At 45.9% G+C, this 72089-nt stretch overlaps 1 protein-coding gene, 1 long non-coding RNA gene, 1 other non-coding gene and 1 pseudogene across 4 annotated transcripts; all 4 read left to right on the forward strand.

The window, feature by feature from the left end:
• The first annotated feature begins 2617 nt into the window (after positions 1 to 2617).
• On the forward strand, positions 2618 to 3337 carry LOC115107212 (induced myeloid leukemia cell differentiation protein Mcl-1 homolog; annotated as a pseudogene).
• A 1734-nt stretch (positions 3338 to 5071) lies between these two features.
• Positions 5072 to 7031, forward strand: LOC135563961 (uncharacterized). 2 transcript variants are annotated; one of them, XR_010460710.1, is made up of 7 exons: positions 5072 to 5454; positions 5754 to 5824; positions 5912 to 6088; positions 6179 to 6240; positions 6323 to 6409; positions 6497 to 6780; positions 6860 to 7031. XR_010460710.1 is itself a non-coding variant. In XM_065008070.1 (6 exons), exons 1-6 carry the CDS (start codon positions 5297 to 5299, stop codon positions 6587 to 6589), a joined length of 648 nt encoding a protein of 215 aa, XP_064864142.1. In that variant the 5' UTR covers positions 5072 to 5296; the 3' UTR covers positions 6590 to 7031. The 2 variants fall into 2 exon arrangements, 1 of the variants encoding a protein (XP_064864142.1); XM_065008070.1 differs by having other exon boundaries at positions 6497 to 7031.
• Positions 7032 to 7055: 24 nt separating this feature from the next.
• Positions 7056 to 8800, forward strand: LOC135563962 (uncharacterized). The gene is made up of 3 exons (XR_010460711.1): positions 7056 to 7544; positions 7824 to 7935; positions 8030 to 8800. It is a non-coding gene; the product is annotated as an uncharacterized LOC135563962 (long non-coding RNA).
• A 24971-nt stretch (positions 8801 to 33771) lies between these two features.
• On the forward strand, positions 33772 to 33888 carry LOC115107224 (U5 spliceosomal RNA). The gene has a single exon (XR_003860163.1). It is a non-coding gene; the product is annotated as a U5 spliceosomal RNA (small nuclear RNA).
• The last annotated feature ends 38201 nt before the right edge of the window (positions 33889 to 72089 follow it).

Genomic DNA, 72089 nt, shown 5'->3' on the forward strand with positions numbered 1-72089 from the left:
GTTCACACAGAAGGAGCTGTGTGACCTTAGTGAGATGTTGACTCAGGTCTGTGTGGTATGCAGCAGTTCTTTTGTCAACCCTGATGTGTACAAGGCTCTACGTAAGATATCATCTATTTCTTGCTCCAAGTGTAGGAAGACCGCTCTTGTCAGGGGAAAGGATGATGACTATTGGACTAGGAAAACAAAGGGAAAAGGGGTACCTGCTAATAAAGTGGCACGGTACTCTGTGTAGTGTAATGACACTTGTCATAACAGATCCTTACACAATGTTTCAAATAGAATGTTTTATTATTCCCAAAGTACAATACAGTCACATCACATGTATATAGATAGTATCAACAACTCCAGGGAGGAAAGGTGCACCCTGACTCCCTCAGAGCTGTGTACCATTGTCAACATATACATTGCCTAAGTGTGTTGGAATAAAATAGCTCATTTGGACGCCCACCCTGGGTGTGATATCGGTTAGACGCTCTGTTCCCAGTCCTATGGCTTGCCTTAGGCTGATCCAACCAGAGTCCATACACCCAAATCGTATCCCCTTATACAATCTAGGGACATGGCCCCTTGTGTACTTGTATAAAAGACAGAGATATGTTGCACCTCGCTATCAGTGTACTTTACACAAACCATCAGTACCTTTTATAACACCTTGTGGAGCGTAGTGAACCATGCAGAACCCAAACTACAGCAGTACTACACTGGAGTGTGTCCCAGAAGTGCAGATAATTCAGGGGGTTGCAACGGTCGTGACTGTCTTCGACCATAGACTTGAGGTGGACAGTAACCAGACTATAACCCCTCAATACACCACTCCCGAAAACTGTTTCAAAGGTCGGAGGAATGAATTTGACTTACTCAATGACCCTAATGTTATGATGCGCGTTGATGGAACATATGACACATATAAGTGTGCTGATTGTAACATAGTACTGTCTGGATACAAAAGAGGTGACCCTGGATTAAATGAACACGTGCGACACGGGGAAGGCCAGTGTCGCTATGTGAAGCTCCAGTACAGGGGACGTGAAAAGGAGCTTATCATCCTACAAGGGTGATAGAGCAATTCTAAATTCCTTTATGTTTTAATTGCCAAAACCAATTTCGCACTCGTTTCTAATTCATTAATGAGGTGTAAGTTCATTAATTATGCATGAAGTAGATCGAGACCAGTCTTAAAAGCCAGGTAAGAGCGTTTAATTCCAGAGAGTACTGACCCAAAATACAAAGAACATTACATAAAATGACGTCATCAGTTTCACACCCTCTCCCATCCTCACAAAAGCGTAGTATTCAGTCCTGGAGATAGTTTTACTCCCCTCATAAAACTACATTCCAACCTGTCTAAAAGATATACTTCTCTCCACTAATGGAATCCAACCAAAACATTCTTATCTGTCTGAAAAGCTATCTCAGCTCTCCCTCTTAAACTGCCCAAGAGGCACAGACAGTTAATTCGTTCTGCTTACATTTTCAGTAACAGTTCATACCATAACATAATAGTATTAGAATAAATGGTTCTAATCAATAATGTATACATAATTAATCATTTCAACCATAATTTCCTCTATCAAAGGGAGGCTGAGGTTCCAAAGTGGGATGTTAGCATTCCCTGACTTCATGTTGTACTCGAACGATGGCTACGTTACAATCGCAGGTACAAAACATTGCATCATCTGTACATCGCCACCAGACCAAGATCACTACATGGCATGCCCTGACATTGGTAACCGCTTCAAGGCAACGTTGAAGCATCTAAAGTGGCAGGGTCTATCGACAGCACTCCTGGACATGAGTACAGATGGGGAGACCTCGAATCGGATAGCTCCTTAGCTTACGGCACCAAACACTTTGGTGTACTAGGAGAGTCTGCCAACATGTACCACCTTCCAAATACGGTTGACACACACAAATGTTTCATGTGTAACCTCGAAATCAAGAACTTTGTTGAGAACGACACCCTGCTAGGTGAGCACATATTTCACGTGTACAACACAAGCGGACGCTGTAAGTACCTTACCGATAGGTACACGAATCGAGAAGACGAGATGATGCTCTTACTGGGGAAGGAACGGTACAGGAGGGGAAAGATAGCATCATCACCAACTCGGCTTACTTCAATCAGCAACCTGAACCGCTGCGTTGTCTGCAGCGCCCTCACCATCCAGGGAAGGTACCTACCCTCCCAAGGACATCACCCTCACTGCGATGAAATGACCAAAGAACTTCGGATGAGGCTGAAGACTTTTATACCTTGACATGTTGCCCTTTTTTTGTTGTTGCACATTACCTTCTACTGTAACAAACATTGTATGAGCATACATTCTATAAGCATGGCCGATATCATGTACGGTACTGGGATTGTAGTGTTACTCTATTTAAATAAACGTAACATGAAGTACGCCTTTGATATCCTCTTGTCTCTTTGACCTGGTCGCCTGCACAAGGCCGATGTTACCCCTGGTGTAATAGTTGCATTCTGTCAGTGTTAGAGCTAGCGTGAATAACTCCCCTCATGTATATATACGTGTCAACACGTCTGCAGACTATCATTGCAGTCATAGGTGTACCATAGGCTACCATCGACTCATAAATGCACACAATCATGCACACAATGAAGATATCACATCAGGAAACATACCAGCACCAGACTGGAGCCCTGGACACCGACACCAGGCAACTCATTAAATGTGTCCTAGGACAATGTACGGGACTTCTGAAACCTAGGTGGAACGAAAGCAAAGCTCTGTCAACAATGAGTAGAGTTATCGGGCAATTACTAGAGAAGCACAGATACACATACAACGGTAGGTATTGTGTTACGACACCAACAGCTAACACAAGCCAGTGACAAAGTAATTTAGCATGTTTGCGCTATGGATGTTACAGGTATGATCAACACACTATGTGAATGACAGAGGGGATAATGTGAAGTTCCTCAGTGCAGTAGCCCATAGTATCTTTGAAGACGGGACCGTCAACTGGGGCCGTGTTCCCAGCCTGACATCTTTTGGGGCTGCGGTGTGCCGGTACTTGAGAGGCAAGGGGAGAGACAACTGTGTGGATTTGGTGGGAGAGGAGATATCAGAGTACCTGGTCACTCACCACAAGGACTGGCTAGTCAAACATAACTCCTGGGTACGTTCAGTAATGACTGAGAGATACCAACATTGTCTTGGTCTTCCTGTAATCTAATATTTATTTTGAAATATTACAGAATGGGTTCGTGGAGTTCTTTCCAGTAGCAGAACCTGAGTCCAGATGACGGAACATCATCATGACCATTTTTGGATTGGCTGGTATTGGGGCAACAATGACCTTCTTGGTTATGTGACTCTCAGAAGAGTCCTTTACCTGTTACCACTTCACACTTGATGCTTTTCACCATAGTAGAGATTGAGTATGATGTTAGGAATATGTACCGTAAAGGCTAATAAAGTAGTGAACCGCATGTGTTTTTTGTGTCTATCATGAGCCTGCGTCAGTTGTACAAAATAACATTAATGCAGTGCACAACTACTACACAAGACAAGTACATCAAGGTGTACAATTTATTTGCAATGGTTTACGACAACAGTGGAGTTACATATATGTTTACAAGGGTATAATACAACAGTGGATATATGGATATGTACAATGGTGTAATACAACAGCGTGGATATGTACAATGGTGTAATACAACAGTGTAGTTACAGACATAGTGAAGTCATATGCAGTACATCAGTGATAGACTTGGGTGTAGGACAGGTACAGTCCTGTTCACAATCTTCCTGTTGGAAACCAAAGACTGTTTCAGGGTTGCTGTCAGAGTCCTTATCTAACCATAATAAGGACTCTAGTAGACTGTCTGTGTTGGTCCAATCAACCCTGCCCTCAGGAATGTTCATCAGGATGTCCTGAGTATCAAAGGTGTAAAGTGGCAGGTCCTCGGTGTTCATACACAGCACCTGGCTTTTGTGAGAGTCTCTCAGTATGCCCTTGTACCCATGAAACTCATTGTTGATGTCTATACACTGCACTTCACCATTGGTACAGTCTCTCTGTGTACCGTTCCACTCCACCGGGAGGCACACTGGCTCTAATATGAAATTGGTCTCTAAGATAAAGGACTCGGATATCACGCCATCATTGTCGACATAAAGCAACTGGCATTCAGAGGAGTCAATCTGGATGATCTGGGTGTCAGAACCAATGTCAGTAGCGTCAATACACATACGCGCTGGTAAGTTATAGGACTCGGATATCACGCCATCATTGTCGACATAAAGCAACTGCCATTCAGAGGAGTCAATCTGGATGATCTGGGTGTCAGAACCAATGTCAATAGCGTCAATGCACATAACCTCTGGTAAGTTATTCTCCACGACCTGGACTTCAGAGGAATCACCCCATATCCTTTCCAGAGTCCGTTTCCATTGGGAGTCCGACCGAACCGACTGTGGGGCAGATGTGTAGCATCCTGCCTTCCTTTTTATCACAACACCAATTATGTTCAGCACCCCGAAAATGTCATACATCCTACGTTGTGTAATACGAAATCTCGTAACCAAGTCCTGCAAGGTGAACATCCCTGGGTTATTGCGCACATGCCGGTAAACCCTTCCAATGTTTTTCTTCATACTAGGTCTTCTAAATATCGGCAACTGATATCTTTGTCCTTTGCATGTGTATATCTTCCTATCTTTACTCAGAAGTCCAATACCTTCCAGGGCGCAGAGTACATCATATAGTCTGCGACTGCCATTGGTGTCTAGATTAAATAACGTGACGAGAGAGTTGTAGGTGAAAGTGTTCAAGTTCTCCATTAGGTGTAAGGTCTGTTTTGTAAGTGTGGCCAGATGTGCGTCCTCAGGTACTGGCGACTGAGACATGGTTACTACTACTATGACACAGGGTAACGTAGTACAGTGTCCTTGGGTGGGTGGATGTACCCTATGCTGCCTAGTAGAGAGACTCGGTGTGTGGTGTTACAGTCTGGCCAACAATGCCTTTAAAGGGGTTTTCAGTAGTCCATTCATCCAACACCAACCATGTGTATCAGCCTTGCCTATAGTGACTCGTCAGACCAGGGGCCTGTTGCACAAAAGTAGAATTAAGACATCCGGGATAAATGACTCAGCTGAGCTCAATGAAGCCAAAACATGTGCGTCCAGGCTTAATTGGTTGCACAAAGACCAAGCCAGGATGAGCAGACACGGATTCATTAAGCCAGGTGAAACCAATCCTGGATAGGTGCGCGCTCACGGCTCACTCAAATAGACCCCGCCACAGATCACAGATTAACTGATTTACCATGGCAACTAGAGCCGCGTACTTTTCCCCGTCGGAAGCACAAATCCTCATGGAGGCATACGAGGAGGTAAAAGATATAATTAAGAAGAAAGGCAACACCGCCACAGTGATAAAGCAAAGAGAAAAAGCGTGGCAAAGTATTGCAGACCGCCTGAATGCGTAAGTAGTGCACAATTACACACTCACCGCTCCGCTGAAACATCACAATTACAATTCAAATATTTAATTCACATCTCCAAAAATGCAGTTGTACTGTAATTATGAAACGGTTAAATTTTTAATTGAAATGCACTGCAGATATGAGTGAAATTGTGTAAAGTAACTCCATCACACTGTATAAAGCTATGATAAATTTTTTGATATTTTTACTGAAAACAAGACAAAAATACCAAGTAATTTTTTGCAGTGTGACTCCATTAAATGTGTGTGTGTGTGTGTGTGTGTGTGTGTGTGTGTAGATTAAACATGAACGGGCCAAAACGGACATGGCAGCAGGTCAAAATCAAATACAAGAACATTCTGCAGAATGGTATGGTCCCTGACTAATATTTAACAAAGCACAAGCATATATTGTACCCAGAAGGTGCCTGCTCACACATTGTCTGTACTGTTTTAGCAGTGAAAAAGAATACCCACAGACAAGGCACGGGTGGTGGGTCACCAAAGGCTGACCTTACCCCAGCAGAGGACATGGCCTTGGAGCTAAATAAAGGCAGGCCCGTCTTAGAGGGGATCCCTGGGGGGAAAGAGACGAGCATAGGTTCCTCCCAAGATGCCACCCGCTTCATTCAAGGTATGTCCTTCCATCTCTACATGGGATACAACCACATTCATATTGAATCAATTTGGACTGTCTGACTTTGGTTTACCTATTGCCTTGCAGTGCCTGGCAGCACTGTGTTCCTGTTAGAGCCACCAGCACAAGCACCAGACGATGCTGATCCAGTGAGTACTCCATCAAAGGCATACTGTAGGCCTGGCATGTCTTGTCTACTAGCTTCAATATGAATCCGATTAAATGTGATAGGGTGAAGGCCCCAGTGCAGCAGCAACAGCACATGATGGAGACGATGATGAGGAGGAGACCATCTCTCTGGATTCCAGAAGGCATGAGGTATCATGTTAAGACTGTGAAAGTACTATTTACTCTACAATGGTGAGGAGTCCTCATCAAAATCAAAAAATCGAATTTCTTTTACAGGACCCAGATGCTATACAGTGGGAAAACCAGCCTGGCAACATAGTGCGTATTAATAAAAGGACACCACATCCTGCCAAATTCCAGCTGCGCTAATTGTATTGTGTTCACAGAGCTCACAAGCTATCAGAAAGTTGTATGGCAACCACCTCCGGCGCCAAATAGAACTGGCAGACATAGACATTCAGTACAAGAAGAAAAAGATGGAAAATCTTGCACTGGAGTCCGAAATAAAAAAGAGGACAATTAGGAAACTGGACCTTGAAATAAAAAAACTTGAGAGGGAGGTGAGATATGCCTTCAATGTACACTGTATGCTAACTGTAACACAAATGTATTAATCATTATTTTTCTTTCCTCCCCCAGCTCCAAGAAGATGACACAGCTCAAAATAAAAATTAGGTATATTCTCGTAAAGTCAAGTGAGCCATGACATATGAGCTCTTATTGTGAGCACACAGGACGGTGGCATCTTTCTAAGGTTTTTTTTATTTTCCCAGCAATCAGTACAACCAAGTCATCGTTATAAGGCATCGCCCTCTTTGCCCACCCCCAGCACCAGGTGTGGCCACTAGCCTATATGAAGGCCCAAAATTGTGTGTTCCTTTCTGCTCTGACAATGGCATGCCCATTCGTGCGAGATGTGGTGGATGAAGAAGCACTTGTGCTGAGGAGAGCCTTCAGGCGAGAAAGGGTCTTCAGGGACCGGTTGGACCCACTGGCCTTCCCTGATGACCATCTATATGAAAGATACAGGTTTTCTGCAGATGGCATCAGGTATCTATGCAGACTACTGGGTCCCAGGATTAAGCACCGCACTGCACGGAGCCATGCACTGAGTGTGGAGCAAATGGTTTGTGTGGCCTTGCGCTTTTTGCTAGTGGAGCCTTCCTGTACTCAGTGGGGGATGCAGAACAGCTGAACAAGGCCACAATTTGCCGCACAATAAGGAGTGTGTGTCTGGCTATCAAAGCATTAGCAGATGTCTTCATCTCCTTCCCTGGCCACAGAAGACTCTGTGACATCAAAGAGGAGTTCTATAGGATTGCAGGTAAGAGGATCTACAAATTACAGGACAACTGTTAACACATAGTAGGATACTCATTACTTTGTGTGACAGGTTTCCCCAATGTCATTGGTGCAGTGGACTGCACACACATAAGGATAAAAGCCCCTCAGGTGCCCATGAGGCCGATTTTGTGAAAAGGAAATCCTTTCACAGCATTAATGTTCAGGTGAACATAACTTTTGATATTGTCCATTGACGAACACTCTGCATTGCCAGTGATGTGCATTGATTGGTGTAATATTCCTCATCTTATGATTTCAGATGGTCTGCAATGCTGACTGTGTGATCAGCAATGTTGTGGCAAAATGGCCTGGCTCAGTCCATGACTCCAGAATCTTTCGGGCCTCTGAAATCTATCAGTGCCTATCACAAGGTAAGCCACACAACCCCTATTTATAACCATCATGGCTGTGTCAAGAATATCACTGTGTTTATGAGGTAGTAATGATGAGATTTTGTGTTGACAGGTGAATTCTCTGGTGTGTTGCTGGGAGACAGGGGTATGGCTGCCAGCCTTTTCTCCTGACACCTTTCACAGACCCCCAGGAAGCACAGCAGGCCTACAACCATGCCCATGCCAGGACCAGGGCCAGAGTTGAAATGACCTTTGGCCTCCTGAAGGCACGCTTTCACTGCCTTCACAAATTAAGGGTCAGCCCTGTTAGGGCATGTGATATTACTGTGGCTTGTGCTGTCCTCCACAATGTGGCCTGCCTGAGGAAGGAGAGGGCCCCCAGAGTGCCACCAGCCATGGACTGGGACAATCCGGCAATCTTCCCTGATGACGACAGTGGTCGGCTGCTGAGGGACCAATATGTGTTGAATTATTTTAGTTAGTATGTGTGCTTTCAATTTTGGTTAAATATGTCCTGCGGTGGCAGAGGAATTTGGGTTTTTTTGGGTTCGTTTTTGACGAATTTGGCCTCTTATGATGTTTGTGCGGTATACTGTGTGTAATACAAGGCTGCAGGGAGGCTACTGCATCCATTCATTTGTCTGTTCAGTTGATTTGTATGGATTTGTCCTGCATTTATTTTAGTGTGCAGACATGCAGGGTGTGTTATATACAGACCTTTGAATGTGTATGTATCATTTTGTATAATATGCTTGGATTCTGTGCTTTCCATCTTGTAGAGTCACTGTGACTTCAGTTTCGAAAGGAGCTGATGGTTTACCTGCTTTGTTTTGTCCTTATTCAATAAAGGAACATAATGTTACACATTGTGTTTTTATATTCATATGGAATGTGTATTTGTTTATATGACAGAGTACTAGGGCCACACTGAAGAAAAGGATAAAGTCATAAATTTATGAGGCTGGTTCTTTCTGCAGAAAAGCTACATATTGTTTTTACAGTTTTGATACTTATGACAATGTGATACTTAATATTCTGGCACATCAGCATGTCTTTGTTTATGAAACCATACTGAAGTACAATTTCACGAAATGCCCCACATCTGTCATTTTAACAACTGTCCTCCTTTAAAACAACTGGTTACAATATTATGACTTGTGTTTTTTTCCCCTCTGTGGCCCTAATATTCTATCATTTTATACATAGCCTTATAGTCTATGGGAAACTGTAAATTATCTAATGATAGCAACATCATCTAAAAATCATTTTTTATCCAAAATCATTGAAATTAATGATCACAAACGTTTAAATAATAACAGTGGGTCTAGTTATATGTGATAACAATGTATAGTGAGCAGTGAAATAACTATTGGTTTCCATTTGTGGTGACTGCTGACTGACATTAGGGATGAGATTAAATAGATCCTGGAATTTAGCCTGGTCTGGAGCAGGCTAGCTCCACAGAATAAATCTCCATGGTAATTTATACCATAACATATCCTCCTGCCCCCTATCCATCTTTAGTGCAACCGGATTACGGATCAATTGAGCCAGGATCACCAAGATATCCTGGCTTAATCCCTTATCCTAGTTTTGTGCAACAGGCCCCAGGGCTATAGTATCCAACAACACCCCTTGTCCAAACAAAGCTGATCCCTCCACACATGGCTACATGGCAACTATGACTCCTATCCGCTTCAGACTTGTATATCCAACCCAGACCGACTCCTCTAGCCATGCCTAATTCAGGACTGCTTAATTGTTACACCCTGTCCAACCATGAGTTTCAGACCCTGCCTATAGTGACCCCTCCAACCAAGGCTATGGTATCCAACAACACCCCTCGTCCAAACAAAGCTGATTCCTCCAAACATGGCTACATACACCCTGTCCAACCATGAGTTTCAGACCGTGCCTATAGTGACCCCTCCAACCAAGGCTATGGTATCCAACAACACCCCTCGTCCAAACAAAGCTGATTCCTCCAAACATGGCTACATACACCCTTGTCCAACCAAAGCTGACTCCTCTAACCATGGCTACATGGCAACTACGGCTCGTATCCGCTTAAGACTTGTACATCCAAGCAAGAGTGATCCCTCCAAACAAGGCTGACAACTCGAACCATGGCTAATTCATGCAACCAAGGCTGAATATGTCAACCCTGGGTAGTGTCCAAGGACTGCTTAGTTGTTCAGTAGCATAATCAATGGACCTTGCTCTTGCACTGCTCACAGCATGCCTGGTCTACATAGTCCCTTTGTAATCATTGTGAACCATAAGCAACACTATTGTGTTTTTGGCCGTTGCTAATAGGGTGAGGAAAGGAACCGTGGGGTGTACTACGCTACTTTCTCTTCTGTAGAGGTTGTATCTAATGGTGTACAATAGAACCCATGGACACAGAATAACTCTGGTATCATTGTTTATTTCGATGGCAATTACAACAGATATTGGTCACAATCATTTCACAAGCAAGTCTACCAGAACAAGCACAATCCGGCAATTAACAAGGTGCCTGAGACTTCAAACAACGGTATGTGTCATAAAAATAATCTAACTCTGACTTCGACTGAAGATGTGAATATGAATAAAGATGTCCCCAGTGTTCGGTCTTGACAAATATCCTACGGCCGTCATTCTGCAAGTAGCTGAACACAGTGTATCCTTCTGGGTAAACGTGGACACGTCTCAACCCCTTATACTCGATGAATATGTGGTCGCCCTTGCAGAACAGGAGGCCTTGAGTGGTACATTCGTGCCGCTGTTCTACCTTGTACAAGGTACACGGGATCCCGACCAGCTTCTCGACCTCACGGAGTGTCATAGGCATCATAGTCTCGAAGTAGCCACGGATTGTAGTCTGCTGACAGTGGCACTCAGTTAGGCCCATAACATGACAGTTGCATAGCAGGTCCGGACCTTGGTCTCTGGCAGACGGGTACACCCAGATGTGTATGTAACTGCAGGTCAAGTTATTCAGTCTGGCACCTAGAGCCTCCAAGGCAGACCGGACGTACGGGTCCACGAGAATACGCCACTTGGTGGAGCGTGCCAGCTGGGAAGACCTAGTAACAACACCCTTCGGCTTAGTTTGCCTCAACACGGTTTCTCCTTCCACTGTCAAACTCGATACACCTTGCATCTGCTGTATGGTCACACTCCATTGATCCAGTATACATAGAGCACAATCACCTTGGTATAGAGGTTGAATACAATTGTGAGTACTCAGCCAGAATCAGAGTGCATGTATTTGAGTCTGGTCAACGGACCCCTTGTACAGTGACACTACCTTCTCCATACCCACACTGAAACATCCATCGGTGGATACAACCTCCCCCTACACACAGTGTAGGTTGGATACATGAACCCTAGCTTGACATGTCCTACTGTCATATCTGTGTTTTATTGCTACTCTAGACTCTATAACTGAACCTTGGCCAGGTAATCCAACCTCACATCATAGTTGTGTCTCACATCTTCTAGGCTATCATGTTTCCTATAAAAGCTAGTGGTGTAGATACTCTTTCAACAGTAGCTTCTGAAATGGCATCGAACTCAGGCTTCAATAGCAAACCCACACAGGAGCATTCACTGGTATGCCAAGGTAGCAATCGCTTCCTGATGTTAACTGACAAAAGCAGCCCCTGGCTTCGGGCTGAGACGAGTGATATGACCGATGCAGCTAATGATATGTCCAACCGTATGGTTGAATTTGCTACATCAGGCCATCCTTTCACATTAACTTTCAAAGTGATGTCAAGCTACGACAGAGTCAATACGTCTATCTCTGTGGAGGGCAACAGAAGAATGATGGGCATTTTGCAGGATATACACGAGTGCCCGTATAGGCACAGCATCTATCACACCTATATGTATAGGGCTCACATGGTATGTAAGTCATTTATAAGCGCTGTAGGTGCTGCTGCTAATAACAAAGCTCCAGGAACGTCTTCTTTGGTGTCAAACTGCTCCGGCGACGTCAAACAAACACACAAAGCCGCAGTTGTGGACAGCGTGGTACTTCACAGTGTCCACCTTGCCGCTGCTCATGTCTCTGGTTACCACATCGCTCTCCAGTACGCTGGTGTCTAAACAGGTTCTTGAACGTATTGGGGATCACGTTGGACTCTTTGTCGACTGATTTCAAGTTCTTCTCATGTGATATATGAGCATCGTCTATCATGACTACACACGAGTTCCTCTTCTGCTTGTACTTGAAAGATTGCGGGGTGAAAGATGTCAGAGTCTCTATGCAGCCTTTTACCTTCCTGAACTGGTAGTTTAGCACGTTGTTTGCGTAACTCTTACCTTCACCGGGACCCGTAACGTTTAAGAGCATAATCCGTTCGATGGTGTACCTGGGAGCGGTGTTGGTGACAATGTAATTGAACGTTGTAGACGCCTGAAACAACCTGCCCACTTGAAGGCTGTCACAGAACAAGTAGCGCACCAATGCTTGGTCGTACACTTTCACCGGATTCAGAGGGTCCGAATGCTCCGGATAGTCATCGTCATTGCCAGGCGCCAGGTATAACGACTCGTCTATCACGTCTGTCAAACCTTGGTATAGTGAGTCTTTCTCACTGAACTGCTGCCTGACAAGGATATTGAACACCATATCCACTATGCTCTCGAACTGTCTGCGGCCTCTGTACCTGACTTTCATTTCCTTGCTGAGGCGCTCCAGTTTTCCCAGATGAGGGTACAAGTGTGCAAAGTAGTAGCTGTGGTCGTCTTTACTCACAATGAAGGGGTGATGCTCTGAGGCGTTGTAGAAACAGGAATATGAGGTCTGACACTCTCCGCTACACTCTCCAATGTGTTCCTTGGTGAGCATTGTCTTGCAATAACACTGTCCTTTCTTCAGCAAAGACGCGATAGCTTTAGTTCTGCGTCTACTCTTTACATCACGTAATACCCTGGCAATGCGGCTCTTGGTGACGGGCATGTGCCTGTGGATCAGAGAGTTGAGAAATAGGTCCGGGTTCTCCCTGTCAATGAGTTTCTCCACAGAGTACCTGAATACCAAGAGACCTCTGATGTCAACATCCATGCTTCCCGAGGACCTGTTGAGATCCACCGTGAAACATTTCAGTCTTTCCACAAATCTCATATCCTCGGGAATGGTCGAGTTGTAGCACGTTTCAACAACCTTCTGTTTCAGCCATTGCATGCTCGTCAGTTTAGACATGATTGCTAGGAACAAGTTCTTGGATTCACCTTTGCTTGTACTGTCTGTGATCCTCCCTATGGAGGTCTCCAGAACATTGAGATTTAGGTCCATTATAGACTCTGGTAAGAAAACCACCTGCCTCCCTGACTGACAGGCTGGGGTGTACATGGAACCCTGTAGTTCCTTCACCTTCTTCCTATCCACCTTGGTAGCATTCAGTGTATCACTGCGGATATCCACCCAGTCGAACATGGAGCCTAGCTCTCCCTTGCTGTCTCTCATCACTATCATAGCATTGTTGATGGATGATGCCCTTTTCCTAACCAATTGCAGTCGCATGAAAGCGTTGAACGCCTCCTCAAAGGCTTCTGTCATCTCATTGTCAGTTGCTTGATGTGGGGACGTGTCGTAATTGGTGTCAGACCTGGCGTCATCTCCTCTGAACACATCCATGTTCACACTCATGTTCATGAGACTGAGCAACTGGGTACTGGACACATCCCCATCCGTTTCACCAGAGGCGACCAGTGTGCTTAACTGGGACTGTACACCGAGGCTAGACGATGGCGTATTTGTTTCACATGGCTCCTCCTTACTCATGTCTAGGATAAAACAGAATAGGCGCCCCTGAGCAAAATCCTCTCTGATAGGTGGTGACATACTGCAGAAATCTGTGTTCTCCAGAGTTACTTGGAGAACCTCGCCTTTGCAGCAATATGTCAGGTAAAGGAGAAATTGGAAAGTAGCTCTGTCCTTTGGTGACAACGCTCCGAAAGACAGCTCATCTGATATCCTATCGTGTAGTATGTCAGTGTCAACCGCTAAGAAGAAGGCTCTCCTATTTGAAGGCACCTTCATTGTTTCTAACACAGCTGTATTTGCTTCTCTGTGAGGCAAAACATTACAATAGGTTGACGCCGTTGTATTTTTCTTAGTGGCCATGCTTTCATAGTGTTGTCTTCTCTGGTCTAACACAATTGAGAGCTCTAGAGCCTACTTCCTAACTCCTTGGCATACATATTACACTAAACCTCATGTCCTTGACAGGTTACTTCAGCTCTGAACAGTGAAGTCAGTTTCTCAGAGTTGGATAAGTCAGCCGTGTTTGGATACATGAGCACGTGACTGAACCGGACACTTCAGCTCTGAACAGAGAAGTCAGTGTCTCGTATTTGGATAAGTCAGCCGTGTTTGGATACATGAGCACGTGACTGGAGACAGATAATTCAGCACTGCTCGGATGAGCCAGCCGTGGTCGGGCACCTCAGACTTGGTCACAAATGGATAACTCAGCTCTGCTCGGATGAGCCAGCCGTGGTCGGGTACCTCAGACTTGGTCACAAATGGATAATTCAGCCCTGAACGGATAATTCAGCCCTGGTTGTGTAGGTCTGTACTTGGTTTCGATTAAGATCTTTCATCCTTTGCTCTCCACATGCTCCTTAGGTCAACATTTGATATCTTAGCATCAGTTGGATGCTTGATACCATACAAAGGGTATCAGGTTGTCACTGTACAGTAGTTCTATGAAAAGATGTGAGTACACTCTGTAAAATAAAGTCCCCTAGGTCTCTTGAGTAACAATCATGAACAAAGCAGTGCCTTTCGTGGATTACTTTCCTGACATCTACCCTGAGCGTAGAGTTGTAAACCCTGACCTTGAACCTAATCTGGTAGGGGTGATGATCAAGTCTGTCCTCTTTAACAGACAGGAGGAGGCGCTGTTATGCAGAGGGTTGGTGGTGCAGGCTCGAGATATCAAAATCTACACTACGGTACACTTCAAAGTTACTGGTATAGCTCCTGTTGTGGGTTATGACCTAGACTTGGGTCGCGATCAGGATGGCGAGGAAGAGACCTGGGAGCTGGTTGGTAGAAATTGGTCTAAACACTTTGCTGCTGAGCCAGTGAACGTCCACGTTCTCCATGATGACATTAATCGGAAAGTAAATGCTCTCGTTTTCCCGCTTAAAGGTATGTAGAGCACTCACTTTCGGAGACTTCTGCCCCGACAAGGGCTACTACATTGCTGGAGACGGTAACACGCCTGCCTTGTGCTCCAATGTCATGTTCGGTAGGGTCTATTTCATGTCTGCAAACAAGCTGAACCAGGTGCTCGCGGTGTCCGAACTCATCTATGATCATGACCTGTCTGAGGCTGAGACTAAGCTCTTTGACAGTAAACACGTGGCCTATTCCTACAAGGCAGCGTGTCTGGACATTGAGACCGTGTTTGACAAATCATACCGAGATATGTCCCTAAGATGCGACTCATTCACCTACAGGTTCCCCTACTGCACTGAGCGTACGGTCGAGGGCATGACAGAGTACAGGACTAAGCTGGTTCACATGCTAAACACTGGCAGGTCACAATTGCCAAAACATAGTAAGCACGTCTCTATCCCTACTCTATCGCCTGACATGCCAGGTCAGCAGCACGAGATAACCTGCATCTCTCTCGTGATTTTCAACTCCCACATACCCAAGACTTCACCTGACCACCACAGGAAGAAGCTGATAGTTGTCTATAATAAATGTAAGGTAACAACAATCAACCAGAGGCTGACCACGAACTAGCCAGGGGTGCCGGTATAGACGATGTCACAAGGATTATGTTTTACCCGTGCTCCGGAGAACTCGCAGTCCTGGAGAAGATGATCCAACTGCTGTACAAGTACGGCATAGAACTGCTGTACGTGTTCAACGCCGAATTTGATGTGAGAGTGATCGAGCAGCGCGTGCATTTTTACACTCAATCGAATTACACCAAGTTCCGAGACGCCGTTACCCAGGAACGAGGAGCCTCGCTATTGCGAGCCTGGTACGGCCTCTTTGTCACCAAGGCCCTGGCCCATGACATGGTACCGTTCTTCCAGTTTGAAAACGTACATTACCTTGATATGTACAAGGATATGCTGAAGAGCGTAGGCTCTGTGTTGCTCAACGGAACCTTGACCGAGTACAAGCTCCATCTGATATCTGTGCACATCCAAACGTTCAACAAAGAGAAGGCCAAGCTGGGCCACTTCAAGATGAACAGCTGTGGTATGAACATCATAGATCTGTACAGGATGGCGGGGACCAGAGATATAAAGTTTGCGTGTACCAGCATGAAGTTGAACGACGTGGCACCCTTTGTCATCTCCAAGGTCAGGAAGCTACACAGAAAGGCCCCAAAGGACACCAGAAAGCTTTGCAAGCTAGAGGACGTGGGATACTCTAGCATGGACGAGATGATCAGACTCGGAGGTAGGAGTCTATTTGCCGTGCTCGTCTACAACTTGGTCGACTCACAGCTGTGCGCCAGGCTGGCTAAAGTTCTCAACCCAGTATCAGCTCTGTTTCATTGATGTAGGGCCACTCTCAATATAGACGGTGGTACACGGAAGAGGGGATAACTTTTGCGGCTTTGTGCAGAGCATTCACTCGGGTTCAGATCCCCAGCTCAAGTTTACACTCGATACCCTCAGAGTGAAAGCGGGACCCCTGGGCATGGAATTGAACAGCCGACTGCGATGGGATCCTAATCTCGCCTCAGACAATGGTGACAGTGACATGTGGAAGGGAGGGTCTGTGTGTGACCCACTCACTGGCCTACACTACTCGGGGCCAGGCATGGGTCTGGAGCTGTCCTTTGACTTCTCCAGTATGTACCCCTCGATCATGTGCGCTCTCAACATCTCACCTGAGACCACCATCCCCTGGCCTCCCATTGACTTTCCCCACAATCTATCAGGTTGGGTGTGTTACAACCGAGGGGTTTCAGTACGTATCGCTCATTCTCAAGTACGACCAGACCCAAGGCTGCTTTATCCGTGCCCCGGGCATATTCTCTTCCTCTGTAGAGTACTATCTCAACCAGCACGCTGAGTTCAAGAGGAAACTCAAGAACCCTGACATCAGCGAGGCCGAGCGGGTCTACTACAAGCTACAGGAGGGAGAGTGTAAAGTCCTAGCCAACTCCTTCTACGCAACGGCTCCTCGTCCCTGCGGCCCTCTCATATCTGGCCACGGCAGGCAACAGATTGCCGTTGTAAACAACTGTGTCTACGTTCTACCAGCACAGCTGCCCTGTTGTCTACGGAGACACTGACAGTGTCATGGTCTCAGTTGGATACGGTCCCCGGGACATCCCCGAAAGGGACGTGTCTGATGTAGTCGTGCACAGAACAGATACGCCCCGGTCCGGGGACACTGACATCAAACTCCGCGAGAGCTTTGCCTGTAATGGCCGGAAGGCTGTGGGTGACATGTTTAAGAGGGCTGGCTCCCAGGTGCCTGCCTTTCTGGACTACGTGCACACTGCCTTGTTGAGGACACTCTTGAGAGGATGTACGTGATAGGCAGAGGTAACACACACCGAAATGTAGTCAGAGACCCGAAAGGAACATTCACCAAGGAAGGATATCCCGTCTTTGTGGCAAGAGTTCCTGGGTCCGAAGAAGTTGCGGATGGACTCTGGGTTCTCTGCGGTCTCTACGACACTGGTTCCCGTACAGGGCTACGAGTCTGCGTCGAGCGACACCATCACAGTGAGAACGCTGTACAAGGACTGGAAATACTGCATGAACCACATGTTCTCGCGCAAGGAAGCCATCCTCAGAGACCTGTTAGCGTGCAAAGCATCGCAACTCATCGCGTCCAAGATGGCAGCAGGGTTCTTTCCTTGGAGCAGTCTCGTCAAATCATCAAAGAACAAACACTGGATCGCTTGAAGGTAGCCAACTCCAGTGTTAAAACAACCTACCTAGAAACTGTGAAGACGTGGCTACAGCACATTACAGGACTCTCTGTCAAGCCAGTCGAATGCCCCGAGAATCACAAGTGTAACCCTTGCGAAGCAGCCTTCTACAGATACCCCTTGAACCTCCAGGCTAACACAGGGTGTATCACGGCCATGTTCGGTGGATCGCTCATATGCGAGGCCAAGCGTTCTGACACAAGCGAGGTGTCTGACGGTGATAATGAACACGGGTCATTAACACACTGCATAATAGACTACTGCTTACCCCGCTACATGTACAGTTCTGCTCTTGGCTCTCACAGCCTGGATGATTGCAAAGAGCACTTGCTCACCTCAATCTCCTCAGTCAGACAGAGGTTGAAGAGGGCAACCATGGCTTTCAACACGGTAATGAACAACTGCCCTGAACACATGATACCCGTCTGCGGTAGTAGTGAGTTGGAGCACCTAAGGATGAACAGGGAAACTGTGGCGCGTCTGCCCGGTGAGAAACTCGAGGTCTGCAGCAATGTGATCACCAAGGACATGTCCCTACAGCCACTCGGGAAAAGGCTCACGGAAGCCATATCGGAAGGCATACTGTCCCTTGTCGTCAACGACTCTTGCTCTGACGCCTCCATCTTGCTTTCGTTGCCGATTGTCATGTTGCAAGACGCTGGGATCACTTACTCTACTACTGGTAGGCTTTCCATAGTGAGAAGTGAGCTGTGCGAGAGGACTCTAGTTGACCTGGCAGGTCTTCTGTATCAGACTGTACTCATGTTGCAGATACAGACCCCTGACGCGTTCAGCTCTGGGCCCGTTATGTACCCAGAATCTGTTCTTTGCATCATGCCGTACTGTTGCGCCGACACAAAAGTCACGAGAACCTGGATCGAGACCTTTAAGGAGAAAAAGTGGATCACCCCTGTCCGGGCCACGCTCGGAAAGAGGAGACGTCCTCCCTCTGACTGCAGGGTGGTTACGTATCATTGCACCGGTTGTAAAAACTTCTACAAGGACCTGTTCACCAACAATATCCCCGGTCACAGGCTTATCCAGCGTGTCTACGGTGAAGACAAGAAGAGAAGGATAGGACGGTGTGTCAATGAAAGACGGTGGCTCTCGTGATCCTGACCCGGCCTGGCAACGGTGACACTATTCAACATTTGCCTGAACGTAGATGGAGACGAAAAGCACTGTATACATGCATTGAGTACAGACCGGTGATAGTATACCTTTAGCATCCCAAGCACGGGTAAAGATGTCTTTCAGTCAGAAGGAGTATGTGTTCACCCAAACAATGAACAAGGTCAGTGAAGCACATCAGCCTACCATTTTCAAGATTGACTTGCAAGGGCTCATACCCTTTGGAAACTGCAGCACTCTGTTCATCATTGACAACATGACAGTTACCGCATACAAGCAAGGCACGTTGGACAAAATACCAGTCAAGTTCACTGTCCTCAATGACAACAAGACAAGGATCCTGACTAATGATCCATCTAAACTTTCATCCCAGTGGAACGTTGACATTAACGGTGGCTCCTGTATCAAGATAGCTGGCACTGACACAGTGCCTTTCAATCGAACCCTATCTGTCTATGATGACGACAACAGGCAGGCTCTCATCAATGTCTTAGCCTTCATGATGTCAAACAGTCTCTGGGCCTCGGACAGAGCGAAAGGAGCTTTAGACGTTCTGGTCGCTTCTACCCGAGGGGAGTTTCAATTCATATGCGGCCTGTGTTCGGCGAAAAGCTTCGTCAGCATTACCAGGGGACCCAGTGGAATAGCATCCTTTTCTTTCCCCCAGTGTGCAGACAGCTACGTGTGCATACCTTGCCATCAACTCAGCACTGACAAGGACTATGATGCTCTCAGAAATGTCCTAGCTCTTTGGCGATCTGCCTCCCTTGACGACCTTGGAATTCTCCACAGAGTCACTCAGGAGATGGCAATGGCAACCCCTCGAGCCTTCCAAGACCTTGACTGTACATCTTTCCCTCCTAGACACATGTATGGGGGAGGCATTGTCATCCCATATGCTGTGATGAAATACGTCACCGCACTGTACCAGACCATGAGTGAGTACGCGGACAACATTGCCAACAGGCCTCACATCAAAGTCTTGATCCAGAGTCCCTCTGATAACATAGGTGAAATCACTGGCCATCTCTCAATCACCATACTCTATGGAACAACACTCTGGGACATATACACCAAACTCATCCATGGGCTGAGGCTTGGGGAGGGATGTGAGGAAGAAGACATTGACAGTCTTGCTACTGTCACACAGTTAAGCACCGAGGTGTTGATCAGGAGAACCCAGTTGAAGTTTATGTTGAATAACCATATGTCCTTAAAAGATTGGTATAAGTTTTACTATGGGGTGACATGTATGGACTAACAACACTGGTGTGATATGTGCATGTGCAGGTGCACTATGTTATGCAGTAATGTTTCCTATGAATACAAACCAACACACATCTCTGACTGATCATTGATGAACTCCATGTTCTGTCCAATAAAGGCCAATTGCCAGATGTTTCTTCCCCTCCAAGCCATTTTGAATAGACTTGATACTTCTTCCCCAGTGTTGAGACAGGCCGGATGTTGTAAGAGCCAAAGAACAGACCTTGCTATTTAATAATTTCCCTGTAATATGGTTGGGTACACACCCACTACAGGCTTGGCTGAGTGCCCAGGGCTAAATAAACAACCATAGTTGTAAGACTGGGGGTACGGTTGATAAACCTGACAGGGGTGGAGACAGTGAGCCTGGCTGGATACAGCCATAATCTCTGGGTGGAACATGTGTGGTGGTAATGTGACTTCTCTTTGTAATCTATGTGAATAAAAACGAACAAGGCTCTGAAATGACTGGTGATTCACTTTATTGTTGTCACGTCAAACCAAGGACACATAATGGTATAGTACAATGACACACATATACTGCCTGATATTCATTGAGATGCAGGAGTTCAATGTTCATGTCCTCTATCTCTTTGCCTATGGACCGGACTGCATGAAGTGTTTGAGATGGGATGGAGTTTCCATCTCCCATTGTCTCCTGATCGGTCCTGCTACATTTTTCACCATCCTGCTCCTGCAGAGCTCTTGCAGAGTAGGAGAGGGTCTTGGTACAAAGGTCACCTTTTCAACCTTGCTCATATAGTCCAGCAAACGTGCCATGGTGTCGAAGTGTAATGCTGTGTCAATCACATTGTTAACTACTACATCTTTTACAAGCACAAACCCGTACTTATCAAATGTTTTTTTATTTTATTTATTTTTTTATTTTTTTATTTCACCTTTATTTAACCAGGTAAGCTAGTTGAGAACAAGTTCTCATTTGCAACTGCGACCTGGCCAAGATAAAGCATAGCAGTGTGAACAGACAACACAGAGTTACACATGGAATAAACAATTAACAAGTCAATAACACAGTAGAAAAAAAAATGGGCAGTCTATATACAATGTGTGCAAAAGGCATGAGGAGGTAGGCGAATAATACAATTTTGCAGATTAACACTGGGGTGATAAATGATCAGATGGTCATGTACAGGTAGAGATATTGGTGTGCAAAAGAGCAGAAAAGTAAATAAATAAATAAAAAAAACAGTATAAAAACAGTATGGGAATGAGGTAGGTGAAAATGGGTGGGCTATTTACCAATAGACTATGTACAGCTGCAGCGATCGGTTAGCTGCTCGGATAGCTGATGTTTGAAGTTGGTGAAGGAGATAAATGTCTCCAACTTCAGCGATTTTTGCAGTTCGTTCCAGTCACAGGCAGCAGAGTACTGGAACGAAAGGCGGCCAAATGAGGTGTTGGCTTTAGGGATGATCAGTGAGATGCACCTGCTGGAGCGTGTGCTACGGATGGGTGTTGCCATCGTGACCAGTGAACTGAGATAAGGCGGAGCTTTACCTAGCATGGACTTGTAGATGACCTGGAGCCAGTGGGTCTGGCGACGAATATGTAGCGAGGGCCAGCCGACTAGAGCGTACAAGTCGCAGTGGTGGGTGGTATAAGGTGCTTTAGTGACAAAACGGATGGCACTGTGATAAACTGCATCCAGTTTGCTGAGTAGTGTTGGAAGCAATTTTGTAGATGACATCGCCGAAGTCGAGGATCGGTAGGATAGTCAGTTTTACTAGGGTAAGTTTGGCGGCGTGAGTGAAGGAGGCTTTGTTGCGGAATAGAAAGCCGACTCTTGATTTGATTTTCGATTGGAGATGTTTGATATGAGTCTGGAAGGAGAGTTTACAGTCTAGCCAGACACCTAGGTACTTATAGATGTCCACATATTCAAGGTTGGAACCATCCAGGGTGGTGATGCTGGTCAGGCGTGCGGGTGCAGGCAGCGAACGGTTGAAAAGCATGCATTTGGTTTTACTAGCGTTTAAGAGCAGTTGGAGGCCACGGAAGGAGTGTTGTATGGCATTGAAGCTCGTTTGGAGGTTAGATAGCACAGTGTCCAAGGACGGGCCGGAAGTATATAGAATGGTGTCGTCTGCGTAGAGGTGGAACAGGGAATCGCCCGCAGCAAGAGCAACATCAATGATATATACAGAAAAAAGAGTCGGCCCGAGGATTGAACCCTGTGGCACCCCCATAGAGACTTCCAGAGGACCGGACAGCATGCCCTCCGATTTGACACACTGAACTCTGTCTGCAAAGTAATTGGTGAACCAGGCAAGGCAGTCATCCGAAAAACCGAGGCTGCTGAGTCTGCCGATAAGAATATGGTGATTGACCGAGTCGAAAGCCTTGGCAAGGTCGATGAAGACGGCTGCACAGTACTGTCTTTTATTGATGGCGGTTATGATATCGTTTAGTACCTTGAGCGTGGCTGAGGTGCACCCGTGACCGGCTCGGAAACCAGATTGCACAGCGGAGAAGGTACGGTGGGATTCGAGATGGTCAGTGACCTGTTTGTTGACTTGGCTTTCGAAGACCTTAGATAGGCAGGGCAGGATGGATATAGGTCTGTAACAGTTTGGGTCCAGGGTGTCTCCCCCTTTGAAGAGGGGAATGACTGCGGCAGCTTTCTAGTCCTTGGGGATCTCAGACGATATGAAAGAGAGGTTGAACAGGCTGGTAATAGGGGTTGCGACAATGGCGGCGGATAGTTTCAAAAATAGAGGGTCTAGATTGTCAAGCCCAGCTGATTTGTACGGGTCCAGGTTTTGCAGCTCTTTCAGAACATCTGCTATCTGGATTTGGGTAAAGGAGAACCTGGAGAGGCTTGGGCGAGTAGCTGCGGGGGGGGCGGAGCTGTTGGCCGAGGTTGGAGTAGCCAGGCGGAAGGCATGGCCAGCCATTGAGAAATGCTTGTGTAAGTTTTCGATAATCATGGATTTATCGGTGGTGACCGTGTTACCTAGCCTCAGTGCAGTGGGCAGCTGGGAGGAGGTGCTCTTGTTCTCCATGTTCTTCACAGTGTCCCAGAACCTTTTGGAGTTGGAGCTACAGGATGCAAACTTCTGCCTGAAGAAGCTGGCCTTAGCTTTCCTGACTGACTGCGTGTATTGGTTCCTGACTTCCCTGAACAGTTGCATATCGCGGGGACTGTTCGATGCTATTGCAGTCCGCCACAGGATGTTTTTGTGCTGGTCGAGGGCAGTCAGGTCTGGAGTGAACCAAGGGCTATATCTGTTCTTAGTTCTGCCTTTTTTGAACGGAGCATGCTTATCTAAAATGGTGAGGAAGTTACTTTTAAAGAATGACCAGGCATCCTCAACTGACGGGATGAGGTCAATGTCCTTCCAGGATACCCGGGCCAGGTCGATTAGAAAGGCCTGCTCACAGAAGTGTTTTAGGGGAGCGTTTGACAGTGATGAGGGGGTGGTCATTTGACTGCGGCTCCGTAGCGGATACAGGCAATGAGGCAGTGATCGCTGAGATCCTGGTTGAAGACAGGAGGTGTATTTGGAGGGCCAGTTGGTCAGGATGACGTCTATGAGGGTGCCCTTGTTTACAGATTTAGGGTTGTACCTGGTGGGTTCCTTGATGATTTGTGTGAGATTGAGGGCATCTAGCTTAGATTGTAGGACTGCCGGGGTGTTAAGCATATCCCAGTTTAGGTCACCTAACAGAACAAACTCTGAAGCTAGATGGGGGGCAATCAATTCACAAATGGTTTCCAGGGCACAGCTGGGTGCTGAGGGGGGTCGGTAGCAGGCGGCAACAGTGAGAGACTTATTTCTGGAGAGAGTAATTTTCAAGATTAGTAGTTCGAACTGTTTGGGTATGGACCTGGAAAGTATGACATTACTTTGCAGGCTATCTCTGCAGTAGACTGCAACTCCTCCCCCTTTGGCAGTTCTATCTTGACGGAAGATGTTATAGTTGGGTATGGAAATCTCAGAATTTTTGGTGGCCTTCCTGAGCCAGGATTCAGACACGGCAAGGACATCAGGGTTAGCAGAGTGTGCTAAAGCAGTGAGTAAAACAAACTTAGGGAGAAGGCTTCTGATGTTGACATGCATGAAACCAAGGCTTTTTCGATCACAGAAGTCAACATATGAGGGTGCCTGGGGACATGCAGGGCCTGGGTCTATCTCCACATCACCTGCAGAACAGAGGAGGAGTAGTATGAGGGTGCGGCTAAAGGCTATCAAAACTGGTCGCCTAGAGCGTTGGGGACAGAGAATGAAAGGAGCAGATTTCTGGGCATGGTAGAATATATTCAGGGCATAATGCGCAGACAGGGGTATGATGGGGTGCGGGTACAGCGGAGGTAAGCCCAGGCACTGGGTGATGATGAGAGAGGTTGTATCTCTGGACATGCTGGTTGTAATGGGTGAGGTCACCGCATGTGTGGGAGGTGGGACAAAGGAGGTATCAGGGGTATGAAGAGTGGAACTAGGGGCTCCATTGTAAACTAAAACAATGATAACTAACCTGAACAACAGTATACAAGGCATATTGACATTTGAGAGAGACATACACTAATCACAGGTGTTGAATTGGGAGAGCTAGCTAAAACAGTAGCTAAAACAGTAGGTGAGACAACAGCTAATCAGCTAGCACAACAACAGGTAAAATGGCGTAGGCTAGGCAGGGTGGGTCGGATTAACTACACACAGAGCCTGAGTGCGGCTGGGGCCGACAGATAAAACATAAACAAGCAGAATGGAGTACCGTGATTAATGGATAGTCTAGCATGCATCAGCTATGTAGCCAAGTGATCAGTGTCCAGGGGGGCAGCGGTGGATGGGGCAGGGAAGCTGGACTGGCGAGTGTTATCCAGGTTAAAAAAACAGCAGCGGCTAACGATGACTAAATAGCTTGTAGCTAGTTAGCTGGTTAGCTTCTGGAGGTTCTTGAGTGTGTTCTAAAAATGAAAAATAATGGCGATTCCGTATCACATTGGGTGAGGCAGGTTACCGGAAGGTATAAACAAATTAAAAATTGAAAAGAGAAAGTAAATATGGGTCCAGTGAGTGTTTGGGACGCGGCGATTCAGACGGTTAGCAGGCCTGTGCTAACAAGCTAACAGTTAGTAGGCCAGGGCTAAACGAGGTAGCAGTTAGCGGACCGGGGATAAACAAGCTAGCAGTTAGCAGGCCGGATTAGCGAGCAAGGAGATAGCAAGGGCTAGAAAGTTAGCATTTGGGGGACGTTGCGATGGGGTGAGTCTTTTTATTCCTCTTCATGCGGTGACATCGATAGAACGGTCGTGGGTCCGGATATTGTAGCCCAGGAGTATGCTTCGGTGGTAGCACAGGAGCTCTGGCCGGGCTAGCTTCAAGCTAAGTGGGTGGAAACGCTAGCCAGGAGTAATCATCCGGGGATTGCGGTTAGCTAGATAGCTAGTTGTGAAGAATCTAGCTGAAAATGTTCCGTTTGCGGTGGGAATCCGGGGATAAAAATAATAGGTCCGTTATGCTCTGGTTTATTGTCGCGTTGTTCGAACTGGCGAGAGCTTTCCGAGCTAACGGTTAGCTGATGACCGGATAGCTGAAGACCGCGGATAGCTGAAAACCGAGTTCTGTAAGTACTCGGTTTGATGTCCTTTCACTCACTGTTGTAAAGTATACCATGTACAAGTAATACATTTCCCATGTCTTTTATACACATTCAGGAGAATGATTACATAATATCGTCTGACGATGAGGGACCTAGGAACCTTGTCTTGGAACAAGCTCCTCCACTGTTTCCCCCAGAAGTCATCAACCGGCCTCAACCTCACCTAGCATTACCTCCTCTTCCCCAGTTGAACAATGCAGAAGATGAAATGGTAGATATGGTAGTGTATACTATGATGACACTTTTGCTTGTGTGTATGACTTGTTGGTAATGTGGTCATGTCTCTTTCGCTCAAGTATATGGCCGATGATGAGGATGGAGCTGATGAGGATGGAGATGACTAGGTTGCAATGTGTTGAGACCTAACTACACTGAACCCATTTTATTCATTTTTGAGCTGCCACTATGTCCTACTTTTGGTATGGATGTATGTAAATGTTTTGTACTCTGTAAATAAATGTGACCTGGTATTCATGCCCAGGATAGTATTGTCTTTATTCACAGAAATATATGGACATTGAATAATAGACCACAAGCACTTTGTAATGGCACATTTACCAAGCGATATGACAGTGATTACATGTGCTCTCCACCTATATCTTTCCTACTCTAGACAGTGTGTCTGGTATCTGTGACACATGGGTGACGTTCCAGTCCTTCATCCCCAAAGATGTGGTTCTTTGGTCGGGCTACAAAGGTTGCATCTTCAAGGCAGCAGATGCGGGAAAGAATAGATGTGATATCTGGAAAGCGTGCACCTGTCCCAATCGTAAACCCCAAGTTATCAAACGTCACCTTGAATCTCTTTCCCTTGGCAGTTACAATATCAAACAGGTATCCCAAACTGTCCTCATTCATATAATGGATTGCGGCAGCTGGGTTGGTGTGCATGTTTGTCCTCATTCTTAGAAGCTCTATCACTTTACCATGTGGTGGGGACATTTCCAAACTGAGGAAGGTAGCTCCCCACCATGAGCCTTTTATCAGCTTTACAATAAAACACAGCTCGTCCACTATTTGTGTCATAGCAAAGTATTTGGGGTTATGAGCCATCCACCTGGGTCTACGTAGCAAGTGTCCTTCGCCCAGTTTACGCACCAGAACTTTCATAATGTCAATAGGAGTTGAAAATAGACCTTGTACCATATCAGTACAGATGTACCTGCCTCGACTAATAACAACAGTAAAGGTGAATCCTGTGTCTTCACCATAATCGAACACACTCCTCCTTGCATGCCACCAAAGTGTGCTGCGACGACAATGTCCCCTTTGCGACTGTTAGCTGTATCCATGAATGTGACAATCTGCTCTTCAGAGACTGATCCACACCAGCGCTCCCCCAGCCATTCTAGGAAGGAATGCCATGATGTGTTCAGTATAGACCAACTAAGCATGCTTTCCATCGAATGTTGCTTTCTCAAATCTTCCACAGCTGGAATCGAGTCGTGACCATCTTCACAGCAAACCTGTACCTCGCCACCCTCTTCATTGTAGCCTTCGTTGCTGTCCACCACCTCGTTATCGTAAACCTCTTCATCGTACACGTCGTCACAGTCCACCAACTCGTCATCATCGACTTCTTCACATTCCACGACAGTGCCGGTGTCAACCTCTTCACCATAGACCTCTTCACAGTAGACCACCTCTTCGTCGTCAACCTGTTCACAGTAGAGATGTTCACTGTCGACGTCTTGGATGTGGACCTCGTAGTCTGACTCCTTGGAATCGTAAATGTCATAGTCCACAAGACTATCGGTTGAACGATAAAGGGGACTAGTTTCAGCCTCCTGGTCTCTGGTATCCTCCATGTCAGCACCGGGAGTATCTCGGGTATGGGTATAGTCCTCTTGACAATAGTCCTGATAATCATCACACATCCAATCCTCGTAGTCACCTGACATGGCCGCTCCCGAACTGCTTTCGGAATCAGATGATTTGGAGCCTGAGGACCTAACTGCTTGTGGTATATGGCTGTTCCCAATCTCATAACCCTGGCAGAAACCGTAACAAGAGTGAGTGAGGCCTCTTGACACAAACAACTGTCTCATAATGGTTCTGACTATTCTCCAAATATATGCCCTGCCTAGAGACCCGTAAACCGTTAGATCTGTATTCAATCCAACGGTTGGTATAGTATATATGCTCTGACCCAACATGTCTGCTGCAGCTTGAATCTCCACTTCGGTCGCCCAACTACCTAGACAGTCCATTTTGGATTTCGTAATGTACTCTGACACTGAACGGTAACACACTCTCAGGATGGTCCTATACGTATGTTGTTTGCTCTGAAGCTGCTGCACCACAGCATTTCGAATTGGCTCATGGTACTCCTCTGTACCACATAGTGCTTCACTGACCGCTCTGAAGAAACAATTTCCGTCACCTTTTATTTTCACATTCTTACACGGAGCACCTAACACACCAGACGTAGTATGACTGAGAGACCTCTTCTTGCACTGCACCTTCAGCCTAGTGCACAGCAACTGGGCATCTTCAATTGTAACAGGGTTGAACTGCAGCTCTCTGCATGTGCTGCCACTAACAAAGTCAATGTCTGAGTCGTCGCTACTGTCATTGTCCTTTGCTGTATTACAATATCTGAGTGTATAGCAAGACTCTGATTTCCCATGTGCCATTATACACTCTGTTCTGCTTCCTGAGAGACGTCCGTATAGTCATTAATATATCGCTTTGGCCCCTATTGTCAGAGACCCACAGCTCTGCAGACTGAGTCATGATAGAGCGGGCCTAAGGAAAGCGTCATCAATCACACAGAGCTTGACAGAAGCCACAGGAGACATCTGGAACGTTACTTACCGAGTGACATTGATGAAACCATACCAAGTTTATAAACTTGGCTGCCATGCTTGCTGACTGAGTCATGATAGAGCGGGCCTAAGGAAAGCGTCATCAATCACACAGAGCTTGACAGAAGCCACAGGATCCTATAATGGCTGCCATGCTTGCTCACTGTGAGGGCTTGGGTAGCCATGTTATAGTTTATAATGCTGTTGAATGCAAGTAAAAAATAAAGTATGCTCAGACAAGCAACTGTCAAGTGTAACCACTGTACTTTATTGATAAAAGAGGTCCACATCACCATAGTACCAAATTAATACAATATAACATTTCAACTGATAATTACATCTCCCCCATACTTTCTCGGAGCAGTGTCAGATTCAGTGAGACCGAAGCCGGGTCCATCATCCTCACACCTTCAGTCTTCAGTACACTGAGACCCAGGGAATGTAGTCTGGCACCAGTGTTCACGTTGTATCCGGTACAGTCCACAGGACAGGCTGCGTAGTAAGGCCGATCTACCACGGCTGTTCCGGGCCCATCCATGTCTCTTCCAGATGCACAGTTCAACAAGATCTGTACACCTGCCTTGTATTGTGATCCACTGGGTATTAGAGACTGAATAGACGTTGTCTTCCAGTTAAACACCACAGAGAACACTGAGACGTCAGGCTTTCCTTTTCCGTAGTAGCGCACTAGAGTGATAGGCAGACATTTACCATCAAGTTTATAAACTTGGTATGGTTTCATCAATGTCACTCGGTAAGTAACGTTCCAGATGTCAAATTGCCTACAAATGTTCCTGTAGCAATAACCTCTCTACCCCAATGAGGTCAGGCATAGAGTGGTCATCCGAACCACCTTGGATAGAGCGGGCCACTCTAGATCTCCCTTGTAATCCGGGTCTGTCAAACTCAGGGCCTCCGTTCACAACCCCATTTTCTCCGTCAAACACAGGTCCCCCATCCATACCACGATATTCTCCGTCAAGGTCAAGTCCCCCATCCACACCCAGGTAGTCTTCTTCAAGCACAGGTCCATCACTGATTACACTGTGCTTTTCGTACAGATGCACTCATAGAGACAAGTGGATTGTTGCAACGAAGATGAACAGGTTACCCATAATAGTCCTACTTGTTATTGTTTTCCCAGTGTTGATAAATGTAAACTCTTGTAACAACCCAAACTGACTTATAAGTACTTCCCTGTATTAGTACGTTGGCTAGAACATCAAGTGTTGGATAACTGATACGTGGTTTGCTACACGACTGATAGCTGGATCTATTGTCACAGCCTCCACATTCCACGGACAGGATACAACATCAAGTTTTGGATAACTGAGAGGTTGTGGTTGACACTCACAGATTCAACATTCCGGGCAAGGGCCCTGTGTGCGAAGTGACAGGCTGTCTGCCGTACTGCCCTTGGGCCCCGTGTAAGTTTGGGTATTGATTCTAAAAACACCTCCTCCCTCCTACACTACCTTCCCTTGGTTGTGGATATTGTGGCTTTTGGGTATGGTTGTTGTTACATAACCCTCCCGTTGTCCTCCTATTATGCCTACCACACAGTGTCCCCCCGGGTCACCCTGTCCCGTCTTGGCTAAAGGCCCAGTGGGCACAAGTGTGACAGTATGCGTGTGAACAGCCTTTGCAGATGTATTTTTTACACCTACAGCACGTGGTGTGTGTCTTGGCGTCCTTCTTGGGTGGGGCGGCCGGGGCAGCGGCTGGGCCAGCGGCTTGCTCCCGGGCTGGCGGACGAGCCTCGGCGGTGGCACTCTGTAGGACTTTGACAAGTGCGGACGAGGCTTGGGTGCGGGGGAGACGCTGCCTTCTTTGGATCAAGGGCTTCAGAAGTAGCACGTTCTTATTTCTCTTTGCCAGTTAGGACACTAGAGTGGCGGTGGGCGTGAAGGCGAACCTGGAGGACAGGACCTGTCTGCCCTTTGACTCGAGCAGCGCGGGCGGGAGCTCGGCCTTGTTCTTTCTCACCGTGCCCACCATGGTGAGGTTCCTCTCGAGGAGCCGCTGGCCCAGTTCGTAGGAGGTGAAGAAATTGTCACACGTGACGTTGTGACCGACCGGCAGTCCCTCGGTCAGATCGAGGACGACGCGGGCGCCTGGTTCTTCTCGGGGCCACCGCCGGCCGCCTTGCCGGTGTAGACTTGCATCTTCCAAGCGTAGCTGGACTTGGTGTTGCAGGCCACCCACGACTTGATGCCGTATTTGGCCGGCTTGCTGGGAATGTACTGTCGGAAAGGACAGCGTCCTTTCGGTGGGGAGAAGGGAGGGGAGAGGAGATTAGCAGCGTCATCGTTAAAGTTGGGGCACTGCGTTTATGTTGCACGCAGCCGCCGCCGCTACTGCCGATTGCTACTACTGCCGATTGCTAGTACTGCCCACGCTACTACTGCTACCTCTCTATGCTAAACGTACATACACAGATACATAGACGGTACCTCTGAACGGGACCAGTTGTTCGTCCACCGTCACGTCGGGCCCCGGGTTGTAGTGGGCCGGCAGCCGCTCCTCCCACAGGTTCCATACCTTATGGCCGCCAGTCTGTCGGTGGCGAGTCTCGCGGGTCTCGACTGGCGGTCGTCGAATCGCAGCAGCCTCGAGCACTTGTGAAACACCTTGAGCGGCATGGTGGCGCGGAACACGGTCCTGCCGCTCTCGGCGTCCCACAGGCTGGCCGCGGCCTCGCCTCGGGACCTGTAGATGCCGGCTAGGATCAGCAGCCCTACGTAGGCGCGCAGGTCGGTGGAGTCCATGGGTCGCCAGCCGTCGCCGTATTTTCTCACCCCCTGCAGATTTGTCATGTCCAAATGATCCTTTCTATCGCCGGTGTGACAAACAGCCGGAAGGTGGACTCGATGTCGAGCGCTCGCGATGCGGCGTAGGCCGTGGGGCCCGGCGCCACGACGGGGCCGGGGCGGCGGATGGCGCGGGGCCGGTCCGGGCCGCGATAGGCCACGGAGGACCATTTGATTTTGCCGTTCTTTGACAGCAACGTCTCCCTTTGGGCTCGGGCGGCTGCCGCCGCGTCCTCTCTGTCTCGCTCTGTCTCTCTGGCTCTGTCTCGATCTGGCTCTCTGTCTCGCTTTCGGGCAGCGGCCGTGTCTCCCTCTCGCTCTCCCTCTTCCTCCGAAGAGGAGCACGACCGCGAGGCCGAGTCATCGTCGTAGTCGTCCGCATCACGCTCGGGGTTGTATTCCTCACCGTCTTCATCTTCCGAAACGTCCTCCTCTTCGGATTCGCAGTAGTCTTCTTCGTCTTCTTGGTCGACACTGGAGGATATCTGTTCCAGGACCTGAGCCGCGCTGAAACAAGGACTGCGAGGCGTCGTAGGCGGAGGGCTCACGCTCGGCGGGGTCGTATTCCTCCTCGTCGTCGTCCTCATCATGGTCCTCATCATGGTCCTCATCTTCTTCTCCTTCTCCTTGTTCTTCTTGTTCTTCTTCTACTTCCTGACAATATTAGTAGCCTCTGTACGGCCGGCTTACAGTCGTAGGCGGAGGGCTCACGCTCGGCGGGTCCTATTCCTCCTCGTCGTTGTCCTCGTCTTCTTCTTTCTTCTTCTTCTTCTTCTTCCTGACAATATTAGTAGCCTCTCTACGGCCAGCTTACACTGGCCACGTGAATGGGATGAGGCACGCGAACGGACGATGCGCGTTGTCGGCCCTGTCTGCTCCTTCGGGCCCTTCGGTCCATCCGGTACGCTTGGCTGGCCTCCCCGTGTGATTGCAACGAGGTCTTGCACTGAGTTCTTATGGACAAGTGGTGCCAGGGTCACTCTGACCCGGCCCAGACACAGGGGAACAACTCGTAACACAGGGCCAGGGTCACTCTGACCCAGCCCAGACAGGGGTAGGAGGATTACAACATACACCTTGCTAAGGCTGCCAGGGTCACTCTGACCCACACAGACACGGGGAATCAACTCGTAACGCTGCCCGGGGTCACTATGACCCGACCCAGACAGGGGTGGGAGGGTTACAACATACACCTTGCTAAGGCTGCCAGGGTCACTCTGACCCACACAGACACGGGGAATCAACTCGTAACGCTGCCCGGGGTCACTATGACCCGACCCAGACAGGGGTGGGAGGGTTACAACATACACCTTGCTAAGGCTACCAGGGTCACTCTGACCCACACAGACATGGGGAAATCAACTCGTAATGCTGCCCGTGGTCACACTGACCCACTGAGGCAAGGGGAGGGTATTGTAACAGCAACCATACCCAAAAGGCACAATATCCACAACCAAGGGAAGGCAGTGTAGCAGGGGGGCGTTTTTAGAATCAATACCCAAACTCACACGGGGCCCAAGGGCAGTACCGGGACAGCCTGTCACTTCGCACACAGGGCCCTTGCCCGGAATGTGGTGGGTGTCAATTCTGGGGCAGGACCTTTGACTAGTATCCACCAGGTGGTAGTGTTGGGTCACTATGACCCGGCCCAGACAGGGGTGGGAGGGTTACAACATACACCTTGCTAAGTCAGCCAGGGTCACTCTGACCCACACAGACACGGGGGATCAACTCGTAACGCTGCCCGGGGTCACTCTGACGTCACTATGACCCCGCCCACACAGTGGCGGGAGGGTTACAACATACACCTTGCTGTTTGACTAGTATCCACCAGGTGGTAGTGTGGGTCACTATGACCCGGCCCAGACAGGGGTAGGAGGGTTACAACATACACCTTGATAAGGCTGCCCGGGGTCACTCTGACCCACACAGACAAGGGGGGATCAACTCGTAACCCTGCCCGGGGTCACTCTGACCCGCCGAGACAACGGGAGGGTTATAAAAAAAAAATTGTGTGTGTGTGTGTTTCTCTCTCTCTCTCTCTCTCTCTGTCTCTCTCTCTCTCTGTCTCTGTGTCTGTCTTCTTATCCACAGCCCTCAAACTTGTTAGAGTGGGTGTGTGTGTGTGTGTGGTGTGTGTGTGTTTGTCTCTCTGGCTGTGCCTCTGTGTCTATGTGTCTGTGACCTTCTTCTTATCCACAGCCCTCAAACTTGAAAGAGTGGGTTCCGGGAGCACCCGCGGGAACCCGGCCTAGAGTGCACAGAGTGTGTCTCGGGCCCCGACCTCTGACTTCCATACGACTCTGGTTTCTCTTCATTACGCACAAGCCTTTCGCCTTTTACTAAAGACTTCCGTGGAGAGGAACAGATACGAGTTCAACGTATTTTTGGAGGGGCTTTGCTTCTTGCAGTGCCCGCTATCTTGTTTCAAGAGAAATTGACAGAAGTGGGCCAGGATAGTGACGTAAAGACACATTAGCGACTTTTACCAAAAAACACCTGCCTGTCTGTCTGTCTGTCTGTCGCCCGCCGGCCGGGGAAACGGTGGGTGGTTAGGGAGGAGCCGGCTTTTGCCAACCCGCTGAGGTCTGTCGAGACCCCCGGGGGCCCGGCGGTTGCAGGGTTCCATTTGTGGGTTATCGCTTCTCGGCCTTTTGGCTCAGTACAAGCTTGACACTGAGGTGTCCCAGAGCACGCTGAGCCAGAAGGTCGAACCAGGAGGGCGGTAAAGAAACAAACAGCATTTCAACGGTCTTTTTTTGAAGAGAGCTGGTTATTTTTTTGTTTTTTTGTTTTCTCTGTTCACGCCATTTTTTTCAGGAAGATGGCAAGGAATCCAACCAACAGGACGGTTCCCGGAATTGGGCAAGCGAACTCAATAAGATTTGTTTGGAAGGAGAAGGATTTGGAGCCATTTGGGCGAGAGAGTTTTGGGAGGACTATCTTGATGGGAATCCTGAAGCTTGCCGTGAAGGATATCTATTGTCTTCAAGGGAACCAGACGGAGGGCGCTTTTGATGTGACCCTCTACACGGAGGAAAAGCACGAGGAGGTTATGAAGAGGGTAAAGGACGAGGGAGGTGCAAAGCCAATGGCCTATTATGCAGTCACCAGCCTGGCCAAGAATAATTTCAGGGTGGTGACTGAATATGTACAACCCCCATGTGAGGGATGAAGATTTGAGGGCCTTCCTGGGGAGGTATATGGAAAATATCTCCTCAGCAAGGCTCCTCAGGGACTCTGGGCATATGGAATGGGAAGAGGATTTTCCAAGCGCTCCTCAAAGAAGACCCCAATGGCCTGGGGGGCTACCTCCATCCCCCCGCGATGTTCTCCCTGGGGGCTGACCGGGGGACATTATATTATGCCCGTCAGCCTCCGTTCTGCAGGCGTTGTATGGCCTACGGACATACCATGGCCTCGTGCGAAGAAATCAGAAAGTGCAGGATCTGCGGGTCGAGTGAGCACGAGGCCAGGGGGTGTGGCTTTCTTTTTTGGTGTAGGAGGTAGCGGGGAGACACCAAGCGAGGGATGGGGGAGGGAAAGAAACTTTTTTCTTCTCTTTTTTTCTGCAGCCCCGCAGCAGGTGGTGGAAGGTGAATCCCTGGAGGTTGTCCGGGACGTTTTGACGGGGGGTTCTCAACTCCTCTTTGAGGAGGAGGGGTCCCCTAGTCTCAGCCCGGCAGCTTTCAGGGAGGAAGAAATGGAGAGTGGTGGTGGGGAACCCAGGATGCAGGGAACTCGGCCTAACACCATACCTGCATCCTGGGTTGGAGTAACGGATGAGGACGGGGGGACGTCAGATGAGGGAAAGACGTCCCTGCCGTGTGTGACGGACCAGGGGAGCATCAGGTGAGCCTCCTGTTGTTTATGGTTGTTTTTGGTTTTATTTTGAAAAAGTGGGATTTTTGTTTTGTTTTATAATATAACATTATGTTAATTTTGTTTAGTTTAAATGTAAGGGGTTTAAGAGATTTTGTTAAGAGGAGGGCGGTTTTTAGTTTTTTAGAGGGGTGGGTTTTGATGTTTGTTTTTTGCAGGAGGTTCACCTGAGGGATGGAGGGGATGTCAAGAGGTTTAGGAGAGAGTGGGATAAGGGTTTTTCGTTGTGGGGCATAGGAGGGGTGCACTCAACTGGAGTAGGGATATTGTTTGGGAATAGGGAGTTTATTGTAGAGAGCACTTTTGTAGTAATACAGGGGAGAGTTTTGGGAGTAGATGTCACATATAGGGATGTTAGATATAGGTTATTTGGGGTGTATGGGCCACAGGGGGCGGCAGACAGGAGGGAGATGGTGGACTGTCTGGCGCCCCTGTGTGTCACAAATAGGCACTTAGTGATAGGAGGTGATTTTAATATAGATTTGGGGATAGGGGGAGACAGTAGTGCAGGCGCCATCACCGGGCTAATGGCTTGCCATGGCCTGGTTGATGGTGGCCTGCACACTACTCCGGCAATGGTCGGTCCCACATGGCGCAACTCCAGGGGGGTTGCGCGGAGGCTCGACTATATTTTCGTATCTAGGTCTTTGGGTCGGTTGTCTGGGCGGCTGTTGCCTGTCTTCTTTTCGGACCATGACGGGGTGCTCCTGCAGGTGGGGTCGCCAGTCTGCCTCTTCGGTAGGGGGTACTGGAAACTAGACCGGGATTTACTGGATGAGCAGGTGTTTGTTAATGCTGTCACTGGGGTGTTTCGGAGGCTTGAGGGCCTCCGGCCCATGTGTGAGGGGGTGTTAGAGTGGTGGGATATAGTAAAGGTAAGGATTAGGGCCTTTATTATAGGATATGGTAAGAGGAAGAAAAGGGAGGAAAGGAGGGAGGTGGATCGTATCCAAAGGTTGCTCGAACTTGAGTACGAGGCAGGCAACCTCGGCGGTTCGTTTGACTGGGAGAGATCCACAGCCCTGAAGGCGCAGCTCAGGGAGCTGCAGGAGCTGAAGGCTCGAGCTTTCCTGGAGCGTGCACATAGTGGGTTTTTAGAACATAATGAGACTTGTTCCGCTATGTTCTTTAAGTCGGTTAGGGCAAGGCAGAGTAGGAAGGTAATGCATGGAGTCAGAAAAGAAGATGGTAGTGTAGTAAATAAACCAGAGGAGATGGTCAGGGTGACAACTGATCATTTCCGAGGTTTATTTAAGGAAAGGGAAATAGATGTAGAGCAGGGAAATGTGTTTTTAGAACACTTGTCCCGGCGGCTGCCGGAGGACATTAGAGACGCAATGGAGGCCCAGATCTCTCTAGAAGAGGTTGAGAGCGCTCTTAGGAGGATGGGTAAAGGGAAGGTGCCTGGGATGGATGGGCTGCCGGCTGAGTTTTACCTCAAGTTTTGGGGTATACTTGGACCAGTGGTCCTCGAAGTCTTGAAGGCCATCCTTGAGACGGGGGTCCCAGGGGGATCAATGGCTGTTGGTGTGCTGTCACTTCTGTACAAGAAGGGGGACGCAACAGACCTTGGCAACTGGCGCCATTGACCATGCTGTGTGTAGATTACAAGTTGCTTGCAAAGGTCTTAGCGGACCGGTTGCGCACAGCCCTTCCCTACGTCGTCCACGAGGATCAGATGTGCGGGGTAGAGGGACACTCTATTAGATGGAACCTTCAGTTGATCAGGGACTCCATCGCTTGGGTAGAAGATAGAGGGCTGCCTTTATTGGTAGCAGCGCTAGATCAGGCGAAAGCCTTTGATCGCGTGAATAGATCCTTTCTTTACAGGGTGTTAGGTAGGTTAGGATTTGGGGAGAAGTTTATAGGATGGATCCGTACATTATATGTCGGAGCGGGGTGCCGAGTGACTTAAAGACGCATTAGCGAAAAAAAAACACCTGCCTGTCTGTCGCCGGGGAAACGGTGGGTGGGGAGGGAGGAGCCGGCGTTTGCCAACCCGCTGAGGTCTGTCAAGACCCCCGGGGGCCCGGCGGTTGCAGGGTTCCATTTGTGGGTTATTGCTTCTCGGCCTTTTAGCTAAGTTCAAGTTGGGTACTGAGGTGCCGTAACCCCTTAGCCAAAAAGCTGATAGCCGGAGGGCAGGATCAACAGTCAGCCAGAGGGGCTGGACTGCGCAATACGTGGCAATTCGTTTGGAAGAACAAGGGCCAGCAAATTGGGAACAGAGAATGGTTCATCAGGACGGTGATCATTGAAGGGTTAAGGGTGGACCCAGAGCACGTTTACTGCTTGCAGCGGAACATGGCGGCGGAGGGCTGTGACCTGTCCCTAAACAGTGAGGCCTTGTACAGGAGATGTATGGACACGTGCAAAGAGAAGGCAGCTAGTGAGCCGTTCTCAAACTTCCAGGTTTACCCCTTGTGCCGGTTGGACTGAAAGGTCATCACCGTACACGTTTACAATCCCTATGTGGGGAATGACAGCATCGGGGCGTTCCTAGGCCGGTTTGGAAAAGTGAGTTACCTGCGGGACGGGTATGGCATCTGGTCAGGGAGGAGACAGTTCCGTGTCACACTGAATAGGGATCCGGAAGGAGCTGATAAGTTGGTTCACCCACCAGCCTATTTCTCCATTGGAGCGGACCGGGGGTACCTGTTTTATTCAGGCCAGCCAAGTTTTTGTAGACACTGCCGTAGCTTCGGTCATGTGGCCACGGGGTGCAACCTGCTGAAGTGCAGGAATTGCGTGAAACCAGGTCACGGGGCAGCCAACTGCAGGGAGGCTCGAGTCTGCAATGGCTGTGGGAAGCAGGGCCATTTGTTTAAAGACTGTCCCAATAGACAACGGACCTATGCGGAGGCAGCCGGGGACGGCCCTGAGGAAGGCGCGGCGGGATCTCCCCGCCGTCAAATAGTGGAGGTTCTTGAGGAAATTCGAGCGGCGGCAGCGGAGGTGGCAAAATCCCCGGGAGGAAGTGCAGTAAAGGAGGTCTGTCCGAAGGGGACTGAGGAGGAGATGGAGCTGCTGACGGGAGCCTGGGAGGATAGTCTGATGAGTGAGATGTCAGACGACTCGGCTACCTGAACCATTTCGTGAAAGATGAGGTCGTCTTCGGCTAGCGGGTCGACTGGATAGGTATCTTAGCACAATAGAGAGTCAGGGATGGTGTACAAGGGGAAAAGGAAGAAGAGGAGGGTCACTGGTGGCCATCTCCAACCGGTTTACAGTGCTGAACCCTGATACTGGGGATGAACGATCAGATGTGGGGGCTGAGACCCAGGATCCAGTTGTTTTGAAGGGTCTTGCGCTGGCGGTCTCTGAAGCCTCGATGGGGGGGTCTGGGGATCAGGTCCAGGGGTCCTGTTTGGTTCCTGTGCTTCCTGGGACAGGCACCTCGGAGATGGACACCAATCCTGATGAGGCTTCAATGGACTATGCACAGGTACTGTCCGTGGGAGACCACTCTTCCAGTCCTGTGCAAGCATCCTAGGTCTGTGGACAGGTACCAACCTGTGTGGACTCCTTTTCCAGCCCTGCCGAACAGTTACCTGGAAGGGGTGAATGGCTTTGGGATGGGGGTGGCTCCTGTCTGAGAGAGACTACATTGAGACCCTGGGTGATCTTGTTTAGTTCCTTCCTTTGTATGGCCCTTTTTACAGTAGTAACAGTGAATGTAAGGGGATTAAGGGCTATGGGGAAGAAAGGGGTGTTTCAGTACCTTTCCTGTGTCTCCTTCCATGTTCTCTTTTTACAAGAGGTTTAATTTAACCTCTCTAGGCTATGTTAGCGTCCCGCATAGGCTAACATCCAGTGAAATAGCATATCGCAAAGAAACTAAATGCACAATTTGTAATATTAAACATTCTTGTAAATACATGTATCTAACATCATTTAAAAGCTTAATATCTTCCTCTTAATCCAACCGCAGTGTCAGATTTTAAAAATGCTTTTCGGCGAAAGCAATCCTTACAATAATCTGATGACAGCGCGGCACACACACATATTACTAGCATTTTCCAACCAAGCATTAGCGACACAAAAGTCAGAAATAGCAATAAAATAATCAATTACCTTTGAACATCTTCTTTTGGCAATACAAAAGGTCCAATCTTCACACTAAATGGTTGTTTTGTTCGATTAAACCATTTTTATAGCGTAACACGACACATTTTGTAAACGGCTTGAGTCATGAATTCCGTACCCTTCAACCTTTCAACGAAACATTCGATGCAATTACTCACACTTGGTTTCATTGTAATCCTCTGTTTGTAAGTAACACAACCATACATGATGGTTCTTTTTACGGGGCGTATTGACCGAAAGGAACTGATTTGAACACACCAAACAATGACCTCCTTCGTGCCCATGATATCACCAGTGCTTCTTTGAATGACTGTATTTCTGCCCAATCATCACTGATCGTCTTGAAATCTCGCTTGGTAGATAGCCAATGGGCTGAGGTAAACGTCAATATCTAATGTTTATATCCGGGAAGACCAGCTCTTGAACGAAAGTCGAGCGTAACACAGCCATTCGCCATGGAAATTTCTACCCGAAGGAGACACTTTGTTTGCGCGAAGTAGTATTGAGTCGAGATCATTTTCTGCTATTTTATTGAAAGAATAGCGAGTAAACCTGGAAAATCAAAGGCAAAGTCCAGGTATACAGATCTACATGATATTATTTACGAGATTGATAGAGAAAGTGACACAGAGTTATAAGAAGATGTATCAGATTGTGAGACAAGTTTGGACTCCCAATTTCAGGAGATTTTTTATTTTACCTTTATTTAACTAGGCAATTCAGTTAAGAACAAATTCTTATTTTCAATGACGGCCTAGGAACAGTGGGTTAACTGCCTGTTCAGGGGCAGAACGAGCCTTGTCAGCTCGGGGGTTTGAACTTGCAACCTTCCGGTTACTAGTCCAACGCTCTAACCACAAGGCTACGCTGCCACCCCAGATATTGCTGTATGGAGAAGATGCAATTCTCGATTGGTAAGTAATTCTCATGCCGTTTTTTGAAATTAATAATATCAAATATTATTCATTTGAGTTGTTTGAGATATTTTTATTTTATTTGACATATTTTTATATATTCAGTAATGAAATGTGGCTCTACATTGTGGGTGTGTGTGTCTGTAAATAGATGTATTTTATCTAAACATGGAACGGAACAGAACCTCACCTTAGTGATTTACGTTCCCTACTCTGTATATAATCTGTGTTTGTGTCTTTATTTCACAGTCCCTCTGATTCTGATTGGGAGCCCCCACTGCCAAGGTGCCCATCCCCCACAGTAGCACACCCCTGCTGTGTCCGGCTCCACACCTACGCCCGCCCTGCCAGGTGTGAAGTCTGTGACAAAGAAGCGGAGGTGGGGTAGAGCTAAACCTGCAATCAGAGAGGAGAAGGGTCATTGGCACTCTGTGCTGGAGGAGGATGTGTTGCCTACACCTCCAGTATTCAGACCGAAAAGGCCATCGGGACCTCAGCTGAATATAACCTCCAAGTACAGTCCCATGCAACTTTTTCAGCTGTTTTTCACCTCGGCAGTTGTTGATTCCCTGGTGTCGAACACAAATAAGTGTGGTGCTAAGAAGCAGGCAGGCAGGGATGGAAGCCCATTTCCATGTCAGATGTTTCTTGTTTCATGTCAATGGTCATTTACATGGATCTTGTGAAGCTAAAAACCCTGAAAGACTACTGGAAAACTGCTCCCCTCTATCAACTTCCTTTTCCCTTCACTGTCATATCATGCAAATGGTTTCTGACAATCTCACGGGCGCTTCATATCAGTGACCAAGAAGAAGAGAGGCACAGCAAGGTTTGATAGGCTCTGCAAAATAAAACCTCTCTACCCCTGTTGGGGAATAATCAGAATTAGTTGGTAACATAGGTAAGATGTTTTATATTCATCATATGTTCATAAGTTACTTCCCATCAGAATGTTTATTTTTGTATAATACTGTGGCCGGGTTTGCAGTTATCTGTTAATTGTTACGTGGGCCGGAGAGAGGGGAGAGGTCAAGCATATCTCTTGGCTCCACAATGTCTGTGTGCCAGTCAATATGTCTCTGTGATCTTGTCAAGATAGGGTGGATTTGATATATGCCTGTTGATATGAGGATTTGTTTATGGTTCTGAGTTTGAGAAAATAACATGGTTTAGGAGACAAAGCTTAACGATCAATTATGGCCAATGCTGTCTGGCTATGTGTGTCTTTGCTATAAAGGATCTCAGTTGCAATATGTAAGGGACTCTCAGAGAATTCATTTATAGACACTGAATTGATCTGAGAGTCACAGGGTTGGAATGGAGCTCATATAATTAAAGATGGACTTTGTGATAACTCCAGCATCGTTGAGGCCTGCAAGACCTATTTTCAGCCTGCCCAGTTTCCATCGATGAGAGGATGGTAGCTTCAAAGGCCAGAATTGGCCTAAAACAATACATGCTTAAGGGACATGGGGGATGTTTCTGTTTTTTCAAGGGGGTGGACGAAGGGAGAGTCCAGATGGGGGTTGGGAGGGTGCACTCTTCTGGGGTGGGGATTTTGTTTGGTGGGTTCTTTTTCTGTCATACAGGGGAGTGTTTTAGTGGTTGATGCAGACTGGAGTGGGCACCTGCTGAACCTCGAGGTAGAATATATATTTTTTGTTCCTGCCAGATGTTGGCGTTACTAACCGAACTGTGGTTTTGGGCGGGGATTTCATTGACTCCTTCGAAAGCACTGGAGACTTTAGCCTACCCTATTTGGTTTCTGTGGTTACATTTTTTTCTTTTAGGGACTATTTCAGAGTCAGTGACCCCAATGGGGAGGAGGGTATGACATGGGAAATCTCAAGGGGTTCCCGTAGTCTTATAGATTGGATTATTTTTTTAACTGTATCTGTGCCAGTCTCGCAAGTCACTTTTTCTCCAGCCCAGGTAGTGTTCTCGGTAGAAGTGCCAATTTTTGGCAAAGGTTTTTGGAAATTAAACTCCCACATTTTGGCAGATCTTTCTTTTAGGGAGGCTTTTAAATCCCATTATGAGATATTGGGTGACCTCAAGCCATTTTTTGGTTCCCTAGTTGAATGGTGGGGGTGTGTAAAGCGCAATGTGCGCACCCTGGCCATTTCGCATTGTGTCGCTACGGCCCGTACAGATAGGGAGGTTTTTCAACGGCTTCAGGGGGAGCTGATTGCCTTGGTGTCAGCTGAGAACAAGGGTGAGGGGAGGGATGTGGAGAGGATGGAGGTTTTTGAAAAGTAAGTTGGGGCTGTATTTTCAGGGGAAGGCTAGGGACTTTCTCTTTAGGTGTCAAGGAGACAAGTTCGAGTTTAGGGAGGCTAGCAGCTCATATTTTTTAAAACAGGTTAAAGCTGACCGTGCCAAAGCAGGTATTGCTCAGCTGCAAACAGTAGGGGGGGAATGGTTTCTGACCCCAAGGGCATGGTGGAAGCAGCGTCCTCCTACCAGTAATCTTTTAGGGAGAAGGACATAGATGGTTCAACAGAACATGTCTTCTTAGGGTTTTTGAGGGAAAAGGTTCCCCCAGAGGCAGCCTCTGATCTTGGCCGCCCTTTCGAGTTTGCAGAGGTTGAGGCTGCTTTGTGGGTTTTACCAACCGGCAAGGTTCCAGGTTACGATAGGCATCCTCGGGAGTTTTATGTTACCTTTTGGGAAATTTTGGGCAGAGATTTTCGTTTGGGGAAAAAAAGGAGTGTATGATTCAGGGCTTCTGGGGTCTTGACACTGCTTTTGAAGAAAGGGGAAAGGGATAACCTAGGGAACTACAGGCCCATTACGCTATTGTGCGCAGACTACAAGGTGGCAGCCCATGTCCTAGCGGGCCGCCTAAGGAAGGGACGGTGCTCCCCTGGGTTATAATTTTGGGGTTTCGTTTGTTTTGTGATTTAAATGCCTTGTTTTGAATATTTGTGGTGGTTTGTTTTATTATGGTTGTGGTTTTTTTGCTGAGAGTTTAATAACACCTTTTAATCATCTGATGTCTTTGATTTTAACCATGAAATTAAAGGAAATGGCATTTTTAGCAAAACAAAAAAGTAGGGGGTTATTTTAAGAAGTAAGGAGAGGGAATTAGAAGGGGAGAAGTGTACGAGGCACTTTAAGAAAATAGTTAGAAAGGGTAGGACAATGACAGGATTAAAAACAAAGATGGGTTTTAAAAACAGATAGAGGGAATAAAATAAGTAGTCGAGGATGTTTATGGGGAACTGTTTGGAGTAAAATATTTGTGTGAGGAAACCATGGGGAACATTTTAACATACATTGACAGGACCTTACTCAACACAGACAACCTGACAAAAGACCTGACAATGACAGAAATTGATGAAGGACTGAAACATTTTAAGAGGGGTAAGTCACCAGGGGAGGACAGCCTCCCCTTGGAGTTTTATCTGAACTTTTGGGATGTCTTAGCCGACAAACTTCTGTCGTTACTGACTTTGAACAATTTGACAAACTACCTGACAGTTTTAGAGTAGGGATTGAGACTCTTTTACACAAGACAAACTGGAGACCGATTACCCTTTTTAAATTTTGACTGTAAACTTTTTACTAAGGTTCTAACACTCAGAATGTCTTCTGTTTTAGGGGAGGTGATCCACCCAGACCAAACCTGTGCCGTTCCCAAAAGGAAGATCACGGACAGCCTGGTACTGATCAGAGATGCCATCTGTTATGCGAGAGTCAGCTTGTAGTCCTAAATTTAGATTTTGATCGAGCCTCGCACCAGTATCTCTTCAAGGTACTGCAAAAAATGGGCTTCCCGGACAGGTTCTTAACTTGGGTGGGACTGCTGTATGGGGATATCACCAGCAAAAGCAGTGGGAGTACACTGCGGCGTCTATCAAGGCTGTCCGTTATCTCCTCTTCTGTTTGTGGCCTGCATCGAACCACTGGCACAGGTCTTGAGAAGGGACCGACGGATCAGTGGGGTAGGTATCCCGGGGAGTGGGGAGGATGACCGCCCAGTGCGTTTTTTACATGGACGTCGTCAACCTTTTATCTGTCGACAGGACCCTGGACAGAACAGACTGGTACGGACGAGCCTCTGGGCCGAGACTGTACAGAGACAAAACAGAAGCCCATTTTTTCGAACCATGGGCAGACCCAGACTTAACCAGACTACCACTGACTGTTAAAATGACCTACATAAGGGTACTGGGGGAAAGTTTGTCAGGGAGGGAGGAGGAAGCGGCAAATGGAGTGGGATCATGGGGACAGTAAGACAGAAACTCGATTTTTAATCAGTTCTGTTTTTATCCCCCCACGAAGAACTCTTTTAGCACTGGAACAGATGCAGTTTTACTTCCTGTGGGGAAGCAAGTGGGAGAGGCTGAGAGGGAGGTGGTCAAGAGGCCCAGGTCCAAGGGTGGGGAAAGGCTTGCCTGACCTCTACTTGTTCCTGGGAAGCCGCTACACAGCGTTACAACAAGACCCAGGCCCTCATGCAGTTCTGGCTGGGATCTTACCTTAGAACCCTGAGGCTGATCCCAGTCGACCTGCAAGCCCCAGTCTCTTTCCTACTCCCTGCACACTATACCCAGCTCCAGAAGTTAAGACATTTTGAAATGGAAAAAGAGGCAGTAACCGTTTGAGCTATACATCGTGCTCTTCTTTCTCTTTTGCAGGAGCGGGAACCAGTGTGTCCAGTGCACGGGCTTGCTACAGGCGAGCCCACAGTGGTTTGGCGCAACGTGGCCCATCCGGCTCTTCTGAACCGTCAACGGGACTTGTCCTGGATTGTCATCCACGAGATCCTCCAGGTCAGGGCCGTTATGCAGTCCCGGGGCATGGTGAGGACACCCGACCAGGCTGCGGCCAAGAGGAGTCGGTAAGGCACTTGCTCTGGGAGTGCAGAGCTGCCAGGGGCCTGTAGAAGGAAGCACTGTGGTCCTCCCACAACCTGCAGGTAGCAAAATGAGTTGTGTCCACCCCCCAGGCAGTGGCCATGGTAGACCTGGGGTGGTACAGAAGGGGGCCTCAACCCAAGGCGAAGGGTTTCCCCACAACACCCAAGGTCCCGGCCTGACAGCGCCGCGGCGCCTAGGGCGATGCGCCTAGGGGAGGGATCTCCTCTGGGCCCCGAAGGACAGGACGGTTATTGAATTCGGAATAGCACTTTTTTAAACAAAGTTTGTTTTTAAACATGTTTTACTTTTGTTAAATCATTTGTACACAATTGAAATGGCTTTTACAGATTGGATGTTTTACAAGAAAAAATACATTTATTCATGGTTGTTTCTATTGTTTTTAACATAGACTAACAATTTAAATGTAATATTAAAATGCTGTTTTTATGTGTATAAATGTTGCACAAATATAAATTAGCTGTTTTAAAGGGAAATGTCACGACACTTAAATAATAGTAATATTAATAATCTGTTCTGTGTATTTTCTATGACAGTTGCTGCATTTGATCGGAGAGGCGATCATAGGCCGGAGTTATTTTGTTAAGTGTATTATTGTTGTTCTGTTTCACAATTATTTTATTTTGTCATGGGTAAGGAGGTGGTCTCGGTGGTAGACTACAGGCCCACTGCTCCTTTTCCTTTCTTTCTTTCTTAATTTATATTTAGTTTTTCTTTTTTGCTTGTTCTGTTTTGCATTTCCCCTCTCCTGTATATAATTTTGTCTTCCCTTAGCTCCTCCCAGTGTCTTCAGGTTTGTGTTGTCTGCTAGCTGGGGTGGCCTGCTAGCCTGGTATGTGATCTCATCTGATCTTGGAAGCTAAGCAGAGTCAGTGATTGAAGACGTTTTTGCAGGCAAGTTGGTTTTGTAGGAGAGAGAATTGTTCGCTGCTTTTTGGTATATATATATTTTGGTTGGCAATTTGTTTGAATTTGTTAGAATTGTTTTTTATTACTAGTTGAGTTGATTTTCACCAGCTTATGTTGTTGGAGGAAAGGTCTCTGTATAACCGGATGGATTATCGCGAGGAAACTGAAAGAGTGCAGGACATGAAGTAAATAATCATGGTGCACCGCCGTCGAGGGAGAAATCCTATGATAGGGCTTGTATTGTGGAGGTGGATATCACTGGGAATCGTAAACTAACGATGGAATTGCTGCGAGGGATAGAGAAGGCATGCTGAGCAGTGACAGGGTGCAGATGCAAGGGGGATCAGGAGTACGAGATAACGATGTCGCATGTCCATGGGAAGGAGTAACTGATGAATGGACTGAAAATCAAATCGTGTACGGTAATGGCGAGGGACATTTCATCGGATGAACTGGTGGCGTTCTTCATTAATTTCAGTGTATATTAGCGATGATGCTATTGTTGCCAAATTGGAAGGATGGGGTGTGTCGGCAGTTTCTGATTTAGAATAAATTTTGGCTGGTAACGGAGATAGCGGATGTCACAAGATTCTGCAAGGTCCGGTTCTCAGACGTGATGCACTCACTACCGTATTCTGCAAAGTTCGAGATGTTGAAGGGGGATGAATAATTCCGTGTGATACACGACAGGCAAGAGAGGTTAAAGTGTGCCGAATTTGTATTCAGCCTGGCCACGTAGTCCGGAATTGCCATGATGTTTTTATGACGGCGATGCAGAATACAAGGGCATTATGCAAGAGTGCGTCGCGAAAGTGGTAAGACCTTGCAATGGGTGTGGTGAGAGAGGCATCCACTGCACGTGTACTAGGCCGACAGACGGTGATGACATGAAACAACAGGTGGTGGTAGAAGAGAGTGTGACGGAGGAGAGGACGGGGGGGGGAGAAAAAGGAGGCCAGGATGGTGAAGGAGAAGAGGGTGATGAATCTACTGTGGCAGATGGAATCAGGTCTAGCATGTAAATGAGCCGGAGGGTGGAGGAGGAGTGTCGGCCACGGATCTGTCTGAAGGTGCAGGGGGTGCTGATCATGAATGTTTTATATCTGACGCTAGTCCTAAAACTATGGAGGTGAAGGGTGAATCCTCGAAGAGTAAGGACTCTGTGCCAAAGAGTGAGGAAAGAAGCGAAGGAAAGGAGGCTGGTCAAGATCAAGAAGAAAAAGACTGGGTCTTGATGATGGAAACAAACATCATACTCCTACTCATGGTGAGCGTTATATCTGTCAATATTAATGAGACTACGAGATATGGAAAAGTTAGACCAGACAGTAAGCCTACTTCAGGTTATTTAATGCCTTCAAGAGACACTGGCCTGACAGTATGTTGGATGGAGTAAGAAAGCGATGGATGGATTTGCTTTATTTTAATAATGGTAGGGAGAGGACTTGTGGGATTGCTATTTTAATTACCCTCTTACAGCTCCCCCCTACTTTGTGCAATTTCCGCCTGAAGACATACCCAAATCTAACAGCCTGTAGCTAAGGCACAGAACCAAGGATATGCATATTCTTGGTACCATTTGAAAGAAAACACTGAAGTTTGTGTACATGTGAATTGAATGTAGGAGAATATAACACAATTGATCTGGTTTAGATAAAATAATTTTAAAAAACATATGTTTTTGTTTTTTGTATCATCATCTTTAAAATGAACAAGATAAAACAAACATTCAGATAGGATGATGTGGACAATTTCAGTGAAAAATACAAGAGGGCAACAGTACTTGTGCAAAATTTCAGAATGATACCTTCCAAAAAGAGTGCGCTACATGACATATATTGATATGATTGCCGATTGTATTAAACAGAGAAATGTTGAGTGGTTTTAAATGTGTTAATATTGGATTGTGGTGGCATGGTCTATAAAAGAGAAGATTAGAGGGTTGAGTGTTGACGACGCAAGACGGACGGATTTTCTTTTAAAGAGGGAGCAGATAGCTTTGAATAAATGAATTGACATTGAGCTGGAAAAAGTTGATAGGGTGGAGGGTTATGATGTGGCAGGCTTTATGAAAGCTCAGGCTGCTGTAAATAACATTGAAAAGAGTGCATGTATGGGGGCAATGGGGGGGGGGGGGGAAATCAAGGCTGTAGTGAGGTTTTAGGTTTAATTGATGCTAAATTACCTGATGCTGAACGAAAAATGTATGGCAAAGATATGACGGCTAAGGAAATATTGGAGGACATCTTGGCCAGTAATAGGAAAAAAGTCTGGGATCAGATGGGCTGAAAAGTGAGTTTAATCATCAATTTGTGGATATTTTAGCACCTGTATTGTTGGACGTGTACAATGAACAGGCACAGATAGTTCCAGAATCATTGTCCACAGGATTGTTAAATATTATAAAACCAATGGAGCAGGGAGAAGCTGGAAAATTTGAGGCCTTTAAGGTCACGGAATACTGATAAGATTTTGGCAAGGGTTTTCGCTAACCGTGCTAATAAAATGATGGGGAGTATCGTATCTGAGTCAGATGTACAGTGTTCCTGGGAGGGATATTATGGATATTACTTGTACAATAAGGGATGTTGTTCGACATATGACTGTTGAGGGAGGCATAGTGCTTAGCCTAGATTTGAACAAGAAAACTAACTTGTGAGGGATGTAATGGAGATGCATGGATGAATGTGTGTAAGTGTTAATGGTGCACCTAATCAAAAACAAATCAACCAGATCACAAAACAAAATGGTACTTGTGGAGTGTGTGAGAGAGAGAGAGAGAGAGGCAGGACTGGGCACCAGGACCTTTTATCACCTAGTTGATCCCAAACCCAGGTGCAACTTGTCACCTTAACGACCCAATCAGCTCCACCTGTCCCCAATCTGCAAATATAAACACAGAGGAGGCAGGGAAACCGAGGGGTGTTAACACCCACTCCTATGAAAAGCAGGAACTAACAAAGACCTGAAAACAAAACCCACAACCACACAAATACAACTGATCAAAAACCATAACGGTTCAGACACAAAATAGTATACAAACCATAAAGGTAAGAGGCCCACCGTATGCCCATGATACCAACCCAACCAAATCACCTGATCCCAACCAACCTCAGCAACCACGGTACCTGGAAGCAACCATTTAAGAGAAAGAAATGGAGACCAAGTGACAGGAGAGCAGAAGCCAGAGCAACAGGAAGGACTAAATAAACGCTGTAAAGACCACCAACCGAAATAAAAACAAACAACGAAGGCGCCCGAAGATCGACGAAATCGGTGCACGTTTAAGCACATTATCCACACTTTTTACATGTCGTACATCCAAACGCCTGCAGGAACAAACACCAGCGCACAATCCTGCTTTTTAAGCAAAGAATGGTGTGCAGGAAAGTAAGTGGGTTGTGGTCAGTGTAAACCACAATAGTGACCACACACATACCTCAATATGCTTCAATGCCCAGATTAAAGCAAGGGCCTCTTTCTCCCCCACTGAATAGTTAAACATTCGGGATCAGTCAGAGATGCTACAACCATGGAGAAGTTGAAGCAAAACCCCCGAAAGTACCCAACCATACCTAGGAAGCGTTGCAGCTCCTTCTTGGTGGTGGGCGGTGGAAACTTTAGCCTGCACCGGGAGAACACGACCCTGCCCGACCACTCTGCCGAGGTAGGTCACTGTTGCCTGGGCAAACTCAGTTGGCAAAGTTCACAGTGAGACAGGCCTCAGCCAAATGTTCAAACAGAGTCCGTATCTGCACAAGATCGCGCTCCCAAGTGTCACTATAAAACAACCACATCATCTAGCTAAACAGCACAGCTTTCAAGGCCAGAGGCCACCCTATTCATTAGACGCTAAAACATAGCAGGAACATTGCGTAGGCCTCAACTCCTGACCGAATAGGAGAAAAGACCCGAAGGAATAATAAAAGCAGATATTTCACGATCTCTTGATGACAAAGGCACTTCCCAGTACCCCTTCAGCAAATCAAACTTGCTGAAAAACCGGACAGTACCAACCTGGTAAACACAATCTTCCATCCGTGGGAGTGGGTAACAGTCCGGTTGTCAGTGCAAAATCTAAGATAGTATGCCATAAGATTGTTTGAGGACAGTGCCCCACATCAACATTTTCCATAATCATAGGTTTCATTAAATATTCACTTTTGGAAAATCTTCCTCTGATTTGTCATACAAAGGGTCCCAGGCATAACATGTAGTGTCATTTTGTTAGATAAAATCCATCTTCATATCCCAAAAAGTCGATTTAGTTGGCACCATCAATTTGAGTAATCCACTTGTTCAACATGCAGAGAAAGCAATCTGAAAATCTACGCCTAAACTTTGATTCAACAAGTCAAAGTACGTTTCTAGTTAGTGCTCAGGTGCCCTAAAATGTAATTAAACTATAATATTTCATACGGAAAGAAGTATGTTCAATAGGAAAGCAATATTAGCAGGTGCCTTTCATCCTCATTGCACGCGCAAACACAGATTTCCAAACCGGTGTCGTTGTACAAAAACTCATATTTATCACTCATTATTGAAGTTACAAGCCTGAAGCCAAGAACAAAGACTGTTGACACGTTGTGGAAGCCATGGGAATTCCAATATGGGAGCTGGAATTGGATATTCCCCTATGCTTCCATACCTTAACCTGTTGCTTCTACTCGGGACGCTTGCGTCCCAACTAGAGCTCTGGAAATGCAAATGCGCTACGCTAAATGCTAATAGTATTAGTTAAAACTCAAAAGTTCATTAAAATACACATGCAGGGTATCGAATTAAAGCTACACTCGTTGTGAATCCAGGCAACAAGTCAGATTTTTAAAATGCTTTTCGGCGAAAGCATGAGAAGCTATTATCTGATAGCATGCAACACCCCAAAAGACCCACAGGGGACGTAAACAAAATAATTAGCATTTCGGCGTTACACAAACCGCACAATAAAATAGAAAACATTCATTACCTTTCACCATCTTCTTTGTTGGCACTCCTAGATGTCCCATAAACACTATTTGGGTCTTTATTTCGATTAAATCGGTCCATATAAAGCCTAGATATCGTTATATGTAGACTGTGTGATAAACGAAAAAAACATTGTTTCAAAACGTAACGTCATTTTTTTTAAATTCAAAAAGTAATTGTGGTTCACGTTTATCAATGGGTTCAAGTAGCGCATGGATATATTTTCCCATTTTCAGTGATCAGTTTTTCCTGTGCTTTTCGATGTAAATGCCGTTCTGGTAAAGCCACAGCAGTGATTTAACCAGTTTTTTAAACGTCTGAGTGTTTTCTATCCACACAGACTAAGCAAATGCATATACTATATTCCTGGCATGAGTAGCAGGGCGCTGAAATGTTGCGCGATTTTTAACAGAATGTTCAAAAACGTAGAGGGTCGACTTAAGAGGTTAATGAAAGTTTGAGTTTTATTGCGTATTATTTGAATTTGGCGCTATGCATTTCCCGAGGCTAATCTTCCAGGAAATCATCAAACGAACTCTTTCGGACATTCGGTTTCAGTTTTATAAAATATTCACATTTTGGTCATTTTTCCGCTGTCCCGGTAAATCCCACAAGAGGGCGAATGGAATCATATTGCAAATGTACAAAACATCACGAATCACGACGTGGCCTTATCCTAAACGGAAAAGACTTCGAAGACAAAACTTGGTGAGCATAGGTTTGGCATAATGGGCAGTTGGCCCCGAACAAGATGGCGTCTAGGCCTCAACGTTTTTTGAGTTATGGCCATTTTTCTGGGATTAAAGGTAAAAAATGAAAATAAAATAATAATTTGACCGCTTCACGTCAAAGTAAGTGAACCTACGGTGTCAATAAAAAAATAACCAGCCATTTATCTATCGTCATTCAAGAGAAATCGTACAATGTCAAATTGGTGATGTTCAAAATAGTTTTTTTTTTAACAGTTACAAATCCAGTTGCAGCGTGTTCATACGAATCTTTTTAATGTCTGCTTCGGAGCTCTGCGAGATTTCTGTGACAACATACACACACTAAACCCTCCGTAAATAAGTCAGTTCTTAACGTAAAGACTTAAAACTCAATATTCCATAATTGCCTACCCCAAGGAGGATATGTGTTCACTTTCAGCTTCCTGTGTAAACCGGAAGTGCCTTAAAATGGTGTCATAGGTGCTGTTTCGAAGGGTTAAAAAGGTCAGATCTTTTCAAAACCTCATGTGTGATTAGGCAACCCTCATGAACTGTAAGTCAGTCATTTCGCCCAAAAGATGTCAAAGAAAAGCCATCTCACACACACACACACAGCAAGGATGGAGTGACAAAGTGTGGTGCTTAAAGACACACAGAGCCTGCAATGGATTTCCATATTCTCAAGGCCATGCTGAGTTCAACGAGATGCCCCGCTTGACCGTAGCTCGCTCTGAGTGCAGCAATTGTGAAAAAAGTAGGCCCAAAATTACGCCTGGCCCTAAATGTCATTTGCTTTTGGGTGACAGTGAGAGAACCGTTAAGGTGAGAAGCACAATTTGACTTCCGGTACGTTCCTGAGGTCCTCCCGATCTGTGCAAGCCTAACCTTCACCGTGTGGCATTAACCCTTAAAATATATGTATATATATATATATTATCTCACAGCTTACAATGACATCTCTCCTTATAGGAAAACCTTGCTTGCTCCCCTAAATTCAACCTAGAGCCTATGTGGGTTAATATTGCCTTATGAACATGTCTTCAATGGCAATCCATCAGGACACTATGAGAGTTACCTGTGTTGATTCTAAGCTTCCTGAAGCAAACGGAAGTGGTTAAAATTACCCTAAAAGTGTTTTTCCATACCCAAACTGATGTTTGAAAGAAATAGTGAATTCAACCCTGTGTAAAATCAGTCAGTTCTTAACGTATATATTTAAAACTCAGGATTCTGTAAAAGCATACTCCAATGAGGATATGCGTTTACTTTTAGCTTCCTGTGTCAACCGGAAGTGCAATAATTGGTGTCACAGGGGCTGTTTCGAAGGGTTAAAAAAGTCAGATATTTCCAAAACTTCATATGTGCGATTAAGCAACCCTCATGAAACGTAAATCAGTCATGTCTCCCATAAAATGTCCAAGAAAAACTAAATCACACACACACACAGCTTGGACGGAGGGACACAGTGGGGTTTGTCGAGACAGACAGAGCCAGCAATAGTTAACTTTGTTCGAACTATTAAAGAACCGTCAGACCTAGAGCTCAGGTTGATAGTGCGTGGTGAGTTATGTGGCTCTAGAAGGTTCTCGGACCGAGAAACAGCCTCATACATTTGCAATGACTTCAATTCATTTTTACATCACGAAAATGACTACATTTAGAAATGTCCCAGAACCGCAAGACTAGGTGCATTGCAACCGCCTCGGCCCATAGAGACAGACCCCAACGTTTCTGTCCGATAGCTCATTCAAGGACCCCGTAGCAAGGCATGGAAAAAAGTGGATTTTTGTATCAGTTTGGTGTCAGAATGATATCTAATTGACTGATGGATGGTGACTTGCTGGTGACTTTTGTCTATTTGCAATATGTTTAAACAGTGAGGTACCATCACCAAAGTGACATTCTGAAAGCAACCCCAACGAGCGATGGAGAGGAACCAGAATCGCTGCCCGGCCATCCCGAGTTCATCATGCCAGTCAATTTTGCATTTCTGCATGAAATTCGTGATGATAAACGCCCATTGAAACATATTGCAAATGCACACCCGTGCACCTGGTGATTCGAATGGGTTACCATTACGGGGTAGCAAGGGGTCCACGATTGGATAGGGAGCACCCCCCACCGGCGCCCCTTGTCATTTTGGACGTTTTTCAAAAAATCGTTAAAAAACAACAGTCCCACTTCTCCCTCGTCATACATGACAAATAGACCATCTCGGTTGATTCATGGCATAGCATAGTGCTATATGTCATTTTGGCAGTATAAATGCCTTTTGGACATGATTCACTGTGTTTGTAAACCAACTTCCATTGATCGCACATGGCAAATGGATATAACATACTGATTTGGCACTTTCAAATCTTCCATATTGCATTTAGAAATTTCTTATGGCATTTGGCCTAAAAAAAAAAGTGACTGACTTTGACTTTTGACTTCCTATGAAATCATATTGTACATGGACAAGACATGTGCCTTATGCACAAGTAAAAACATTTTTTTTTTAAAAGCTGCCAGAGTCTCCCGTCTGTCCTGAGCTGCCGGAGTCTCCCGTCTGTCCTGAGCTGCCGGAGTCGCCCGTCTGTCCTGAGCTGCCGGAGTCGCCCGTCTGTCCTGAGCTGCCGGAGTCGCCCGTCTGTCCTGAGCTGCCGGAGTCGCCCGTCTGTCCTGAGCTGCCGGAGTCGCCCGTCTGTCCTGAGCTGCCGGAGGCGTCCTTCACTCCGGCGCTGCCGGAGTCTCCCGCCTGTCCGGTGCTGCCGGAATCTCCTGTCCATTCGGGACCCATTGCTAGGGTCCCCAGTCCGAGGTCGGCGGCGAGGGTCACCGGTTGAGGAGGCGGACAAAGACGATGGTGGAGTGGGGTCCACGTCCCACGCCAGAGCCGCCACCTCGGACAGACACCCACCCAGACCCTCCCCTATAGGTTCAGGTTTTGCGGCCGGAGTCCGCACCTTTGCGGGGGTTACTGTCACGTTCTGACCTTAGTTCCTTTGTTATGTCTTTGTTTTAGTATGGTCAGGGCGTAAGTTGGGTGAGTTTGTCTGTGTTCCATTTTCTATTTTGTGTTTGTGTTTGGCCTGGTATGGTTCTCAATCAGAGGTAGGTGTCGTTTTTCCTGCTTGTGTTTCGTGGGTGTTTATTTTCTGTGTCTGTGGAACACACGGAACTGTTTCGGTTGGTTATTTCACGAGTCGTTTATTGTTTTGTTTCAGTGTTCGCTTATTTAAAAAAGGAGCATGAACAAGTACCACACTGCGCATTGGTTCTCCGATCCTTACTACTCCTCCTCGTCGGAGGAGACAGCCGTTACAATCACCCACAACTTTTGCTGTGAGGCGTCCATCTTTATGGACCAAAAGGAACATTTGCTGTGTAACTGGGAGTCTCGTGAGTGAAAACATCCGAAGATTTTCAAAGGAAAACGGTTCATTTGATTGCTTTTCTGATTTTCGTGACCAAGCTTCCTGATGCTAAGTGTACATAATGCTATGCTAGGCTATCGATAAACTTACACAAACGCTTGGATTGCTTTCGCTGTAAAGCATAATTTCAAATCTGACACGACAGGGTGATTAACAAAAGGCTAAGCTGTGTTTTGCAATGTTGCACTTGTGATTTCATGAATATTAATATTTTTTTGTAATATTATTTGACTGTTGCACTATGCTATTCAGCAGTTGCTGACGAAAATGATCTCACAACAGGGATGGGTAGCGGCAAGAAGTTAAAACCAGTTAAGTGTTAGGGGGCGCTATTCTAATTTTGGGATGAAAAACGTTCCCGTTTTAAACAAGATATTTTGTCACGAAAAGATGCTCGACTATGCATATAATTGTCAGCTTTGGATAGAAAACACTCTGACGTTTCCAAAACTGCAAAGATATTGTCTGTGAGTGCAACAGAACTGATGTTACAGGCGAAACCCAGATAAAGATCCAACCAGGAAGTGCCGCATTTTTTAAAACCGCCTCATGCCAATGACTCCTTATATGGCTGTGAATGAGCTTACGTTTTCCAAGTTTTCCCCAAGGTGTCTACAGCATTGTGGTGTCTTTTTACGAATTTCCGTTGAAGAATAGCCGTAAGGGACCATATTTAGCAAGTGGTCACATGGTGTCTCCCGCAGAAAATCTTGCGTATAATACTGAGGTAGCCATTTTTCCAATCGCTTCTTATGAGAAACCAATTGCCTCGACGGATATATTATCGAATATATATGTTAAAAACACCTTGAGGATTGATCCTAAACAACGTTTGCCATGTTTCTGTCGATATTATTGAGCTAATTTTGAAAAAAGTTTGGCGTTGTAGTGGTAGCATTTTCCGGTCGATTTCAGCTACGTCAAATAACAGAAATACTCATCATAAACTTTGACGAAAGGTACATGTTTTACATCAAATTAAAAGATACGCTTGTTCTTTATGCAACCGCTGTGTCAGATTTTTTTTCTTAAATACGAAAAAAGCATACCATGCAATAATCTGGGACGCGGTCAGAAACATTTCTCTGCTATGTTGGAGTCAACAGAAATACGAAATTACATCATAAATATTCCCTTACCTTTAATGATCTTTCATCAGAATGCAGTGTCAGGAATACTAGTTCCGCAATAAATCGTTATTTTGTTCCATAATGTCCATTACTAGTGTCCAATTAGCTACTTTTGCTAGTTCACATGTCCAAAAGCTGGTGCTGGTCCAGGCGAACTCGGACAAAAACTTCAAAAGGTTATATTCCAGGTCGAATAAACTGGTCAAACTAAGTAGAGAATCAATCTTCAGGACATTATTATCATATATGTCCAATAACGTTCCAACCGGAGCATTCGTTTTTGTCTACAGAATAATGGAACGCATGTTGATATCATGACGAATGCGCGTAACCAGGAACTTGCATTCTGCCAGACCACTGACTCAAATAGCTGCCTTCCGGCCCCACATCACACAAGAGGCTTCATTCCACATTGTACTGACTGTTGACATCTAGTGGAAGCTGTAGGAAGTGTGAACAGATCCATATCTTACTGGGATGTGTAAAGAATTGCTATAATGCAGGAGACCAATCTATTGCTAAATACATGGCTATTGCATTGTTATAACTGAGACAACACATAGCAACGCATTTTTCACAGTAAAGCCTGTGGGGTCCCCTACAGGATAGCTCCCACATTACACACATAATCTCCTTTTTTTAACCGAACACTGTGTGCCCGAAGAAGATTCTACGATGACGGACAGACAACTGAGCCAATGGCGGAAGACTACAGACTACAACCAGCTGAACCAATCCGGAGATCCGATCTTCCTAGAGTCAACCTACTTTCTGTGACGTATATAAGGGCTGTGCTGACTGTTTACTCGCTCTGCCTGCTGTTCCAACACGAACTAACGGAAGAGCCGTAATTACGCTGTACTACATATTTTCACTCTGAATAAACTGTTTACTTGTCATAAAATTTACTACTTAGTCTGAATCGATCCTTGACCGGCTCACCCATCTACACATCTAATTACTAACAGAACTTGGTACGCAGAGGATGGTTAACTAACGGTCCAGTCGAAGCGAGCAGATTGGGTATGAGAGAGGGGGTGAGCTCGTGGAAAGGACGATTCGATTTTCGGGGGGTGGACAACAATTCTGCTCAACTCGGGAAACTGATCTAAAGGTGCACCATAAATAAGGTAAGCAAAACCTGTTAAATCAAACTTTGCATATTGTTGTATAGTCAGTCTAAATTTTGATCAGTATTTCCGAGTAAGTATGAATTCTTGTGTAAATTTATAAATTTGCTGACGAGTCGAAAAGAACAGTGTAGTGAAGATATGTAGAAACAAGCCAGCGACGGCTGGTGTGATATAAATCATTGATGAGATATCAGTAGGGGATAGTTAATTACTATTCATTAAACCTGGAACTGAGGGGATAAATTGTAATTTTGTCCCGTGACCCGGTCAGCGCAGTCTGATAGCTTTCAATGATGAGAGATCACTTAAAGGCCTAAAAAGTTCCAATAGGGGTCGGACATATATAAATTCAGTTCCGATAGGGGTTGGACATGTGTGTATTAATTCTGATAGGGGTTAGTGTGATATAAATCAGGAATAGAGATCGGTAAGGGGATAGTTAATTACTATTCATTAAATCTGGCACCGAGGGGGGAAATGGTAATTTTCTCCTGCGACCCGGCACGGCTCAGTCCGATAGAAATTCACTGATAGGGATCGGCTTTCAGAGGTCAGAGAGATAACGTGTATTAATTCTGATATTGTTAATTCGATAGGGGTCAGTAGGGGATAGAGTTGAATTCTAGAGTTGAATTCTATCCAGTAAATCCGCTTAGTTCGGTCTGATAGGGGTCGATTAATAAGAGGTCAGAGATATAACCTGTAATTGTGTGTTTTGTCTTGTTTTGTCTATTTGTAACTGTTTATATGAAAATGCAAGGTGGTTGTAATTGTTTCCATTAAGATTGTTGGTGGTTACATAGAGAGAAAGAGGCAGAAAAGAAAAAAATCACGTATTTAGGAGGGAGGGGTCAGATACGAAGGGAGCGAGATTGATGAGAATCCTGATTGAGGGAAAACTTTGGGCGTTTAGGTTGGTGCTGTTTTCTGTTGTTCAGATGCCGGAGTAACAAATGCAGATAACTGAAAATTGGGTCTATTTGCGGAGAATCTCAGTTCCATAAGTATTGGTGGTTCAGTGGTAGAATTCTCGCCTGCCACGTGGGAGGCCGGGGTTCGGTTCCCAGCTGAGGTGTAAAGAATAGTTATATATGTCTGAGTTTTTGGTTGTAATTGAACTGGTTGTTTTGCAGAGAAAATTATAGTCACTAGTATTGGTATAAGATATAAACTGAACGTTTTAAATAGTTTGTTTGGTTCAAATTGAAAGACTAATTCATTCAACTTTATATAAGAACGGAGATTTTGATGCAAGGCGATGTCTGTTCACTAAATGATTTGTTGGGAATAATACATTGGGAAAAGAGTCGTAATTAAAATGCTAATTCAAAGACGAGACAGTAACTTAAATCAAATTAATTCTGAATAATAACGGGGGAACAATTACGATAGATTTGTGTCCATCGAAATGTTTTTATAAGATTAGCGAATTGAGAGATGTTGATTGATGTTGTAAACTCTAATTCAGGATTCAACAGATGTGATAAATTAGGTTTGGTTTATCGAACCCGAAATACTGTTGTTGCAGACAGCCAACCATTATTTACAATGAGTTGAAAATCGTTGCGAAATGAGTCAAGATTGAGCGCTTGTTGATGACATCACTAGCGAGGTTTCCGTCGCCACGGAAATGATGTCTTGACTGGGGGTAACAGAGAAAATGGTTAGTGTCCTTTAAAAGGAGTATGTAAATCGTCAGGAAAGATGCTAAAAACTAGCAGCTGATTCGCTGGGTGGGTATCATTGATTTGTGGCGTTTATTTGGACTGTCATTGGGCCGTGAGAGAGAGGGATTGGATGTCTGAGTCATAAAACATCGTGATGGTGGATTCTGATGGTTGTTGATTCTTGGTTTGATCGTTTGAATAGCACCAGTGAATTTGAGCACTGTTTCCATTATGTGGAACGGTGTCAGGGTATTAATGGTGAAAAGCAACCTCTATGGTAAAACATAATTGTACATGTTTCGGTAAACTAGCGAGGTTGAATTTGGTTATTTGAACATTTCCCTTGATACGTAGACATACGTAACAGGGGCAAGTTGTTTTTCCTTGAGGAACACGCAGATGGTGTTTTGTTTTATTGAGATGTAAATGTGAGTTGAAGGAGCCAAGGGAAAATACGTTATTTTTATTAAATATCAGGGATTATAATCTTGGGGAGAATGAGGCCATAAACGACCAAATTGGAAAGGCCTGGAAGTTTTGATTAATCATTAAGGTTTGCAAATATATACACATAAAACATTTGTTAGGACTATTTGTTTTGGTGCAAAGGTATTTTAAAGAGACACGCTCAAATATGGAACTTTATGAGTTTTTATTTTATGAGTTTTAAATTACACAAGTGAATTTGGATTTTAAGGATAAAGGGTTCTTTAATATGTCTAGTGTAGTATAGAACTTGACTATAAAAGGGTGGGTTGACTCATGGACCTTATCATGACTGTCTTCTAAGGTCTGATCAGCCTTGGGGGAGAGTCATTGGTATAATGAATGTGGTCATATTGAGTACTAGTTTTAAGGTAAATTCATTATAAAGGAGTTTAGGTTAGGAGGTTAGGATAGGATATATATTAAGCCAATAGGGCAGGGAATTACATAGAAAAATAAGTTTCAGTTCTTAGGGGTGATAAATCACTGTAGACAAGGAATTCTGCACTCTGCAACATATATTAAATTCATGTTATTGTCAGATAGAATACTGAGAGTCCTTGAAGGAAGGATTTTGATATGATAAGCATTTGTTTTTAATTTTTTTGACCATTAGGGGTTTAAAAAAAAAAAAAAATAGTATTAAATTTAACAGGTATATAGGACATCTGTGATAATTTAGGATTATTGTTAGGTTGATTAAGGAAATGTAAGGATTTTAGAGATTGACACTCATAGACGTGATTTTAGATAAAGTCAAACAGTTAGAAGCTTAGTGGTATTTGAGAAATATGAGAGAAAAGGTTTAAATTGGTAAATATATATTTAAGAAAATATATAAGTAGAGCAGATAGTTCTTAAGTAGATAAGAAACTTGACAGGGAATTGGTACTGGATTGACGCCCAAGGGAGAATTGGACATGTGGAAAACTAAAAAGGGCTCCTTCATGATGATGTCAGACATAAGGATAATATACTAATCTTACCTAAGTCATTATTTAGAGTAGGTAAGGTTGATACCTGGGCAGAGTCAGGTATCAAAAGGGGGATGGGTAAATTGTGGTCTAGGATAGGATGGGGCTTATTGGATAAGAAACTAATAAAATAAAAAAATATGTAAGCTAACAATTGGGAATAGAAGTTAAAGATAAAATCAGATAAAACATATGAGAAATTGTTTGTTAACCAAGCCTGTATGTCCAGGATTTTATGCATTACAGGTGAACTACAGGTGAAGTCACTCAATCCAGTCCCAGAGGCTTGGGGACCATAGAAGACCCCTGGTGACAGCTAGCTGAAAGAGCTACCCAGATTCATATCGCACGGCGGAAGGGTAAGACACTTTTTCACTGTCGGACAATAAACAGAGTTCGGGAGAAGAACTGGAATTAACAGAATTCCGGGGGCCAACTCTCGAATGAAGTAACCCTACCTGTCCTATCACCCCTGTTTTTGTTCATAGAAGTGAAGATGTGTCTGGCTCTGGCTAAGTGATGTGTATTTTGTTCCAAAATAAGCATAAGAAATCCCTAGATCTGGGTAGACAAGAAGTTAGAGTAGAGATTACATGATAACCGACTTCGGACAGTTTTAGGATTGGAGAAGAGGGTATCCTTATAGCATGGGGATCCCACAAGGGTGGATAGGTTTTCCATGATATGGGGAAACCTGGGAGCAATGTTGAACTTTGTAAAGGTGATGAAATCCTACTAACCATCAAAACTATTAAGCTCTCTGATGCAGGCACTCACACCCCTCGGACTACAAAGGACGAGGACAGACATGATGGGTGTGTTTTCTATTAAGGTACTGCCAAGACCAGAGGTAACCGGACACACTCCTCTACCACCACTGTTAAAAATACCATTCAGGTAATTAATGTTAGAGACTATTCGGCTATTGATCAATTAGAAACTGAGACTGGTTTTGATAGTAGGGACAATTTGTGGCTGTCTTATATGAGGTACACAGCTAAAACCCTGAGAAGAAAGGACTGTATTATTTGAAGTTATGCTAGACCTGTTCTGGCTACACACCCATTTGCTGTAGGAGAAAGAGAGGGGTGGTTGTGTATTTTGAGAAGTTTTTACCAGGTTAAGCCCAATTCAACCCTCTGTTCCTCTTTGAGCCTTGTGTTTCCTGCAGTACCTCCTCATCGGGCCTCTTGGGGTGTTGAGGCATATGGGGGCAATTACGAGTGCATCACGGGTACAGGTAATGGCATTGATTATGGGAGATTGCCTGAAGCTGATTGCAGGAGTAACATAACCATTAATTCCACTTGGCCAGTTACAGGCCTAAACCAAACTAGTGGTCTGGCTGATGTATGTTGGATGAGTGGAGCCAAAAGAGTGCTGAGACCCATTCTTAGAGGAGAATGGCAAGGTACGTGTGGTCTGACCAGTTTGATAATTCCACTGACCATTGTTGATGTTGTTGCTGAACAGCTGCTGAGTTCTGTAACCAGGGGACCTGAAAACATTCCATCCCATGGGAGACAGATGTAGTAGTGCTCCATGGACAGAGGATGTAGTTGACATACACACTAACCTGTTGGGAGTGCCAGTGGGGATTCCTCATGAGTTTCAGGCCTTGGGTAGGAATGATGGACTCTGGCACTTACTACCTACTATGGGTCCAGCCATGGTGGATGCTAGACAGACTGCATGGATTAATTATATCTACTATAATCAACAGCGTTTTGTGAATTACTCCCGTGATGCACTCACTAGTATGTCTGAACAGCTTGAGGCCACATTTGGGGTTTCCAGACAGAATAGACGTCTGCAAGATGTTCGGTAAACAATGTTGCACGTATATTCCTAATACCAGTCCAGATGATAGTTTTTAAACTTCACAATCTAAGGCGGGCTTGATGCACTGTCTGCTAAGATGAGGTCCACGGGGGGGGTGGAGGAGTCTGTTCTCTTGGCCTGGTTTGGTAAGTACACTGGTATGATGGTTACTGGATTTCTGACCCTAATTCTTGTATTATTTGTTATTGATGTGATGTGCTGCTCGCATCATACTGTGTTTTGACAAGTCTGTTAGAGATGTGGTGAGGGCTTCAGGCATGATGCCTTTGCTTGATGCTCCAGTTGGCGATGCCGATACGGAAGCATGCTTTCAGGGGAGGATGGGACTGACTGAGGATGACACATGGTTTGGAGTCCCTGGGTGGCAAGGAACCCACCTGGTACAGGATAGGAGTAGCTGAGAGGACCAGATGGTTTCTAATAATTCTTTACTCTGTTTTCCATGACCAAAGTTTTATCCTACATCTTACATGTCAATAACAATAAAGTTTTATCCTGTTTTTGATAAGTGACACCCTTGTGGGTGACAAGGGGGAAACAAAGGCATATATCACTTGTTGTTAATAATAAACGTTTTATTATTTTCATGAAATGCTATGACTGCTGAAATAAAGGATAATGAGTGACACCCTAGCTGGTGTCAAAAGGGGGACCTAAATTTCACACTATTTTCTTTTGTTCTGTTTTTGAATGAGCTGTTCTCTTTTGACATGAAGGTAGTTTAAACTTCGTAACTGTTATATGATTCATTGCTGAGTTTTTGTTCACACTCTTGGGGTTATTTTACATTATAGCCATTACCATATATATGATTGAATATTATCTGCTGTTGCCTTGTGTGGATGTATGTATGTGTTATGCTACCTAGCTGATTTGAAACATTCTTAAAAGTATCAGGGCCATGGAACTTTCTCATGCTGGAAAAATACAGAAGGGAGGGCACATTCAGAGCGTGGGGTTGCGAGAACAAGCGGTCTTTTTGGTTAGATAACAGGAGCCAGGTGCGAGATAACGGTATGGAGCATGGGACCCATCTTTCAGTTTTTGCAGCAATTTTGGGAGGGGGATCCAGTTGCTTATATTCATTAAGCTTCTCCATTGTATGTCGTGTCCCATCTGGGATGGGAAGAGGGGGAAATTATTTTTCTTTGTGGGCCATTTCCGGATAGACATACCTAGTTTAGGATATTTTTCCTTTTTGGATTATGTCTTTGTTTTTGCTTGGAGTAATGTATCTGGACTATATCACATCTCTTAGGAGATGTGAAGAGAGGGTATCACAACTTTTTCCTGCTGGAAAAAGTTGGCTAATGTGGACAATAATTTTTACTTTTATTTTGAGCTGTTCTCCGCTCTGTTAAATGAGGGTTGTAAGTTCCTAGGTGGCTGGTAGCCAACTTAGTACATAGTGGGATTGAATGGAGAACATGATGGTAATACATAAATATCTATTTCTGTTTAATACCGTGCCTTATTTCATAGTCCTTTTGGGAGAAGTTTCTCTTTGTGTCTGGATCTAGTTAGGTTGTGTCACGTCTCTGGTGAGATGTGAAGAGAGGGTTTTGTAAAGAATTGCTATTATGCAGGAGACCAATCTATTGCTAAATACATGGCTATTGCATTGTTATAACTGAGACAACACATAGCAACGCATTTTTCACAGTAAAGCCTGTGGGGTCCCCTACAGGATAGCTCCCACATTACACACATAATCTCCTTTTTTTAACCGAACACTGTGTGCCCGAAGAAGATTCTACGATGACGGACAGACAACTGAGCCAATGGCGGAAGACTACAGACTACAACCAGCTGAACCAATCCGGAGATCCGATCTTCCTAGAGTCAACCTACTTTCTGTGACGTATATAAGGGCTGTGCTGACTGTTTACTCGCTCTGCCTGCTGTTCCAACACGAACTAACGGAAGAGCCGTAATTACGCTGTACTACATATTTTCACTCTGAATAAACTGTTTACTTGTCATAAAATTTACTACTTAGTCTGAATCGATCCTTGACCGGCTCACCCATCTACATATCTAATTACTAACAGATGTGAATAGGCGAGGAGTTGAAAATCAACCAGCCCCAGAATTTCCACTTCCTGTTTGGAAGTTTGCCTGCCCTATGAGTTATGTTATCCTCTTATGGATCATGCGCATTTTCGCAGCTTTTTGTTAAAAATCGAGCAACATTTCAAAGTCCTGCTACTCATGCCAGGAATATAGTATATGCAAATGATAAGTATGTGTGTATAGAAAACACTCTGAAGTCTCTAAAACTGGTTAAATTGTGTCTGTGGCTATAACACAACGTGTTTAGCAGTAAAAATCCCTCGAAAAACTGTTCTCCAAAAACACAAAAAATATATTAATCCGCCAGTCAATGTATTGTTCAAGGCGACGTGATCCTAACTGACCTAAGACAGTGAATCTTTACTAAGATTAAATGTCAGGAATATTGAATAACGGAGTTTAAATGTAGTTGGCTAAAGTTTTTTTAAATTTTCCGACTTCAACTGTACATACAGTGGGGCAAAAAAGTATTTAGTCAGCCACCAATTGTGCAAGTTCTCCCACTTAAAAAGATGAGGCCTGTATTTTCATCATAGGTACCACTTCAACTATGACAGACAAAATGAGAGAAAAAAAATCCAGAAAATCACGTTGTACGATTTTTAATGGTGTTACACTAGCAAAACAGTCCTGTGGCTTAGCATCTGCTTCATCTGACCACTTTTTTATTGACTGAGTCACTGGTGCGTCCTGCTTTCATTTGTGCTTGTAAGCAGGAATCAGGAGGATAGCGTTATTGTCAGATTTGACAAATGGAGGGTGAGGGAGAGTTCTGTAAGCGTCTCAATGTGTTGAGTAAAGGTGGTCTAGAGTTTCCCCCGCCCATCTGTTTGCACCATGCTGCTAGAAATTTGGTTTAAAAAAAAGTTTCCCTGCATTAAAGGCCCCGGCTACTAGGAGCGCCGCCTCTGGATGAGAATTTTCCTGTTTGCTTATGGCAGAATACAGCTCATTGAGTGCGGTCTTAGTGCCAGCAACGGTCTGTGGTGGTATGTAGACCGCTACGAAAAATATAAATAAACTCTCTAGGTAGATAGTGTGGTCTACAGCTTATCATTAGATACTCTACCTCAGGCGAGCAAAACCTCGAGAACAGCACCGGCTGTTGTGTACGTATATGCATAGTCCGTCACCCGTTGTCTTACCAGACGCCGCTGTTCTATCCTGCCGATACAACGTATAACCAGCCAGCTGTATGTTGATAATGGCTGAACACAACCCCGTGAAGCGTAAGATATTACAGTTTTTAATGTCCCGTTGGTAGTTTAATCTTCCTCGTAGGTCGTCGATTTTTATTTTCTAATGATTGCATGTTAGCTAGAAGAACGGAAGGCGGGGGGGGGGTTATTCGATCGCCTACGAATTCTCAGAAGGCAGCCCTCTTTTTCTCCATCCTCTTTTAAAGCAAATGACAGGGATTTGTGACTATTCCTGGGAAAGCAGTATGTCATTCATGTCGGACTCGTTACATTTACATTTACATTTAAGTCATTTAGCAGACGCTCTTATCCAGAGCGACTTACAAATTGGTGCGTTCACCTTAAGACATCCAGTGGAACAGCCACTTTACAATAGTGCATCTAAATCTTTTAAGGGGGGTGAGAAGGATTACTTTATCCTATCCTAGGTATTCCCGAAAGAGGTGGGGTTTCAGGTGTCTCCGGAAGGTGGTGATTGACTCCGCTGTCCTGGCGTCGTGAGGGAGTTTGTTCCACCATTGGGGGCCAGAGCAGCGAACAGTTTTGACTGGGCTGCGCGGGAACTGTACTTCCTCAGTGGTAGGGAGGCGAGCAGGCCAGAGGTGGATGAACGCAGTGCCCTTGTTTGGGTGTAGGGCCTGATCAGAGCCTGGAGGTACTGAGGTGCCGTTCCCTCACAGCTCCGTGGCAAGCACCATGGTCTTGTAGCGGATGCGAGCTTCAACTGGAAGCCAGTGGAGAGAGCGGAGGAGCGGGGTGACGTGAGAGAACTTGGGAAGGTTGAACACCAGACGGGCTGCGGCGTTCTGGATGAGTTGTAGGGGTTTAATGGCACAGGCAGGGAGCCCAGCCAACAGCGAGTTGCAGTAATCCAGACGGGAGATGACAAGTGCCTGGATTAGGACCTGCGCTGCTTCCTGTGTGAGGCAGGGGTCGTACTCTGTGGATGTTGTAGAGCATGAACCTACAAGAACGGGCCACCGCCTTGATGTTAGTTGAGAACGACAGGGTGTTGTCCAGGATCACGCCAAGGTTCTTAGCGCTCTGGGAGGAGGACACAATGGAGTTGTCAACCGTGATGGCGAGATCATGGAACGGGCAGTCCTTCCCGGGAGGAAGAGCAGCTCCGTCTTGCCGAGGTTCAGCTTGAGGTGGTGATCCGTCATCCACACTGATATGTCTGCCAGACATGCAGAGATGCGATTCGCCACCTGGTCATCAGAAGGGGAAAGGAGAAGATTAATTGTGTGTCGTCTGCATAGCAATGATAGGAGAGACCATGTGAGGTTATGACAGAGCCAAGTGACTTGGTGTATAGCGAGAATAGGAGAGGGCCTAGAACAGAGCCCTGGGGACGCCAGTGGTGAGAGCGCGTGGTGAGGAGACAGATTCTCGCCACGCCACCTGGTAGGAGCGACCTGTCAGGTAGGACGCAATCCAAGCGTGGGCCGCCGGGAGATGCCCAACTCGGAGAGGGTGGAGAGGAGGATCTGATGGTTCACAGTATCGAAGGCAGCCGATAGGTCTAGAAGGATGAGAAGCAGAGGAGAGAGAGTTAGCTTTAGCAGTGCGGAGGGCCTCCGTGATACAGAGAAGAGCAGTCTCAGTTGAATGACTAGTCTTGAAACCTGACTGATTTGGATCAAGAAGGTCATTCTGAGAGATAGCGGGCAGTTTTAAGAAGAGAGCTGGCCAAGGACGGCACGTTCAAGAGTTTTGGAGAGAAAAGAAAGAAGGGATACTGGTCTGTAGTTGTTGACATCGGAGGGATCGAGTGTAGGTTTTTTCAGAAGGGGTGCAACTCTCGCTCTCTTGAAGACAGAAGGGATGTAGCCAGCGGTCAGGGATGAGTTGATGAGCGAGGTGAGGTAAGGGAATAGGTCTCCGGAAATGGTCTGGAGAAGAGAGGAGGGAATAGGGTCAAGCGGGCAGGTTGTTGGGGCGGCCGGCCGTCACAAGACGTTTGAAACGAGATTTCATCTGGAGAGAGAGGGGAGAAAGAGGTCAGAGCACAGGGTAGGGCAGTGTGAGCAGAACCAGCGGTGTCGTTTGACTTAGCAAACGAGGATCGGATGTCGTCGACCTTCTTTTCAAAATGGTTGACGAAGTCATCTGCAGAGAGGGAGGAGGGGGGGAGGAGGATTCAGGAGGGAGGAGAAGGTGGCAAAGAGCTTCCTAGGGTTAGAGGCAGATGCTTGGACTTTAGAGTGGTAGAAAGTGGCTTTAGCAGCAGAGACAGAAGAGGAAAATGTAGAGAGGAGGGAGTGAAAGGATGCCAGGTCCGCAGGGAGGCGAGTTTTCCTCCATTTCCGCTCGGCTGCCCGGAGCCCTGTTCTGTGAGCTCGCAATGAGTCGTCGAGCCACGGAGCAGGAGGGGAGGACCGAGCCGGCCTGGAGGATAGGGGACATAGAGAATCAAGGGATGCAGAAAGGGAGGAGAGGAGGGTTGAGGAGGCAGAATCAGGAGATAGGTTGGAGAAGGTTTGAGCAGAGGGAAGAGATGATAGGATGGAAGAGGAGAGAGTAGCGGGGAGAGAGAGCGAAGATTGGGACGGCGCGATACCATCCGAGTAGGGGCAGTGTGGGAAGTGTTGGATGAGAGCAAGAGGGAAAAGGATACAAGGTAGTGGTCGGAGACTTGGAGGGGAGTTGCAGTGAGGTTAGTGGAAGAACAGCATCTAGTAAAGATGAGGTTGAGCGTATTGCCTGCCTTGTGAGTAGAGGGGGAAGGTGAGAGGGTGAGGTCAAAAGAGGAGAGGAGTGGAAAGAAGGAGGCAGAGAGGAATGAGTCAAAGGTAGACGTGGGGAGGTTAAAGTCGCCCAGAACTGTGAGAGGTGAGCCATCCTCAGGAAAGGAGCTTATCAAGGCATCAAGCTCATTGATGAACTCTCCGAGGGAACCTGGAGGGCGATAAATGATAAGGATGTTAAGCTTGAAAGGGCTGGTAACTGTGACAGCATGGAATTCAAAGGAGGCGATAGACAGATGGGTAAGGGGAGAAAGAGAGAATGACCACTTGGGAGAGATGAGGATCCCGGTGCCACCACCCCGCTGACCAGAAGCTCTCGGGTGTGCGAGAACACGTGGGCGGACGAAGAGAGAGCAGTAGGAGTAGCAGTGTTATCTGTGGTGATCCATGTTTCCGTCAGTGCCAAGAAGTCGAGGACTGGAGGGAGGCATAGGCTGAGATGAACTCTGCCTTGTTGGCCGCAGATCGGCAGTTCCAGAGGCTACCGGAGACCTGGAACTCCGCGTGGGTCGTGCGCGCTGGGACCACCAGATTAGAGTGGCCGCGGCCACGCGGTGTGGAGCGTTTGTATGGTCTGTGCAGAGAGGAGAGAACAGGGATAGACAGACACATAGTTGACAGGCTACAGAAGAGGCTACGCTAATGCAAAGGAGATTGGAATGACAAATGGACTACACGTCTCGAATGTTCAGAAAGTTAAGCTTACGTAGCAGGAATCTTATTGACTAAAATAATTCAAATGATACAGTACTGCTGAAGTAGGCTAGCTGGCAGTGGCTGCGTTGTTGTTGTTCTATCTCTCTATAGTGCTGTTTCTTGTATTATGGTCTCTTGTTTCTTTAGAGGTTTCACTTTGTTGTCCTTTTCCTTCGTTAACCTCTTAAGTCGACCCTCTACTTTTTTGAACATTCTGTTAAAAATCGCGCAACATTTCAGCGCCCTGCTACTCATGCCAGGAATATAGTATATGCATTTGCTTAGTCTGTGTGGATAGAAAACACTCAGATGTTTAAAAAACTGGTTAAATCACTGCTGTGGCTTTACCAGAACGGCATTTACATCGAAAAGCACAGGAAAAACTGATCACTGAAAATGGGAAAATATATCCATGCGCTACTTGAACCCATTGATAAACGTGAACCACAATTAATTGACTGAGGTTGCAGTACCTACAGCTTCCACACGGTGTCTAGAGTCTTGTCATTTCCCTTCGAGTTTTTTCTTGGTCAAACACATACAGGACACCGTATCTCCTCCGGTCTAGGACCGGATATTTTCATTGAGTTTCTAGCCGGACATTTTTCCAGACGGACAGCTAATGATCTTTACATCGCCTCCTGATGAATTTTATCGCTTATTAACGTTTACTAATACCTAAAGTTGCATTACAAACGTATTTCGAAGTGTTTTGTGAAAGTTTATCGTCGACTTTTTGAATTTTAAAAATTACGTTACGTTTGAAACGATGTTTTTTTCGTTTATCACACAGTCTACATATAACGATATCTAGGCTTTATATGGACCGATTTAATCGAAATAAAGACCCAAATAGTGTTTATGGGACATCTAGGAGTGCCAACAAAGAAGATGGTGAAAGGTAATGAATGTTTTCTATTTTATTGTGCGGTTTGTGTAACGCCGAAATGCTAATTATTTTGTTTACGTCCCCTGTGGGTCTTTTGGGGTGTTGCATGCTATCAGATAATAGCTTCTCATGCTTTCGCCGAAAAGCATTTTAAAAATCTGACTTGTTGCCTGGATTCACAACGAGTGTAGCTTTAATTCGATACCCTGCATGTGTATTTTAATGAACTTTTGAGTTTTAACTAATACTATTAGCATTTAGCGTAGCGCATTTGCATTTCCAGAGCTCTAGTTGGGACGCAAGCGTCCCGAGTAGAAGCAACAGGTTAAAGGGAAAAAAAGCTTCTGCCAGTTCTGGATGAGTAATTGCTGTTCTGATGTCCATAAGAGACAGAGACGGTCATAAGAGACAGTAGCAGCAACATTATTTACAAAATAAGTTTAAAAAAATACGTTGCAAAAAAATGAACATAAAAACACAATCGGTTAGGAGCATGTAAAACGTCAGTCATCTTCTCCGGCGCCGCCTACATAGCAATCATGTTCTGTGTATGTTTGGTGTGACGTTGATGGAATATTCTCCTAAACCTCATAAAACTGGACACATGAATGTTCTTGCAACATCCCATAGAACGTGTCTAGAACATTAATATCTTTATTCTGAGAACATTGTAACCAAGTTTTGTTTGACATTAAGGAAACTCTAACGTCAAAACATGCTAGATAGGTTCTCAGGACGTTTTTGCTAACATACATAAAATGTTGCCCTAACTAATGGAAAACTGGACACTCACAAGGTGAACGTTATGGGTAATATTACAAAAGCATTCTCTCTCCCTAGAATTGTTAGCTGGGACTCTAGGCATACTCAAACAGACCTGGGATCTGGCTAGCCCTCCTTCCACCAGAGTGAAACATGATGAAGCTAGTCAGTCACCACAGGTCCAGGATCTGTCCTGTCTGCTGTGGTGACCTGGACTCTGTTCCAAATGGCACCCTATTCCCTTTATAATGCACTACTTTTGACCAGGGCTCATAAGAAATAGGGTGTCATATGGAACGCAGCCCTGAGGCTTCTCCAGAATCATGACCTGATGGAAAGTAATTTTGCATCTGAACTGGTGTAGGATGAAGTTGCCTCTAGATGCATGTAATGCAGTTTTGGATTTCCCCCTGTAATGATGAAGGTTAAGCTTGGGGGAGTGGAAGCTGATCCTAGATCTGTACCTAGAGGAAACTTCACCCAGGAGGATCTGAAACAAGACTGAAGCCACGTGGCTCAGTGGGATAAAAGTAGACAATATTTAGGAAGTCCAACAAGCTCCCATTGGCGTCAAACCCAAGTTTTTGTTGAGGGCTATTTTGATTTGATCCATTGGAATGGTTCTGTTATGATGACCTAAAGGCTATCCTTTTCACATGACAAAAACTAAAAAGGTGCACAAAAACAGTGCAAAACCGTACTGTGCTGTCTTGGATATTTTCTGTTCACATGGCCCATCAGCACGGTTCCAGAAACTGTGGTGGATGAATGCATAACCATGCTAGGGCAGTACAGCTCAGCTTGACTTGTATCACCTCAGCTCAGTAGTGTGAAATGGTATACGCAAGGCTGTTGACATTGTCACTGGGTAACTCCCCCATGAAGATCAGCCTTGACTTGCCCTGCATGGTCAAGCATTTGTGTGGCTGCTGGTTACTTCCTCTGTGTTTGCGTGTTTGTGTGTCCATGCCTGTGTGTAGACCACTGTGTGTGTGTGCGTAGACCCTTGTGTGTGTAAGGCATCTAGCTCTGTGTGGTCTATCTGCGTACGTTCTTAAAGTTGTCTGTGTCATTCTTGCACGGGGAGACGATGGACAACTTCAACTGGGGGGTGCGGAGACGCTCCATGGATAGCTTGGACAGGAGTGACCTGGTGAGCCTGGATGACCGTGAGCTGTCCAGCAGCACACCCAGCCTAGGCCAAATCACCCACCAGGACTCCGAGGAATCCTCAGAGGAAGAGTCAA

Source organism: Oncorhynchus nerka, linkage group LG23 (genome assembly GCF_034236695.1).
Source record: "Oncorhynchus nerka isolate Pitt River linkage group LG23, Oner_Uvic_2.0, whole genome shotgun sequence".
Lineage (NCBI taxonomy): Eukaryota > Metazoa > Chordata > Actinopteri > Salmoniformes > Salmonidae > Oncorhynchus > Oncorhynchus nerka.

Coding starts and splice junctions, on each gene's coding strand:
- LOC135563961 (XM_065008070.1), top strand. CDS start 5,297: ATGGCAACTAGAGCCGCGTACTTTTCCCCGTCGGAAGCACAAATCCTC. Junction 5,455..5,753: donor ATTGCAGACCGCCTGAATGC/GTAAGTAGTGCA, acceptor GTGTGTGTGTAG/ATTAAACATGAACGGGCCAA. Junction 6,241..6,322: donor CACCAGACGATGCTGATCCA/GTGAGTACTCCA, acceptor TAAATGTGATAG/GGTGAAGGCCCCAGTGCAGC.